We start from the raw sequence: 72,089 nt of genomic DNA on the forward strand, positions 1-72,089 counted from the left end.
CTTGATGCGTTTATGGGATTTGATGCAGCGGCGGGGGCAGCATATTTCATAGTAGCCGACAAGACAATTTTAGCAACCGCGAGGCGGAACTCCTTCAACCAGCAGGCCTCCTCCTCCATACCTCCCAAGTACTATTAACTGAAGCATGAAGCAATGCATGGCTTTGAGTGACCGGTGAGCATGACCTTAGCTCTTGTGTCGCTCCCATGGGTTTTGTGGAGCAAATGGGAATGTAAATCCATCTTCTATATCTTAAATAAAATGGATTCTCACTACAGAGAGTGTTCTAGTGGCTGGATTTTTGTACAAATCAATCGGTTTAGTTCGGTATGGTGGTCATCACCTTAGATGGCAGTGTCTTTTGTGGATGTATTTTACTACATTCGACTCTGTTTGAAACCCTTCTGGTTGTGAAATATGTGTTCGATCTATGCAGGCAGATAGCAAATTGAAAGAAAACAACAATTTACATGGTTCAACAGTCTCTTTACATCCAAATTTAATAGTTCTAGCAGAATTCTTCACTAAAGCATCAATAAAAATAGTGGTAGGACTTTAATCCTTGGTTTCAACTATGTGTAGCATTTGAAAGACATCAACATATCCACAGACAACATAATGGCACTACACGGCTAACTCAAAACTCAAATTATTGTACTGCAGTAAAGGGGATCGAACCCCCTTTACCCTCCTAATTAACACATCATTGGGCTTTTGTCATATCATAAAGTTCCATGTGTGGAGGGTTGGGACCCAAATGAAACCTCCCACCTATTCACAAATTTCAAGTGAATAATCCTTTTAATTATGAGTCACATCCCAAAATATACTATCTATAAAAGGAATAATAGGAAAAAAAAAAAAAAAAGGTAGGAATTGAAAGAAAATTCTTGGGGCATTGTCAATGTTATAGAGGTGTAGCAAATAATAGCTTTTCAATGAAGGGTTCGGAATGACAAGAAATGATAATAATATTAATGGTTTGATGAAGTCGACACTAACCTATTATTTGCCTAATTGCAGTTAGTTTACCTAATTACTATTCATTGATTGATATCTAGACAAATCGTAAGACCAAATAACCAATAGTCTCGGTCTGTTTTTTTTTTTTTTTTTTTCTCTTTTTATTAAAGTTGATAGGAGTACAGTTATGTGAGGAGAAAGTATTAGCACTCCCTACACACCCGTCCTATGAATGGTAAATAATTAACTATGAATTATCCCAACTTGAATCATATGATCCTTAACTAACATATGATCCTAAACGAACCAATAAACATTAAAATTTCAAAAAAAGGAAAAAGAAATGTTAAATCAAATGTGATTCAAAAATGTCTAATAAGACCTCCAAGGGAGAGGAACTTATTAAATAAAATCCCTCAGAATTGATATTGGTGAGGTTTAAAACACATCTTTACCCTTTCTTCTATCATTAGTATTGACTTTTTAAGTCTAATCCCTATTTTGATGTTAACAAAGCACTTGTATCTTACGTGTGTTTTTAAGTGCTTGAACAAGTTTATTTAACACACACATAAGGAGATTGAACATGGAAGCCTGAAGGACTTAAAGCTCATACTCCTGCCGTATTCCATGGGAAAATGAAGAGCAAAGAAGAGAAGACATGTATTTTAATTTGTTATACATTTAGGTTTTTAGTTTGTAATAATGCTTGCTCTGCATGATGTGGTTAAATGCTCAGAATGACCATAGAAAAACCTTAGAGACCAACACTATCATGAAAAACCTTTTTCTAAAATGCTAAAATCATACAAAGGTTTTAAAATAATTTTAGGGTCAAAATTAGGGCAAAAACTTAGGTATTTACTGACCTCGGTCGATTGACCAGTTCACGTTATATAACTCTCAGTCGACCGACCATGTCTTATGCCAGAAGTCAAAGTTTGACAAGGCTCAGTCGATTGACATTTTTTAATTAAGTTTCCACAATTGACTGACCTTAGAACTTGGCCAATTTGCATTCCTCAACCAACCAGTACTTTTAGGACAAAATGGCGCCAGCCGACCGACACTGTTCACTCGGCCAACCACTATTGTGTTGGGCTTTTGTTGAGCCTAGTTACATTAAATCTGGATGATGACCCGACTTTTTCTTTAATGAGAGGTTTCTATCCTAAGGCTTAGTCCGGGAAAATTTTTTGGGCCCGTTTGGTAGCCTGTTCGGAACCCTGTCTACAGCATATAAAATCATTATTTTCGGGTGATTAGGGTTAAGCGGTCGCACTTGCGAGAGAGCGAGAGTGAGAGCATTGTATCGCCGCACTCTTTGTGTTTTCTTCCTAATAATAATGAAATCCCTGCAACTCCGTGGACGTAGGCAAAATTGCCGAACCACGTAAATACTATCCTGTGCGTGTGATTGATTTTTGTTTGGCGTGTATTCTTTCTCTATCTTGTTTCTCATAGGTTTCGGGAATTTGTTCTTAATTCCCAACATATTGTGGCCAGCCGATCGAACCTACAAAGGGTGGAAAATTGCCTGAGGTAAGCCAACCAGCGATTTCCTCAGTTGATTGAGCCTCTAAGAAATTTGAATTTTTAGCTTAGGTCAACCGACATACGAAGTTGTCAGTCGACTGACCCTCTTGGGTTTGGCAAATTTTTAGCGCAAAAACGTATTTAATTTGCAATTAAACAATTTTAATTATTCCCTTTATGTCCCAAACGGTCATATTTTTCAAGAACTCTATAAATAACCCCTCACAACTCTTTTATTAACTAATGATCACATTGAAAATCCTTTGAAGATATTTGTATACTTTATTGATTTATACTCTCTTACTCTTATCATTTTAAAATTTTTTAAGAAAGCATTTATTTGGGCATTCATTTTTCATATCAAAAACCCATTTACTATCATTCACTCTTTTCTTTTCAAAATCATTTCTTGAGAGTAAAGCTTGTGCTTCTCCACATATTATTTATTGATAGATATTTTTGGAGAAACCTTATATAACTTGTGAATTTATTTGCATCTCCATTACAAGATTCATAAGCTCATCTTGTTCTATATTGCAAAATTTATTTTGAGCTAAACCTCGATATCTTCTACACTTATATTGTGTAAATCATTTTCTTTGAAGAAATATTGAGTGTCATTGAAGAAGGCTTTGAGCACATATCTATTGATATATTCATTGCTTGGAAAGCTTCTTGAATCAATATTTGCTTAGCCCTAGGTTCTCCTACATTTTTATTGAAATATATTTTTGAAGAAATATTTATTGGGTTTGAATCTTTGAAGGGCTTATCATAAACATTTCATTCAAATATTACAAAAATCATTTTTGAGAAAAAATACCACATTCTCTACTAAGTTTAAACTCATATCATCTAAGAGTACATTTTAGAACTTCAATTTGTACATCTCTGCTTTTGTAGAAGCATTTTGTTTGTATACAAAATTATTATCTTTGTATTCCAAGCATAGCGTGAAGAGGAATACACCGTCCTGTAAAGTGTATCGGTTTGGCTCTAGCTCAGTTAGGTGAGCTGAGGAGACTTCGCCTCGTAAGGAGAATTGATTTGGTCCCATCCAGTAAAGTGAACCAAGGAGACTGCGCCTCGTAAGGAGAATTGGTTTGGTTCCGTCTGATAAAGTGAATTGAGAAAACTTTGTCTCGTAAGGAGAATTGGTTGTGGCTCAACCCCATAATTAAGTTGAGGTGACTCAGCCTTGTAAGAAGAACTGGTTGTGGCTCAGCCTCGTAATTGAGTTGAGGAGACTCCGCCTCATAAGGAGTATTGTAAAGCCGCTTCGTCTGATTAAGTGAGCATTTAGTGGAATCCTTTTGCTGGTTAACTTGAGGTCGGGACGTAGGTTAGATTGGTCAGATCTCAATAAAAATATCGTGTTCAATTTCTCTTTCCCTATATTCTTTACTTTTCACACTTGTGTTGACCTTATTGGTCACGCTCGATTTTGATTATGACAAATACTCATTGTGTCTAATGGGTGTTTGAGGTTTTGTACAGAAACTAAGATTGTTAAGATCAAGATGGGCACAAAGCAAGAAAAGCCTGAAGACCAATTTATATTCAGTATTGTAATATATTTCATTTGTGAAAAATTGGTCTGTAATAGTAAATATGTCTTTGGTTTGTAATAAACTCACACACATCACATGCATGATAATACGTAAGCTCAAACAAACCGTAAATGAAAAATGACCTTAGAAAGACCTTAGGGTTCGGTCGACTGACACCAGACTTTTTCGGTATATTCAAAATTGGACCCCAAGTGACTCTAGGACACACACATTTGCACATATATTTTTAGGCACTTAAATAGGATTTGTATGTTTCGAAATGAGACCAAAATGCACACTTGGTGCACTTTCGGTCGACCAGCCAAGACAGTTCATTTTGGCCTGGTCGACCGAGCTAGACCTAGGTCAACTGTTGACCAAGCTCCCGGTTGATCGAACCATTTCAGTTCAAAACTCCTGGTCGACCGAAAATCCCCTTGGGTCAAATGTTTGACCATCTAGTCGACCGTGATAGAAATGAACTCCAACTACCTAGTCGATCGAGGGTCCTCGAAAAAATTCACAGTGGTCTGGTCGACCGAACAAGCCAGTTCAAAATGGCCTGGTTGACCGAACCTCGGAGAAATGGGAAATCGCCCACTTTCGGTTGACTGTGCCCTTAGTTCAAAATCCTCTTGGTCGACCGAACCATATGAGATCTGGTCGATCGAAACTGTTCTGGTCAACCGGACCTCTCAGGTTGTCTTGATTTTTACCGCAGTTAAACATTTTTTTTAAACAGGGTTAAATATTTGAAAGGTCATTAAACTTCCCTAATAATACCCAATAGGTCCCTAACGGTCATATCTCTTCCCATGTCTATATATATGAGATCATTTGTGCAAATTAGATAGAGATTAGCCACTTTGATTAGGAGAAATTCTCTGAAATTTCCAAATCCTATAATATTCATATCTAAGCCCCAAACACTCATACTTACCTTCTCTTACTGCTCAAACTCTCTGTAAGTTGATTGAGTGCTTGATTAAGAAAGGTTTGCTCTCCCATTTTGTATAAGATTGATTTTATTTTTACGAGAGCTAAACCTAAGTATTCTTAGGGGACTTTGTTAATAAGTCTCTCCTAAGAAGACTTTGATTTGATCTTCTGAGGTTGTACATTCATTGCAATATCTTGAGAAGATCATATAGTATTTTGGTTGCAAAATCTTTTCATAAACATTTTCAAATATCTATTGTGTCTTTATCTTGAAAAATATTTGAAGAGATATTTGGTTATGTGATAAAATATTTGTTGCAATATTCATTGATTTGCATCATTTGTTGAATACAAAGATTGAACTCTTTTTGCAAACAACACATATATAGTACTTACTTGAGCATCATACAACTGAGAAAATCTGCTGATTGAAATATACATTGTCTAGTTAGCATCTTTGTGTGAGCTATTAGATTGAACACATATTGTGATACAAAGATCATATTGGTTGACACTCTCACGTACTCATTACACTGATAGCAAATATTTTGAGAGTTGAAATATTGAACCACACTAAGCTTACATATTAAATCATATTGTTGTGTTTGTGATTGCGCGTATCTGGGTACACATCTGCTTTACTTGAAAGCATATTGATTGTACCATTTGGTTGTATTTTGAAATACTGTTGTATTTCCAGGCACGAGCCTGAAGAAGGAGACTAGCCCTATAATAGTCCTGAATTGGCTTAGACCCGGTTAGAAAAGTTAGGTGCGTCGTCTTGTTAAGGCGTGTAGGTTGAAGTCATCTCGCTAATTGACATGGTTAAGGTTGAGGTCAGCCATGTGCTAATTGACCTGGTTGTAATCGGTGTCATTCCACCCTTAAGTGAGCTATTAGTGGAATCCTCGGGCTTGTGAGTTGGAGGCGGGGACGTAGGCACAATTGGCCAAACCTCGATAACATATCGTGTGCCTTATTTATATTTCTGCTCTTTATATTTACCGCAGATGTTTCTTATAACTGGTGAATGTTGCGCATGATTTTAATTTCCACACATTGTTTCTATCTGTGCATTTGGAACTGCATAGACAGACCCTAGGTTGTGAATGTACTAATGCTAGATTAGTTTAACCTAGGCGATAAAGTTTTAAATTCCAATTCACCCCCCCTCTTGGGAATACACCAATTCTAACAACTTGTATTCATTTGCTTAAACTATTGAGAATGTTTTATTTGTCTTAAATATCTGCATTCTTGATCATTTGTGGGAACTAAGATTGGTTAGAAAGACTCTAAGTTGCATTATACTGATTTTTGATTTCAAAATAACACACACCTAACCTAAGAATATTTTTTAAATATTCAATTCACCCCCCCCCCTCTTGGGAGTACACCATTCACATCAATCAGTACGCACGCACACACACACACACACACAAATAAGATATATATAGATAAAAAAAAACATATAAAATGATCATACAAATTCATCAAATTTAAGAAAAAAGGATCTTTAAAACATTCGCAGATTTACAAAAAAAATTCATGCATTTTCTAGAATTTTCCAAGATTTTTTTGGTTTTTTTAAAAAGAATTTTCTCCATTTTACTTATTTTTGGTATTTTATTTTTTTCCATTTTTTCCTCAAGTTATAAATAACTTAAAGATTTTTTCTAATTTTTAAATTTTTTTTCTTGATCTTTTTACTATTATTTTTTTCAATTTTTTGAATTAAAAATAAAATTTTAAAAAAAAAATAATAATAAATAAAAAATGGGCATTCTAGGGAAATTCAACCGGTTTGAACCATATTGAGCTCGAGTTGACATGGTTTAAGGAAAGAAAATGTGGGAAATGGGATTAGGCTGCCATATGTCATTCATCCATGGTGACATATGGCAGTAGGTGAAATATTTTATTTTTTTTTCTTTGAAATTAAGGAGTTAACGTATGGCAAGATTACATCAGCATGACATCACCCACTATGTTGCATAAAATGATGGGAGCAAGGGATAGGAAAAAGATTGCTGACATGACAGCAATCCGACTGTCCAGAGAAAACATATTGGGATGACCATGATTGCACCACGTCACCCCTCAAATGAGCGGTTCTGGTTGTGCCAGGTATCACCATTCGTACGTGGATACGTGTCCCACTAACTTTTTTTTTAAATTACTATATACATTTTTTGTTTTCTTTCCTTTATGTTTTCCTTTCTTCTTTCTTCGAACACTCTCGAGCTCGCTCTCACTTTTCTTTGTTCTTTATTTCATTCATAGCTCTCACTCTCTCTCTCTCTCTCTCTCTCTCTCTCTCTCTCTCTCTCTCTCTCTCTCTCTCTCTCACTCACTCACTCACTCACTACCCTCAATCACCATCTCTAGCCACCACCTTTGGCAGTCCTCATGGCCTGATGTGTAACGACCCAAAGAATAATGATATTTAAATAATAAAGAGAGAGGAAAATGGAAACAGTACTAGAACGAGGCAGCCGACTTCGTCGACGAACACGAAGTCGATGAGGGTTCTTCAGGATCTCGTCGATGAGGTCCCGTCTCGTCGATGAGAAGATACTGAGAGAGAATTTTTGGAATATCTGAAATTCGTCGACGATGGTGCAGATTCATCAACGAACTTTCTACAGGACTCATCGATGAGGTGACATGGCTCGTCGATGAATCCCGCAGTATAAATAGTGCTAAACTTAGTTTTCTTGAGCAGAAAACTCACCGAACCCTCTCTTCTCTCTCCTTTACGGCCGTTCCTCCTTCTCCCTTTGATTTCAGCCCTGTCAGTCGCCAGATCGACGATCTGAGGCCACCAAGACGCTCCTGACAGAGTTCTCTTCAAGTATGCTGGGGCGGATCGTCGGTGGAATGAGTCGAATTTCTTCTCAAAATCAGGGTAAGACCTTTTAGTCAATTTTTGGCCTTCTGGCAACTATAGGAAATGATGTAGGCAAAGAAATATTGATATTTTATTCTAGAGAATGTTATTTTCAGGGTGTCGTATAGGAAGCCCTGCGGGGGTAGGACCGGTATACAATAAGGGCTTTTTAATAGTCAGGTAAGGGAAATATGCTATGCTAGGTAGTTTTGGAATGATTTTCAGTATGAAATGTATATTTTACCAAATTATTATTCACAATAGAACTTTATACAGTTTATCAATTAGGTATAATATGTTTTAAATTGTTGTGTGGCTTGAGAATATAGATATAGTACAAAGACATGCTTTACAATATTTTTCAGAGTTATGTTTTGCAGATTATACAGACAGTGAATATATTTTATAGTAATTACAGAATACCATGATTATACATTTGATAGAGATACATTTTACAGTACCATGACATACAGTTTTATAGTTTATTTTAGAAAATACAGTTGATATAGATACAGTTTATCACAGCGTCATGGTTAATACAGTTATTACAGAATCATAGTAAAACAGATAGTTATATATAGAAATGTATTATATAGTATAAGACTCTGATGGACCATTACAATTTACAGAGCACGGTACCGTTGCTATATACAGCATAGAGTGCAACCACCTATTCAGATTATACGTAATATAAAGGTCGATCATATAGAGCCCACGAGTGGATAGGCTCCTCATCAGATATGGGTTGAGGAGGGCTGATCAGACCAATGGAGTATAATGGTTTATCCTGGTCGACCAGCCAGGATAGATCCCACCTATAGGTCGCACAACCCTGTCATGAGGGGTTAAATCATGACACACAGTTATCCACAGGGAAGTTTTCAGTTATTATTATGTATATACAGATTTATAGGGACATAGAATATACTTATGTGCATTAGAAGTATTTTGAGTAGAAACCTAAAGTATAGATATGTTAAGCAACATGGAAAAGATGGTGGTTTATATTACTTGTATTGTAATTACATATTCAGTTATACATGATTATATAGCAACAGATTTTCATAGTATTGTAACTCATTTGTCACACACTAGCAATAGCATATTTCGTCTTACTGAGCATTGGCTCATCCCATTACACTCGCTACTTAGGTTGATGGTTGGGTTTAATCCAATGTGGTATCAGAGCATTGTAAATTTTATAGTATATATATATAACCCAAGTTAAATAGCATGTCGTTACATGATGAGCCTCTCGCTCTCTCTGTCTCTCTCTCATGTCTCCTTTCTTATTTTGTTTCTTCTTCGATCTATTCTTTCCCTTTCTTTTTTCTTTCTAATTTATAGTCTCTCTCATCTCTATTTTCTTTCTTTTTTTTCTTACAGGTCAAGCACAGACTCACGAAGGTCATAGAGAGCTTCAAGCTCTCTTCCTTTTGTCATTTGATTCAGATCCATAAGGGTAACCTCAATCCACCTGCTTTTTGTAATCAATATTTTCCTTTATTCTTTGTATTGTTTGATTTTCTTAGGAATTGGCTTGGTTTTTTTTTTTTTTTTTTTCTTGTGAACCAAACGGGGACTAAGTATATCTTAGATTTAACTCAGGTCAAGTTAAGATAGGTGTAGGGTTTTGGTTTTGTTGAATCTGGGTTGGGCCTTGGATTAGGACTAGTCCACATAGGACAAACATCATCACATGGTCCACACAGGACTGGTCCACACAAAACAAACATCATCACATGGTCCACACAAGACTTGCCACACAGGTCACATGAACACAACGTAGCCCACTCAGGCACCGCTAACCACCTGTACAAATTCCCATGACCTACCCATAGTATATCAGTAGAATAACCTCCTTAGGCCTGCCAATACTTTGCCTCAATATATAATGACAATATACGAATTCCTCAGGCCTGCCAACGTATATCATGATTACATTTAGGCAATATAACGAACTCCTCATGCCTCCCAACGTTATATTGTGATATATACGAATAACCACACAAAAATCCACACACACATGTCACATTATTTGTCATACAGCAAACTCAAGCAACATATTCACAATCAATCCGCATTCATCACCAATCAGTATTCACAACATGCCAGAATCCACAATTAACCATTGTTCTCAATCCAATAGTATATTTCATCATCCTGTTCTTACAACAACCAATTAAATTGTAAAAAGTTGTATTTCAGTCACACAATTTCTTTTCCATATATATATAAATCAGAAGTTAATATTTTCCCAAATGTTCAACTATTCAAATAAATTATACTTAAATATATATATATATATATATATATATATATTTTGTACTATCAAAGTAACCAGTTTAAACTTTAACAAAAATCATACTATAATAAATTCCCCTTACCTATTCTTCTAAATTATGCCTGCGAAAACCCTGAAGCAACACTGACAGCACTCACTCGGATCCTAATTCAAAACCATGAGTTTATTAACCCAAATTTCAATAAAATGCTATTTTATCACTCCTTAGGCCCTATACATTCCATATTAACAATATAACTTAAAATATCCTACTTATCCTGATTTTGGGATGATTCCCAAACTTCTCAAACTGAAATTATGTTTCGACTAAGTTGTAGAGAATCTCCCTAGAATCAACGTGGTAGCTTATGATCATCGAACTTAGGAGAAACGGAGTCGGAATCGTAGAGAGAAGGTAGAGGGGCCAAATTTTAGAGAGAGAAACAAAAAAAAAGAAAAGTATTATTCACTAAAATTATGATTTTTGCCTATTTATAGGCAACTTGCCACGTGGCCTCGTCGACGAGGCCAAGAACAATGTTCGTGGACGAATCCGGGAGCTCGTCGACAAAATTAAGAAATATGAAAACCTCTCTTGGTAAGTCCTCGTCGACGAGACGTGCATACTTGGCGACGAGGCTCAAAAGATTGCTCGTCGATGAGAAAATCAAGTTCATCGATGAGCGCTTGCTTATTACCTTTTAAAATTCCTTTTCCATTTCTTCTATTTCCCCTTTTACCTTTTTTTTTCTTTCTTATTATTTTAAATAGCTAAAATTTTTCGAGTCGTTACATTCTTTCCTCCTTAAAAGAATTTCGTCCTCGAAATTCGTTAATCCACCATTTCCACAACTTACAAAAAAGTAAAAAATAAAATAAAAAATTGATTAACCACATTCACAATATTCAATCAATTCTAACATACAAATCATTGAATCACTTAAAATCAAGCAAGACTATCATTTATACTATCATAAATATATTACGTGCGCCTTTAGCTTTGTCCTCCTCAGGCGTACCAAGCATATAAACGCGCAGCGGGGTGCCGCCGCCGTGAGGTATCAGGTTGTTCCTTCTATTCTGATTAGGAGCGGGTGCATTGCCTAGTGGAGCACGACAATCATGAGCTATGTGGCTAGGTTTTCCATCATTATAGCACATGGTATTCCCACCCCGACATTCCCCCCAATGCCTCTGGTTACTTCTGCTTTAAGACCTGCTTTGCCTTCTATGTTCTCTTGATCTTATGTGTGACCTGAATAATACCTATTCATGCACTAAAACACACACATAAGAGACACCTGTGTTTGTTAGCATCAAAACAGAGATCAGACTCAAAAATCCAACAAATCAGTACAGACATAAGTCTAGGACATCAACCATTCCCAGAAATGAAGATGGTAGGGAGAGACATAGAGAAGATCCTTGCAGAAAGAGTCATCAACAATGAAGGTCGTCAACAACAACAGTAAATAGTTAGGAGAAGAAGGGTGGGAGAAGAAGAGAACTACTGGGAGAAGACAAAAAACCTCGAGCACGCCACACAGAAGATTCAAGATTTCAGACACTCTAAGACAATGACACCAACATCAGAACATTGAAGATTCTTTCTACAACAAATCGATGAAGACGTCAATAAAGGGGTTGACAATGTAATGGGGTAAATAGGGGAGAGAGAGACTGCTTTAATTGTATTCTCCATGGATTTATAACGTATATTTAAATTACTTGTGACGATGCTTCGATGATTGTTCATTTGAATGAAATAAAACAAGTAGTCCTTTTTATTGTCCTATCTTGTCATCTAAGACTGAGATGTATCCTATTGTATTATGATATCATGTATATATGAATGTCTTGCCTATATGATATATTGTCATTTATCTTGACGCATTTCTCATTTTTCAGTGATTGTTGATACTTATTTGGTGCTCATCTTTGTAGGGTTGAACTTGTAATTAACAACTAAGTTGATTAGGGGAGAGCTCTCGACAAGTGCCGCGTGACCCCTCATTAAACCTAATTTGGGGGTTCGTGACACTTAGCATGTATTTAAGGCTATACTTATTAAGAGATAAGGTGATCCTTAGATAAAAAAAGCTTTTAAATACTATAGTCAACTTTTAATATTGAGGAAGTTGAACCTTTGACTTTAATTCATAAAGTTATAATAAAAGACTCTTGGTAGCCCATTGGTTTTTTTTTCTTATAACGTTAGTTGTATAGTAAGCAACTATGTACAATGGTTGATTAGAAAGTCATAAAGAGAATTCTTCTTTAGTTGAACACATACTTGCAAGCCATGGAAAAAAATAAAAAAAAAAAGTTATTTTCCCATCCTTACTTCCTCTCATTTGATATACTAACCCCCCCCCCCTCCTTTTTTTTTCTAGTCAAGTGGGTAATTAACTATTGGAATGTAGAGAACCAAACCCATATAAGCTAGGTTCGTCGATGAAGAAGTCATGTTCGTTGACGAAGTCCTTCAAAGCATCGTCGACGAATTTTAGAGCCTCTTCGATGAGCACATACCGAGCGGGTCAGAGAAATATCCGAAACTTGGGCTTAGCGACGAAGGGATGGTTTCATCGACACATTGTGTGGTGGATTCATCGATGAAGACACCACCTTGTCGACGAGTTGGACTTGGTCAAAGGCCCTATAAATATCCATTTTGGTTGCTTAAGGGCTAAGTTTACTCCCAAAAGCTCTCTCTCTCTCTAACCTGAGATTTTTTCTCCCTCTCTCTAAGGTTCTTCTCCGTTCGACATCCCTTTCTAAAAACGGAGGTTCCTGCAGAGATTAGAGGAGGAAGTTCTACAACTTTAGCAGATCAGATCGTTATTTTGAGGATTTTCGGGTTTTCCCAAAAATTGAAGTAAGGATCTGATCTCAATTTTGATTGGATATTTGGATAGAAGTCGAAATTATAGTAAGGTTATGTTCTGTGGTTTTTAGGTTTTGAGGGTCTCGGGTTGTCGATTTGGATTGGTTTTGTGCATAGTCGTGTTTCGAGTTTAAGGTAAGGGGAATTTAATTACAACAGTTATTTTTGGAAAACTAAACCGCTAAAAAGCTAATTTATATTTACATGTATGATTTAACTGCTTATTTTCTAAATTCTACCGAGTAGAAATGTCGGTTTTGCGATTTTTCGATTTTTGGTAAAAATATGGATTTTAGCGTATGGACTCCAAATGTTTTAAAACTTCTTTAGTTGGATTATTATGTATGTAGGAGATGCCTGAATCCTTTATTTTTATATAAACTGGTGTTTAATTATATCATATATCATATAGCGGATTTTGCTTAAATTAGTGTGACATGTGGATGAAATTGAACTTGTGAACATTTGATATTATTGATATAGATTATAGGAACGAAGTTCCAACTTGTTATATTGAAAATGTGGAAAACAGAGGCCGGTTATACACCAAGCTGTATATATGTAAAAAGGGTGAACCGAGTGGATAGGCGACGATTTGAACCCGATGTGATTATCTGAATTTGTGAAAATACTGGAATTGCATAGGTTATCATGTTTTGTTATAAATTGTATATATGATAAATGGAACCACAACTTGTTACCAAAGGAGTTTAAAGATAGTCCAGTAAATGGGGTTGAAAGATACTCCGATGTGAGAAGTTGAAAAAGCTTCATTAATGGAAGTGAAAGACACTCCCAATGGCAGGGAATTCCTCAGCTAGAAGGGTACAGTGCAACCACACATGTAAATCAGTGTGGGTACATAGATAGTCGGCTAGCAGGAGTAATAAAACCACTAGTGAAATAATAGACCAGATGGGGGCAGTCGGACTATAGATTTGATGCTTGACAAATGCCTGCACGAATAGGGTATTGTTAGAGATATCAGTGCAGAACCCGTGCTGCGAGGTAAAATAGGCATTATATGTGATACAAAGTTGTTGGTCGTTCTATATTCATATACATGATTTAAAAGCTGATATGGAAAAACGTTGTTGTTTATATTGATATAGGTGTAGTGATTCGGTATTAAAAACCTTTATTTTATACATATGGATACATGTTTTAAATTGAAATACTCACATGTGGTCACACGCTGATTGTAACACTTTCTTCCTTACTGAGAGGTGTCTCACCCTATTATACAACCTTTGTTTTCAGGTCTATCAGTACGTCGGTTCTAGTAGCTAAAGGGACTGGGGAGATTGTATTTTGGTTTAGCTTACGTAAGCATTCGAATCATGTATTATACTTAGATGAAGGTCCTTTCTAGAGGATTGTAATAATAGAATTTATTCTATGTCGGGATTTATGTACTTGTGGATGTATTAGTAAGCTCTGGTATAAGTCTAGCAGAAATCCCAGTGAATGTTTATGTTTTTTCGAGACATTTACATTATAATTATGTATGGTTTACACCCATAGGTCCCTGTTTAGGGCGGGTTTTCTATGTATCTTGAACAAGTACAGGTATTTTGTATGAGTGAGTGACACCTGGGTCCGTATAAAGGGTCGGGTCGTTACAGTTGGTATCAGAGCCCTTAACCAATCAGAAGTATTATTTGATTCATGCTGCTGGTTAGGGACATGTGCAAAACTTAGGATTTGCTAGTTTTGATAGTCTAGAATATACCTTGAGTTTTGTGTTGTATACTTGGAGACGTAAATCCATTGATAGACTTCTGTGTTTTTCTAGATCAAACAAAAGGTTCAAAAAAATCACGGTAATCTATTAACGGTTTTGTTTCCAAGTGGAAGAGTGGAACTTGAGCTAGAATGAGGGTGTCAAATTTATGGAGTACGTCAATGTTAAGGATATAAACTTAGAGAATTGACCTCATATTGTGATAGTAGTAGTTGATGGGTAGCCAATTCCTTTTCTAATGGATTCTCGTAATTGTTTTCAGGATGGAATCCAGGGATATTACTGCCAACGTGGAAGGCAGTAGTAGTGAGGGTGCCGGCCCTGAGGCTGGCAGCAACTCCACTAATGTATTGTGTTATTTCGCGCAGCAGCTTATGGCTGAGGTAGTGCGAACGAATAGAGGTCAGGACCGTTTTACAATTGAGATGGGTTGCTCCATCGATCAGTTCACCAGATTGAAGCCTTCGGCTTTCGTAGGCAGTGTAGATCCAGTTTGTGCTGAGAATTGGATTCAGGAGATCGAGAAGATCCTGGATGTCTTGAACTGAACAGAGAATCAGAAGGTCACCTTTGCCACGTTCAAGTTGGTAGGAGAGGCTAAGAGATGGTGGGTGTCTATAAAGAAGATGGAGGAACTCTGATCAATACTCGTAGCATTGATTTTGGGTCTTGTTCAAAGAGTTATTCTTTGAACGGTATTTTCCGACCACGATTAGAAACACGAAGATGGAGGAATTCATGAGTCTGATACAGGAGTCGCTGACAGTGCAGTAGTACGCTGCCAAATTCCAAAAACTGTCCTGATTCACTCCATTCGTGACACCGGATGAAGTGAAGAAGGCCTAGAAGTTTTAGAGGGGTCTGAGGAAGGAGATTCGTAGGTAGACGGCGATTCTGCAGTTACAAGACTTTGCTACATTGGTTGATAAAGCCACGGTGACAGAGAAGTGTTTGCTTGAGGACGCAGAGGTCTAGGTTTCGAAGAAGAGGCTAGCGCCTCCTAGTTCTTCGTCTGGGGCAAAGCAGGGTAACTAGAAAAAGAACAGTGGTGGTTTGTCTCAAAACACCGCACATTTTCAACGTTGCCTTTTGTGTGGTAGGAGACACCCTGGGCAGTGTTAGTTGTCTACGGGGGCTTGTATGCAGTGTGGTAAGAAAGGGCACCAAGCGAGAGATTGTGGGATGTAGGGAAATAGTGGAACCTCGAAGTAGCCATACAGAGAGAATGCTCTGACACTGTGTGGTAGTCAGCAGGGGGGTACAACCCAGGCTAGGGTGTATTCTCTGACTCCTGGTGACACTGAGAACACTGGTGACGTAGTCATAGGTATCATTTACATGCTTTCTCATAAAGCTGTAGTATTATTTGATTCTGGGGCAATGCATTCTTTTATTTCCCATGGATTTGTTAAAATGTGTGGATTAGAGGCGCAATTATTAAATTATGAACTGGTAGTAGCTACACTGTCTGGGTCTGCGGTCGGGTGTAGCAGTATAGTCCGTGACTTTCCGGTTGAAATTCAGGGAAGGATGCTACCAGTTGACCTTGTGGTGTATGACATGTTTGGCTTTGATATCATCTTTTAGATGGACTAGTTGTTAGCCAGTTATGCTAGTATCGATTGCCACATGAGGGAGGTGTTGTTCAAACTGCCAGGAAAGCAGGAATTTCAGTTCCTTGGATCGTGTGTGTGTTTTACACCATAGATCCTTTTTTCTATGCAAGTTAGAAGGCTACTCCTTAAAGGGTGCCAAGGGTATATGGTGTTTGTGAAAGACACACCAGCAGAAGAACAAGAATTGGAGATGATTGCTATAGTACGCGAGTTCCTTGATGTGTTTCCAGAAGACTTGCCAGGGTTACCTCTGGACCATGAAGTGGAATTTGCTATTGAGTTAGCTCTAGGTACGACGCCGATATCAAAAGTTCCGTATCGTATAGCTCCAGCCGAATTGAGAGAGTTGAAAGAATAGCTTTAGGAGTTGCTTGACAAGGGGTACATTCGACCTAGTGTTTCTCCTCAGGGAGCACCAGTGTTATTTGTGAAGAAGAAAGATGGGTCGATGAGGATGTATATCGACTACCGAGAACTGAATAAGGTGACGATAAAGAATAAACATCTGCTACCCAGGATCGATGATTTGTTTGACCAACTCTAGGGCATGCAAGTCTTCTCTAAGATTGACCTACGGTCTAGCTATCACCAACTGAAGGTGAAAGCGGAGGACGACGTCTCGAAAACTGCATTTCAAACCTGGTATAGCCATTTTGAATTTATGGTTATGCAATTTGGTTTGACTAATGCACCTGCAACATTTATGGATTTAATGAATAGGGTCTTCCACGAATATCTAGACCGGTTCGTTGTGGTATTTATCGATGATATCCTAGTGTATTAAAGGAGTGCTGCAAAGTATGAAGTTCATTTGAGGCTAGTATTGCAAATTCTTAGGGATAAGAGGTTGTATGCTAAAAAAAATAAGTGCGAGTTTTGGCTGGAATAGATTGCATTTTTGGGGCACATGGTGTCTAAAGAAGGTATATCCGTGGACCCGTGTAAGATTGAAGCAGTAGTGGACTGAGCGAGACTAAAGAATGTTCAGGAGGTCAGAAGTTTTCTAAGTCTTGCAGGTTACTACCATCGGTTTGTGGAAGGGTTCTCCAGTTTAGCAGGTCCTTTGATGAGACTCACACGGAAGAATGTGAGGTATGATTGGACTGATGAGTGCGAGCTGAGTTTCGAGGAGCTGAAATGGCGTCTGGTCACTGCTCCAGTTCTAACTCTTCCATCCAGTGATGGTGGCTTTGCTATTTATAGTGATGCTTCGAAAAAGGGTATTAGTTGTGTTTTAATGCAGCAGGGCAAGGTAGTTTCTTACGCTTCTCGTCAACTCAAAGAATACGAGAAGAACTACCCGACGCATGATATGGAGTTAGCCGCAGTAGTGTTTGCATTGAAAATTTGGAGGCACTACTTGTACGGTGAAAGGTGTGAGATTTTTACCAACCATAAAAGTCTTAAATACTTTTTCACCCAGAAGGAGCTCAACATAAGACAACGTAGATGGCTTGAGTTGATTAAAACTACAATTGTACTATTAGCTATCACCCAGGAAAAGCTAATGTGGTAGCTGATGCTCTGAGTCGGAAGTCTGTTGATGTGTCAGTCTCAGTAGTGGAGATTCAGCATCAGATCTGTATGGACCTTGAGAGGTTGAGTTTGGAGGTAGTAGAAGGAAACCATCAGGATGTCCTTGCTAGCTTGGTGGTACAACTAACTTTGCAGGAGAGGATCCGTATGGCGCAAAAGGAGGATCCCGAGTTGGTTGAGGTTACTGAAGGAATTCAGAAGGGGTTAAAGCTGAATTTTAATATCTCTGGTGATGGGATATTAAGATTTCACGGCAGGGTTTGTGTACCGAATGATGATGTGATTAAACGGGTCATTCTAGAGGACGCACCTAGTTCACTCTACACTATACATCTTGATACTACGAAAATGTACTGGGATTTGAGGGAATCTTTCTGGTGGTCCAACATTAAAAGAGAAATCGCCTGTTTTGTTGAGTAATGCTTGACATGTCAGTGGATCAAAGTGGAACATCAGAGGCCAGCAGGACCACTTCAGTTACTTGACATCCCTGAGTGGAAGTGGGAACACGTCTCGATGGATTTTGTGACAAGTCTACCTGTGCAATACATGGGTAGAATGCTATTTTGGTTATAGTGGATCGGCTGACGAAAATTGCACATTTCATTCCAATTAGAGTCAGCTACTCTCTGAATAGGCTGACAGAACTTTATGTGCAGGAGGTGGTATGACCCCATGGTGTCCCTATTTCTATTGTTTTAGATCGGGATCCGCATTTTACATCTCATTTTTGGAAGATTTTACAGGATGCCTTGGGATCGCGATTGACGTTCAGTACGTCTTTTCACTCGTAGACAGATGGACAGTCGGAGAGGACTATTCAGATGTTAGAGGATATGTTGCGAGATTGTGTACTAGATTTCGGTGATAGTTGGATACGATATCTACCGCTTGTTGAATTTGCATATAACAACAGTTACCAGGCAAGCATAAAATGGCACCTTATAAGGCTTTGTATGGTCGTCGGTGTCGATCTCCATTGTACTGGGATCAGGTAGGAGAGCGGTAGATACTGGGTCCAAAACTTATCCAACAGACTTCTGCAAAGGTCGAGTTAATTTGGGAAAGAATCAAAGCATATCAAAGTCGACAGAAAAGTTATGCTGAAACTCGTCGACGAGAGTTGGAATTTGAGGTAGGAGATATGGTATTCTTGAGGATCGCTCCGATGAAAGGGGTGATGAGGTTCGGGAAGAAGGGGAAGCTAAGTCCTCGGTATATCAGGCCTTTTGAGATCCTTGAAAGGATAGGTTCGGTTGCTTATCGAGTGGCTCGACCTCCAGCGTTATCCAGAGTCCATGATGTATTTCACGTGTCTGTACTGAAGAAGTACGTACCAGATCCATCACACGTACTGAGTTACGAACCTCTAGAGATCAGTGATGTCTTATCATATGAGGAAGTACCAGTGCAAATATTGGATCGGAAGGTGTAGCAGTTACAGACTAAGGAAATACCTCTCGTGAAGGTATTATGGCGTAACCATGCAGTGGAAGAAGCTTCATGGGAATTAGGATCTAAAATACGCCAGAAGTACCCGCAATTATTTGATAGTACATAAGTATGTATAGTAGTGTAGATGGTATAGATGAAATGGTATGATCTTTGGGAGAGTCTTGTTTATAGATGTATTCTTCTGAAATGTCATTTTGTAACCACGGTATTCCTCCGCCATATGTGAGGGTATGTAATGAATTTGGGCCAAAGTCATTTTGTAGGTGACAGTCAACTCTTTTGTAAAGCGGGATTATAAGAAAAGAATATGTTAGCAATTGTTAGTAAATTTTGAGGAAAAAATTCTTATAAGGAGGGGAGATTGTAGAGACCCAAACCCATATAAGTTGGGTTCGTCAATGAAGAAGTCACGTTCATTGACGAAGTCCTTCAAAGCCTTGTTGACGAATTTCAGAACCTTGTCGAAGAGCAAATACTGAGTGGGTCATAGAAATATTTGGAACTTGGGCTCGGCGATGAAGGGATGGCTTCGTCGATAAGCTGTGTGGTGGATTCGTCGATGAAGAAGCCGCCTCGTCGATGAGTTGGACTTGGTTAAAGGCCCTATAAATATCCATTTTGGTTTATTAACGGCTAAGTTTGCTCTCAAAAGCTCTCTCTCTCTCTCTCTCTCTCTCTCTCTCTCTCTCTCTCTAACTTGCGATTTTCTCTCTCTCTCAAAGGTTCTTCGTCGTTCGATGTCCGTTTCTAAAAACGGAGGTTCCTACGGGGATTAGAGGAGGAAGTTCTACAACTTTAGCGGATTAGATCGTTATTTTGAGGATTTTCGAGTTTTCCAAAAAATCAAGGTAAGGATCTGATCTCAATTTTGATTGGATATTTGGATAGAAGTCGAAATTATAGAAAGGTTATGTTCTGTGGTTTTTAGGTTTTGAGGGTCTCGGGTTGTCGATTTGGATCGGTTTTGTGCATAGTTGTGTTTCGAGTTTAAGGTAAAGGGAATTTGATTACAACAGTTATTTTTGGAAAACTAAACAGCTAAAAAGCTAATTTATATTTATATGTATGATTTAACTACTTATTTTCTAAATTCTACTGAGTAGAAATGTCGGTTTTTGCGATTTTCTAATTTTTGGTAAAAATATGGATTTCGGCGTATAGACTCCAAATGTTTTAAAACTTCTTTAGTTAGATTATTATGTATGTAGGAGATGCCTGAATCCTTTATTTTTATATAAAATGGTGTTTAATTATATCATATATCATATAGCGAATTTTGTTTAAATTAGTGTGACATGTGGATGAAATTGAACTTGTGAACATTTGATATTATTGATATGGATTATGGGAACAGAGTTCCAACTTGTTATATTGAAAATGTGGAAAATAGTGGCTGGTTATACACCGAGTTGTATATATGTAAAGACGGTGAACCGAGTGGATAGACGCCGATTTGAACCTGATGTGATTATCTAAATTTTTGAAAATACTATAATTGCACAGGTTATCATGTTTTGTTATAAATTGTATATATGATAAATGGAACCACAACTTATTACCAAAGGAGTTGAAAGATACTCCAGTAAATGGGGTTGAAAGATACTCCAATGTAAGAAGTTGAAAAAGCTTCATTAATGGAGGTGAAAGATACTCCCAATGGCAGGGAATTCCTTAGCTAGAAGGGTACAGTGCAACCACACATGTAAATCAGTGTGGGTACATAGATAGTCGGCTAGCAGGAGTAATAAAACCACTAGTGAAATAATAGACCAGATGGGGGCAGTCGGACTATATGCTTGACAAATGTCTACACGAACAGGGCATTGTTAGAGATATCTGTGCAGAACCCGTGCCACGAGGTAAAATAGGCGTTATATGTGATACAAAGTTGTTGGTCGTTCTATATTCATATACATGATTTAAAAGCTGATATGAAAAAACAGTATTGTTTATATTGATGTAGGTGTAGTGATTCGGTATTGAAAACCTTTGTTTTATACATATGGATACATGTTTTAAATTGAAATACTCATATGTGGATACACTGATTGTAACACTTTCTTCTTTGCTGAGAGGTGTCTCACCCTATTATACAACCTTTGTTTTCATGTCCATCAGCACGTCGGTTCTAGTAGCTAAAGGGATTGGGGATATTATATTTTGGTTTAGCTTACGTAAGCATTCGAATCATGTATTATACTTAAATGAAGGTCCTTTCTGGAGGATTGTAATAATAGGATTTATTCTATGTCTAGATTTATGTACTTGTGGATGTATTAGTAAGCTCTGGTATAAGTCTAATAGAAATCTCAATGAATGTTTATGTTTTTCCGCGACATTTACATTGTAATTATGTATGGTTTACACCCGTAGGTCCCTGTTTAGGGCGAGTTGTCTATGTATCTTGAACAAGTACAAGTATTTTGTATGAGTGAGTAACACTTGGATCCGTATAAAGGGTCAGGTCGTTACATGGAAAGTGTTGGGAATATCAATTAAGACCTTGGACCTTAAATTTGGATGAAACTCAATAAAATTTTGTATGACTTTTAGTTCAATTCACCTAATCTAAATATAAGGTTTGAATTTAGGCTCTTAACTTAAAAATGTTTCACAACGCCAACGTAAGATTCCTCAACATTATCATGAACTCATAGAAGTACACTTGAGAAATCAAGGTGGTTCTCGGGATCAAGATGCTCTCATGGAAATGGGCTTAGGTAGAGATTTTCACAATATCAAGACTTGATTAACCAAAAGAAAATTTAGTTCATTTTTATCCATGTTAGTTTGGTTAATTTGGTAGGTTCAATATCTCTTTTTGAAAAATTGGTCTTTAGTCAACAAAAAATTAAACCAGTTAATTGGATATTTAACAAAAAGTGCGAGCGCACATATAGTGTGTATGGGTAAATATTTAAAAAATAATAAATACATACATCAAACATATGTTACTGAAGACATTTCATTAGACGTAACATTTCTCATCAATAGAATGTTAGGGGAGGATGAAAAGCGGTAGAAGCCGGGAGACAGACAACCCCCCATGGCCCAAGTCTAGTGGACCTCCAAAAAAAAAAAACTCCCATCTAGCTCATGGTATTTTGTCTCAAGAGATTTTATTGATTCTGCATGCAACTTTTTTTGAACCCCCCCTTTTGAGAGCCCCTCATAGGGTGTGCCTATGCAGAATCAGGACGACACTCAACCACTCCAAAGCAGAAGTTGAAGCAACTAAAAAGGAGAAGGGCCATATGATAATTTCAACTGCTACGTAGCTAGCCAACTATTTCTTGGCAGACCCCTACTTAACCTAGCATTGAAAATCAAAGGCATGATGGGGAAGAGAACACAGGAATCAACCAAATGTAACAGTTACCCTCTTCCTCCTGAAAACAAAAACAAGTGTCTCCGACACTGGATTCATCTCCAAAACCATCAAACTCTTTTACCTCCCCTCCCCTGTTTTCTTCCCAACAACACTTACTCCTAGTATATATATACCTCAACAAAGCTTAAGCCATGCGTCCTCATTCATCCATTCATCAATCCATTCAAAAGCTTCAATTTTTTTCTCAATTTCCTCTGCAGGCTTGCCCTTGTAGCTCTTTAATTACCAACTAAGCTCTTGTTAGTTCTTCAATTCTATCTCCTGCAAAATGGCAAAGAATGTGGGACAGTCTTCCATGGAGAGAACCAGCCTGCAGGCTGCCCTGGACCAGAAGCTGGCCCTCGCCAAGCGTTGTTCTCATGGTACTTTCTTCTTTGCTTCTATCTTACCGCCCTTTTATTCATTTATATTGCTCTGTTTTTTTTTTTTTTAACATTTTTCTTTTTGATCTGAAATGGTAAAGTTCAATATTTAAGTGGTTGATTGTGATTTCCTCCCCATCTTTTCCTTTTTTCTACTTTTTTCTTGTGCAATTCATATTTCAACAGCTAAGGGACATGATGAGCACATCCTGCATTCCAGATTATTACATCAATATTTTTCTACCTAGTTTTTGACAGTTCACAAATATAATTAGAAAGGGCAGTCCTTTTGTTGATTTAGTTGAGAAGCAGCGGCCACTTTGCTGGTAGGACTCCCTTGTATGCCTTTCAGTCAGTACTCTAGAACACCTCTTTCCCATTTCACTGAAAAAATATTGATGAAACTTTAACCGTCATTTTGCACAAAATTTAGAAGATTCGAGATTCACCAGGTCGACCTGACGATTATGATTCCTGAGTTGGTTCAAGATCCGTGATCCTGGCCTTAAGACTTATAATGGTGCTAGCTAGACATTGTTAAATTGTAGCTGACTGCAGATTCTTTAGTTTACTTAACAAAAAAATATTATTCAATATTTGATTTTATATAAGATTAATCATTTATTTTTCCATGTATACACGCAGAAAGTGCAAAAGCAGGAGCTAGGGCAGCTGTTCTTGCCACCATTGCTTCAGCCATTCCAACTGTGAGTCTCTTCTTCAATTCCTCCCAATTTTGATCTGGGGCATGCATGTATGTGCTATATATACATTTTGAACCCTGAAGTGTGGTATAGATCGATGTTGTGATAGATTAAGTTAAATAATGTGCAGATGGCGAGTGTGAGGTTCCTGCCATGGGCAAGAGCCAATCTGAATCCAGCTGCTCAAGCTCTCATCATCTCCTCAGGTTAATTAATTTCTTAATAACCCTTAATTATCATCGATTATCAGTTAGCTCCTTCATGGTCTCTTTTTAATTCTACCTTCTTTTCTTTTAAACGATTTGTGGTGATGATGGCTTAATGTGTTTATGGGATATGATGCAGCGGCGGGAGCAGCATATTTCATATTAGCGGACAAGACAATTTTGGCAACGGCACGGCGAAACTCCTTCAACCAACAGGCCTCCTCCTCCATCACTCCCAAGCACTATTGACTGAAGCACGAAGCATTGCATCGCTTTGAGTGAAGTGAGCATGACTCCGAGCTCTTGTGGCAATTCCAAGGATTTTGTGGAGCTAGTGGGATTTGGGAATGTAAATCCATCTTCTACATCTTAAACAAAGATGGATTCTCACTACAGAGAGTGTTGTAGTGACTGGATTTTTGTACAAATCAATCAGTTTAGATGCAATCTGTGTTTGTTCAGTATTGGTGATCATCACCTTAGACGACATTATCTTCTGTGGATGCATTTTATCATATTCAACTCTCTTGGAAACCCATTTGGTTGTGAAACGTGTGCATTAGGTCTATGCAGGCAGGTAGCTAATTGAAAGAAAAGAACAACGAACACAACAATTTACATGGCCCAATAGTGTGATCACGTCCAAATTAAGTAGCTCTTGCAAAAATCTTCACCATAATGTCAATGAAAATAGTAGTAGAATTTTAACCCTTGGCTACAATTATGTGCTTAGTGCATACTGCGTGACATCAACATATTCTTAGACAACAGTATAATGCACCACATGCCTAACTCAAATTATTGTACAATTCGACCCCTTGTGCCCTCCTAATTAACACATCATTGGGCTTTTTTCATATAAAAAAGTCTCATGTGTGGAGGGTTGAGGTCCAATTGAAACATCCCAATTATTCACAAGCTTCAAGTGAATAAACCTTAAGACTATGAGCTACAACTCAAAATATACTATCTATAAAAGGAATAATAGAAAACAAAAGCTAGGCGTTGAAAGGAAATTCTTGGGAAATTGTTTATCTTGTAAGGTATAACACATTATTTGTAACAAATATAGCTTTTCAACGAGCCAAGCTTCTAGGTCACAGACCTAGGTGTTTGGAGACAAGGAAGGGTTGTGTGGCACTTATTTTGAGAGCTCCCTCGCAACCAAGTCAACAAACATTCACTCGTTCAAAACCTGCATGCACAAGCATCACATAAGTCACTTGAACTAGAGTAGCAGCAAGGAGAGTTAAATAACTTAAATTGTATGCAACCACGAACTCGTAAGGGGAAGAGTCATGAATATAACAAATATTCACTAAGCAACAACATACATAATAAACAAGCATCACAGCGCATATGTATGAAAGATTCTATTAATATTATTCAGCAATAGTACAAGCATTTATCAAGGAGTTCAAATTTCTAATACAAATCATGGAGAATTACATATATGATCATAAATCCTTGGGGAGTAATTGTTGGGATGTGAATCCCGCCCAAGATCAAATAACACACACACAAATAACACATAATATTTACGTGGTTCGGCCAATTTAACCTACGTCCATGGGAGAGGAGCAACTTCCCTATATATATATATAGGTATGCAGTGAAAGAGGAGGAGAATTACAATACACTCAACTCACTCACTTTAGTACACACTCACAGTACACTTACACTTCTTGTGTCTTCACTCACTCTCACTCACACTTCATTTGTGTGTATATCAACACTTTTCTGTGTATATCAATTCACCATCGAGAGCATAAAACAATGAAAGAGGAGTTCTCCTTTTATAGGTGGATAGAAGAAAATTATTTTAGCAAGTCTTTTCCTTTACACCAGCCGGCTGCAACAATCGACGACAACTTTGTCTTGCTTTATTAAATGAGGCAGGTCCCAACAAATCTCCCCCGCCCGACTCATGTAGAGAGTTCCACCAAACCTGTTGAGGCTCTACAAGCTTTGAGCTTTGATTTGGACATTGTCTTAGTCATCATATCTGATGCATTGTCATCAATATAAATCTTCTCTATACTCAACTGCTTTGACTCCAACGCTTCACGAATCTAGTGGTATCAAACATCAATATGCTTCAACTTTGAATGAAAACTTGGATTCTTGCTCAGATGAATAGTGTTTTTACTATCACAATAGAGAAGATACTTCTCTTGCTTGAGGCCAAGTTCCTCCAGGAACTTCTTCATCCATGGAAGCTCTTTGCTTGCTTCAATGATGGCGATGTATTCTGCCTCAGTAGTGGACAATGCAATATATTTTTGTAACTTTGATTGTCATGATACTGCTCCCCCAAGAAAATGTCATCACGTATCCCGAAGTAGACTTTCTGGAATCAACATCACCGGCCATGTCTGCATTTATATAACCTTCCAAGACATGTTTATCAGGACCAAAACATAAACATAAATGAGAAGTACCTCTTAGATACCTGAGAATCCACTTGACAGCTTCCCAATGTTCTTTGCCAGGATTAGAAAAGAATCGTCTGACTACTTCGACTGCATGAGCAATATCAGGTCTTGTGCATATCATGGTGTACATCAAGCTACCCACGGTTGAAGAGTAAGGCAATTTCTTCATTTCTTCTTTGTCATTTTCACTTGTTAGAAACTAAGGTGTAGTCCCAAGAGAGGGGGGTGAATTGGGTTTTAAAAAGTTTCTTTTAAATCTTTTTACAAATTCACAACCTTTTGTAAGTTTAGCAAACACACAAAAATGATTTTTTTAATGCTTAATTATACCAACTACAATCCACACTCAATATTAACACAAGCCAATTATTCTTAATGAGATGCTTTCAACAATGTTTATCAATCAACCAATCAATCACAAGATACTTAACGAATTATATGAGCTACAACACTTCCTTTATTCAGTATTTGCAAAACTCAGTTTAGAGTTTAAATAAAGCCCTGTATATATGAATATTGGTGCACTTCCTTTTAACCAAGATTTCTACAAATGATTAATCAACGGACTCCCTTTAAGGTTTCCACAAAATATCAATCAACGTACTCTCTTAAATTAAAAGTTTTCTCAATCTCAAACTTTCAGCTTCATGCACTTAGATACACAACCACACAATTTATATATGCAAAAAAATTAAAGAGTAAGGGTAGAGAGTGAGACCGAGTTTTTTACGAGGTTCGACTTATATCCAACCTACATCCTCGCCTTAGGCAAGACCACCTAACAATTCCACTATAGCATTCCTTTGCGGGCGAAACAAACTGTTACAATCCCTCCTTCAATTAGGGTGAGCCCCCTCTCCAAGCGATACCCCACACTTGATACAACAATTCAACCAACCTTGAACTGTCAAAAACTACAAGAGAAACAAGAAAACTTCCTTGTGTACAAGAGATGCTCTCAGATAGAGCTAGTTAGTACAAATATAGCACAAATAATACTTCAAAGTAAATATCAAAGAGAAGTGAATTGAAGCTCAAAGAAGTATGTCACCCGGATTCTTATTTTGATTTGTATCAAACCTCAAAATATTAGCTTTCAGATCAGTAATCAGAAACTCAGTTTATCTCAGAAAATTCTTAGCAAGAGTATGTGTGCAAGAGGGCTTTGAGAGAGAGTGAGCAATATAGCTTGAAAACTGATTTTCAATTCTTTGTATTGATTTGATTGGAGAAACCATGTATTTATAGGCTCGAAAAGTGTTAAATTTGTGTTGCCCAAGTTACTTGGAGTGTTTCCCAAGTTTATACGAAGTTTGGGGCACAAACAACTCGATTTTGTAATTTAAAAAGTTGTTTTAAAAACTAGTCATTCGAGAGTCAGTCACCTGATCCTTTTGAGCATAATGCAAATTTTCAGTTTAAAACAAGGTCAGGCGGCTGAGGATTCAGGGGTCAGTTGCCTGATCCTTCACTGCCTGTTCAAAATCAGTTCAGGAAAATCTTTAGTTGCCCGACCAAACATAGGTCAGTCGCCTGAAGAGTTATAAATTATGTTTTTGAGGTTTGTTTCCAAAATCCTTAGCCATCTTACTTTGATACATTTAAAAAATATTTTTTGGGGTTTTCAAAGTAAGGTTTCTAAGTCCATATCAACCCCTAAAGAGTTTAAAAACATTCAAAATGATATTTATAATGAAGTACTTACATAAGACTTCCTAAATATTTAAAAACTCTCTAAGCTTGAAGTTTTCATGTATACCTTTGCTTTGAATCCTCTTAAACTTAAGCTTTAATATTCTTTTACCTTCAACATGTTTTGAACATCTTGGTCCTCTTGAGCTTTCTTTTGATCACCTTTTTGATGAAGTATAGCTTTATGGTACTTGTGATCTTGGACTATCATTTCTTTGAACCTTTTGAACTTTGTCATACTAGGTTTCCTAAAATATCATCACTTAAAAAATAACTTGTTAAATTAACCTTTATTTATTATCATCAAAATAAGATTCACAAGTCATGTTAGGCCAACAATCTCCTCCTTTTTCATGATGACAAATAAGGAGTAAAGATGAGAGAACCTTGATTAGGCTCCCCCTTACAATAAGCATACCTTTTAACAATATGTAAAAAATGATGATTTCAAATATAAGTTCAAAACTCAATAAGTCATAATGAAATAATATAGCTCATTTCAACATACTTAGTATTAAGATATAGCTCATGTCAACATACTAGTATTAGTTAAAGTATTATCTCAAATAATTATAGCTTATGCTCATGTTACTTATATTCTCATTTGTGATTTCTCATTATGCTCATTTGTGCTTTCTCTCCCATGCTATATCTCATGTCAAGACTATGTATTTCATATGTTTGCCATGCTCTCATGTTTGCTCTTTAAGATATCTCTCCCCCTTTGACATCAATCAAAAAGAAATAAGGAGCATAATCACAAGAGTCTTAGGATAGATCATAATAAGCATAGTCATATTGTCATCAAAGAGTACAAAAAGTCACAATAATAGGGAGTTACAAGCAAAATCAAAAGATAAACAAAGCAAAAAAAAAAAATCCATGGAGATAATGGCAATACAACACAACAAGTAACAAAAAAAAAAAAATCAATCATCATCAGCATCATTATCATTATCATCATCAACTTCAACTTCTTCTATATCACCCTCCTCACTTCCATCTTCAAATTCTTCATCAGATGAAGCATCACTATGAGGGGTAGAGCTAGTATCCATGAGATCAACACTCTGAGATGAGCTAGCCCTATACTGCTCTATGCGAGTAAGGCGCTGATCAAGTGATGAGCAAGTAATGTGGAGTGAGGATACGTTCTCCTAAAGTGATTGGAGGCCTAAACGCATGTCTCTGCTGAATGTAGTGAACTCATGGTGAAAGGGTATAAACCAAGAAGGAGTGTCAACTAAAGGTCCTTGTTGCTGAGCTGGAGGTGGAGGAGGTAAAACTGCTGGCCTTTGTGGTCATCCATCTTTCAAAAACCAACCCTGCTCATGCTTTTCATATCTCATTTGTTTCAGGGTTGTGGAAGTGAAAAGATCATACCAAGTATGCTTGATGAACATTTTGGCAAGAGTAGTGACACTAAAATGGGCAAAGATGAGGTTTAGAGCACCACCATAAGGAAGGGTGACTCGATGAGCTTCCAATTTAGCCCACATCCATTTCAAAATTAGGCTAAAGAGATCAAGTTCCTTCCCCTTTAGCAATCACCGTAACACAAAACAATCTACGTAGGATATGTGATCATACGAACCGACTTGGGGTAGGATATTGTTTGTGATAATTTTCTGAAGTATTTGAGCTTGAAGATTCATCTATTTGTACATTGGAGGATGGCTAAAGTAAACAGGTTCCTCTACTATAATTAGTGGCAAGAATTCCTCGGGAGTGAAACCTTGCTCTAGAATCCACGTTTGAGCAAATGCTGGACACTCAAATTGTAGAGACTCGGATAATTTTCATAATTTAATAATCGGAGAAGGAGAGAAAAGGAATTAAAAATTAGAAAATTAAATAGGGTCTCGTCGATGAACATAGGGGATTCGTCGACGAGCACGCATGAGGGGCTCGTCGACGAGCACGTGTCTCGTTTATGAGAAGATATAGAAAGACTATATTTCGGTTCTGAATTTCATCGACGAGGATAAGCATTCGTCGACGAATTTCCATCTTGACCTTGTCAATGAAGGCCAGTGTATAAATAGCCTAAACCTTAATTTTCAGCTGGAAATTCATACACAAAATCCCCCTTTTCTCTCCTGTTCGTCTCTCCCACATTCTCTCTGAGTTTTCAGGCCGGATTCTTATCTTTTCGACAATCCGAGGCCACCACGACACTCCTGGGGATGTTCGCTACAAGTCTGCTGGAGTGGATCGTTGGTGAGGCTGTCTTGGATTTCAACCAAATTCAAGATAAGACCTTTTATCCAATATTTGGCTTTACCATAGTTATAAGAAATGTAGTACACAAAGAAATACTGAAGTTTTGTTCTAGGGGATGTTGTTTCAGAGGGTTTAATGGGGAATCCTGCGGGTGTAGGACCAGACACAGTAGGGACTTTTCAGTAATCAGGTAAAGGAAATATGCTACGCTAGGGATTTTAGATTGTATGTCAGAAGATTATGTTTATGTATATATATATCAGCTTATTGATCAATTTTTCTAGAATATTATTGTTATTATTATTATAGTAAAATTACAAAAATTGAGCATGAGATTTTAATTACTCAATTGTGTGGCATGAGTTTATTACAGTTTAGTATGATGATTATACAATTTTACAAATATCCAGTTATACAGTATATCAGCAGAAAGTATGATTTATAGTATTTTTCAGAAGGACATGATTTCTAAAACCATAATACTCAAACAGATATTACAGATATTTCAAACAAATATTATAGATATTTCAATTCAGATTTATAGTGTTATGGTTATTTTGAAATCATGTTAAAACAGCAAGATAAATATATATATATATATATATATATATATTACTATTACACAATATCAAATCCCTGAGAAAAATTGCAGACAGATTCAGACAGCAGAGCACAGTACCGTTGCTATTTAAGATAGAGTGCAACCACATATCTCAAATAGTATGTGGATTCCGTCTAACCACGCTAGGAGAGATTGCAGTCTCCCCAGCAAGCTCGGTTGAGGTGGCCGGTTAGACAAGATAGATTTGGAGATTGCTCGGAGAGACTGCAGTGGGCTAGATTGTTGATTGATAGAGAAATAGATTGACTTGCCTGGTAGGCCAACCAGAGTAAGTCCCGCCTACTAGCCGCACAACCCTATCATGAGGGGTTGAATCATGACATACAGATCTCAGGGTATTATCACAAAAGTTCTTATGTACAAATATATCATACAACAACAGTTATATTATGATATTAGAAGTATGTATAATTAGAAAACTCATATACACAGTTGTATTTTAAATTGCAGTGTATATGATTTATACAGTATATCAACTTACCTGTTTTACAGTATCAGTGTTGTGTCTGTATAGTAAAAGTGTAACTCAGCCGCCACATACTAGTAATAGCATATTTTCTCTTATTAAGTGTTGTCTCATCCCAGTGACTTATCATTTTTCAGGAGATCCAGTTAGACGAGCAGATCAGGCTCGTGAGTAAAGGACTTCTTACGCTGCCCTTACTAGAAGGGTAGGTGTTTCTATGGTGCCAGTGGTTTGGGGTAGATCCCAAATTTTTTGATGATGTCACTGGGTATTTATGATGTATGTATATATATACTTTGGGACTTATAGTTTTCTGGTATTGTATATAGATGTTTACAGTTTTTTGTGTACCGCTGCTTAGGATGGTGTACAGAGTTTTCTCAATGCTTTTCAAGCCTGAGATGTTTCAGTGACATTACAAATAGATTGGTTATATGTTTTATATATATGTACATATATTATGGAAAAAAAAATGATATAACCAGTAGGTCGTTACAGTTTGGTATCAGAGCCTAGGTTGCTAGGTTCTGTAGACCCTAGAATGCAACGGAAACAATACCAGAATATAGGAAAAAGGATTTGAGATTTTATTCTGTGGTCTGGATACAATATTTTCGTGGTGATTTTTGTGTTTTTCCTGAGGTGACGATTTCAGGAAAGTCATAGTAAACTAAGGTTGCAGGATTGGATTTTCAGTCAGGAATAAGAGGGATTGTTAATAGAGAATTTGGTTTTAGTTGAATGTAATAAATTAGATTTGTACGAGAGATAGGATTCTGAAATAGTGTTCTTTGTATTTTCAAGATGGATTTAGGTAGCAGTGGTACAAATGCTTGAAGTCATTGATTAGGACCCTCCAATATGGGAGGTGGAGATACAGATGTAGTGTTGCGCAGCATCACCCAGTAGGTGATGGCTGAGATGGCTAGGAGTGGGGGAGAGCGTGGCTGCACGATTGAGCAGTTTACGCAGATGAAGCCTCCATCTTTTGCTAAAGGACTTGACCCGATTGTAGCTGAAAACTGGGTTCAGGATGTTGAAGAGATTTTGGCAGTGCTTGCATGTAATAACGAGCAAAAGGTGTTATTGGCGACATTTAAAATGATAGGAGAGGAAAAGTACTGGTGGAGATCAGCACGATTGATTGAGGAACAAAGGCCTGATCCAGTGCCAGTGATGTGGAGTCAATTTAAGGAACTGTTCTTCGAGCGATATTTCCTTGCTATCGTTCGGAGTGCGAAGGCAGTAGAATTCCTGCACTTAGCTCAGGGGCTGATGACAGTGTCACAGTATGCCGCACGGTTTATTGAGTTGTCCCGTTTCGTCACACACTTGGCACCAGATGAGGAGAAGAAAGCAAGGAAGTTTGAGGAAGGCATGAAGTAGAATTTATTTGAGCAAGTTATCAGTTTTCAAGCACAGACGTTCGCGGAGGTGGTGAATAGAGCTGCCATTATCGAGAGTGGCATGCAGAGAGGTGCCATAGCTCAGAGTCAGAGAAAGAGACCTACACCTCAGAAATTTTAGGCGAGTTCCAGTCGAGGGCCATGGAGAGGAGATCGATATGAAGGTAGTCAGGGACGGATGATGGGGCACGGTGGTCCTTAGGGTAGATAGGCTATTTCTACTTGTCCTATATGTGGTTGGAGACATCCAAGTGAATATAGAATGGGAGAGGATGTCTGTTACCGTTGTGGGAGACCCAAGCATAGGTCTTGGTAGTGTCAGGGATTGCTGGCTTTCATAACCCATGTCATCAAGTTGACCTATGGAGATCACGTTAAGGCGAATGTATGGTATATGCCGAACATCCTTCAGTAATGGCTTGCAGCCAACATTTGTTTCTATCAACACATCTCCTAAACCAGAAACTTTGCATTTGACTTCATTTCCTATTTTAACAAAGCTATAATCACCAAATTTGTAAGATGAGAAGAAGTTTCTTCGTGCTGTTACATGGAATGATGCTGCAAAGTTAATTGTCCATGTTATGTCTTGGCAAGTAAGGTTAATGCGTCCTTCCTCACACACCATGTAAATTGCACCTTCATCAGAAGTCACAATTGCACTACTTTTGTCCTCCTCTTTCTTTTCTTTGTTGGTTTGTTTTGCCTTCCATTTCCAACAGTCATTCTTTATATGTCTAGGCTTATTACAATAATAACAGGTGAGGTTACCCCTTGATTTTGATCTGCCTCTGGACTTGCTTCTAGACCTACCTGTATTCTTGTTGTCTCCTTGGGAATATCTACTTCTACCCTTCTCAGTAACCATCATTTGTCCTTGAGAGTGAGTGGGCAAGCTTTGCTCAGCTCTTCTCTTGCTGTCTTTTGTAATTCTATCTTTCACCATGCTTAAGGTTACCTTTTCATTTGGTGTTGAATTATAGAGAGCTACCACCAGTGCCTCCCAGCTATCTGGTAATGAACTTAGCAAAATCAATCCTTGAATTTCATCTACAACAGTTAGTTCCATGCTTGCCAGATTATCAAGAATTTCATTAAATTTATCTAAGTGATATGAAACATTTTTTCCATCATATAACTTTAAACTCACAAGCCTTCTTATCATCAAGGCTTTGTTCTGGATATTCATTGGCTCGTACATCTCTCCCAGATGTTGCCAAAGTTTGTATGCATTCGTTTATTTGGCTGTATCACGAATTGCTCTTGTCTCAACCCCTGTCTTATAACACTGACAGCTTTTCTGCTGAACTTCTTCAAATCAGACTCAGTTACTCGACTTGGTATGATCCCTTTGCATTCAATGGAATCGAACAAATCTTTAGAGAACAACAAATCTTTCATCATTGTTTTTCAAATGTAATAATTTGTCTCTACAAGTCTGATCATGGAACTGCTTCCAATACTTGTACTTTCCTCCTTATAATATGCTGTAATACTGTACGTGGACAACTGTAGCGAACAATGTTGCTACAGTATAATCTCAAAGGTTAGGAACAAATCTAGTCGTGAAGGTAGTATCAATACACATCAATAAAACCTGTCATTAAGGCGATATTGATAAACAGAAATAAAACTTGTTGGCAAAGCGGTATTAATATAAAAATAAAAATAAAACATGTCAACAAGGCGGTAAACGAGTAGCTCTAATACCAATTGTTGGGATACGAATCCCACCTAAGATCAAATAACACACACACAAATAACACACAATATTTATGTGGTTCGGCCAATTTAGCCTACATCCACAGGAGATGAGTAACTTCACTATATATATATATATATGGGTATACAGTGAATGAGGAGGAGAATTACAATACGCTCAACTTACTCACTTCAGTACACACTCACAATGCACTCACACTTATTGTGTCTTCACTTATCTCACACAAACTTCATTTGTGTATGCATCAACACTATTCTGTGTATATCAATTCACCACCGAGAATATAAAACAATAAAGGAGTACTCCTTTTATAGGCAGATAGGAGAAAATTGTTTCAGAAGACTTCTCCTTTATACCAGCCACTTACAGCAATCGGCAGCAACTTTGTCTTGCTTTATTAAATGAGACGGGCCCCAATAGTAATGTACGGGGTTATAATCTCTCCCCAATTATCCCATTACATTGTCACCCTTCCACACAAAACTTCTACGATTTGTTGTGTCGCCTCTATATTCCCACATTCAGCAGACATGCCAATGAGTCTCTTCAAGAGGGAGGCATTGCTTTCATTCCAAAAATTTTTATCTATGTATGCATGAATCCATTTTCCAAGATCAGAATTATCCATGTAGCACAAGTAGGAAGAATGCTGAAGAAAGTGACATCATTTGGATCTGCATTGACTCCTGCATTGGCTGAAACAAAGCCAAGGCTTCCTTATGCTCATGTAGTGATATGGATATAACTACCAATCATAACTTTCCATGAGACTTAAGTATCTTCAATGTATACCGTCTAACGAATTTTGAGCGGTGTCTAGATTGCTACACTTGGGCTACATATCGTTAAGAGCATTAATGAGCTGCAGATTGAACCTGGCCCTCAATCCAATGCGGAATACCCAATTTCAGACACGCGCAAACTGTCTTACTCTCAATGGATTGGATTATTGCCCTCTTCGAGTTGGCCAGTTCAGGCATAGTCCAAAATCATAGCAGTCCACAAAACTACATCTCTTACAGGAATTTCATCAAAAATCTTACATGCGTAATCACAATCTGCATCTCGAAGACGGCTTCTGTCGAAAATGGGGGAAGCTCAAGGAGCACCCGCAGATTATCGTGCTCAGAATTGATCTGATCTCGCGACAACGGCAAATGCAGGTGGTGAATGGAGATCGAATGAGTCCAAAAGCCAGCACGCGAAGGGCCACCCAGGCCATGGTTTTCGGGGCAGCTTTATCCCAAACAACAGGCTTCGATCTGTGCACTTTCATATTTTTCATATGATCTGTGCCAGTGGAAGTAGGAGTGGAAAATGGGAGCTGATTGAAGCACTTAAAATGACCATAATACCCCTGTATCATTAAAATGACCATAATACCCTCATGTGATTTAGTGGCTTACCAAATTCATAAGTTAAACAAAATAGCTTTGTTTACATTGAGATTTTGTTTTAATAATTAATTTTTATATAATATTATCCAAACCTCCGGTGTGAAATGGTATTTTTTCATACATACTATGATGAAGTTTTTTTTAAATCAATTTCTGAAATATTAGAAGATCGCAAAATATATATTTTGTCACTATCTTATTATCAAGTTGGGCTACTATCTAATAATAAATTTTTGTAATTATTTTTATTTTGGTAATGTAGACTTGTGACAATGAGAAAATATGCAGTGTGCTACTAAATTGAAATTGAGTTTAATCTTACTCATAAAATTAATGAACCAAAAAGGTATGAGAGAGAGTGAATGAAAAAAACACAAGCTATCATATTTAAAATGCATGGCTTAGCATGTACTTAATTAAGAGATATTGAATAAAATATTTTTTAAATGCCATAGTCAGTTTTTTAATAATAGGGAAGTTGAATCTTTGACGCAAATTCACAAAGTTATAATAGAAGGCTCTTTTGGTAGCCCACTGATTTTTCATGTAATGCTAATTGTATAATGAGTAATTTTTCACATGAGAAAATTGTAGAGAGAATACTTTTGTAGTTGAACATGTTAGTCTTGGTGGTTATATGAGGTTAATTGTCTTGTTTTGATGATAAATAACCCATTAGTGGTTCAAGGCAAACTTTTTTTTGCATGTTTAATTATAATTAGTACAAATACAAATGCAAAGATTAAGTAGATTCTTAATAGGTTAGACATCATAAAAAAGCGGGAGAATGTTAGCCTTGTTGGCTACACTATCATGATTTATGTGTTTGATGATATTAATCTACTTGTTGTTCCTAGTGCATTCCTTTTTTCCAGATTATGTTTAGTACAGGTTTAAGGGACGAATACTTGAAGCATTGGTCAAAAGGCAAAGATCGGATGGAGTTGATGATCGAAGTAGGAAAGATCAAAAGGTCACATACTCGGATAGACTCAAGCACAACCAAATGAAGCTTAGTATAGAATCTTTGTAATGGATGTGTGTTTAAGGTAGTTTATTTTGTAACTCTTGCAGTTTTGTTTCATTCACAATTTGTGAGCAAGAGAGAATAAGCACTTTTGAATGAATGAATAAAATGCAAAGTGCAAAGTGTTGAGTTTTGGTATTCAAATATATTTCACAAAAAAAGATCAAGAACTTTCCTAAACAAGTCTATAAACTTGTATTTATAGCCCAAGAGCCAAAGGAGTCGTTAACTAGCCATTAGGAGCAAGTCCCAAACGTTTGGTTGAGCTCTAGCCATTGGAGCGCTGGGCTTGAGGCCAATGGTCGACCAGACACCCTTACTGGTCGACCAGTCACCTGGTCTATAAGAAAAAATAGCTACTAGAAAAGCTGGTTGACCATTCCCTTGTTTTGGTGGACCATTCCCTTGTTCCGGTCGACTGGAGCCTTGAATCAGAAAAAGTCTTCAACATAAAAGTTGTGATATTTTTTTTTAGCTTTCCATAGACACTAAAATTGTCATTTTAGGACTCTTCTAGCAAAATTTATGCTCAAAATACCGAAAGGTGTCCAGGACTCAAGATTGCACTACGTTAGTCGACGATTGCTCTGTTTTTTCTTTGACAAAAGGTCTTTTAATGATTTAAAACATTCTTGGACAAAAGTATATGAAATATATTAAGTCTAATAAAAATTAATACTTATACAAGTGAGTTTCCCCTTGCGTATAAGATATCTTGATTAAAAAAATACATTTGAAAACTTATTTGGATATCTTATATACTTCCATGTCCTTTAGACAATATGCTTTGACTTTCTTGAAGCTCTTGGACATAAAACTCATTTTGATAAAACTAAGACTAAGTATAAAGATGTTCAAAATACCAAGATGTTTGAAAACTTGTCCCATTGGAAAACAACTTTGAGTTTAGGATTCTTTTGACAAACTCTTTAATTTAACTTTGAAAACCATATATGTTGAGTTTGTGACTTTGGTGAAATCCTATAAACTCATGTATCCTAGTATGCATGCATTTGCTCAACTCTTGCTCAAGAATAGTGAATGAAACAAAACTGCAAGAGTTACAAAATAAACTATCTCAAACACAAAATCATTACAAAGATTCTACACTAAACTTCCTTTGGTTGTGCTTGGGTACATCCGAGTACATGACCTTTTGATCTTTCCTACTTCGATCATCAACTTGGTCCGATCTTTGCCTTTTGACCAATATTTCTAGTATTCGTCGTTGAACCTGTACTAAACATAATCTGCAAAAATGGAATACATTATGAACAACAAGTAGGTTAATATCATCAAAACACATAAACCATGATAGTGTAGCCAACAAGGTTAACATAACACATACTTATAAGTCATGGAGAAAATAGTTATTTTTCGATCCCCACTTCTCCTTATTTGATCTACTAATAATTGACCCCTTCTTTTTTATTTCAATTAAGTTGGCAAATTCACTTTGGACTATGTTAGGAACATCAATTTAAAAGCTTTGATTTTGATGAAACTCAAATAATTTTTGTATCCCCTTTTATTTATTGAAATTCATACAGTCCAAACACAAAATTTGAATTTCAAATTCTCAAACATGAAAATATTTTATAATGTAGAGGTAGGACTCCTCTAAGGGAGAGGGATTCCACAACACTATCGAGAACTTATAGAAGTCTATTTGAGAAATCAAGGTGGTTCTAGGGTCAAGATATTCTTATAAAAACGGATTTAGGTAGAAATTTTCACTATTTAAAGACTTATTAACTAAAAAAATGAGAGAATTCCCTTGTCATGGTATTGCCCCGCGTATTCCTATCCATAATAGACAACCCTTCTAATATATTTATTTGGTTCAACTCTAAAAATAAAAAATGGTTAATGAGATAGCCAACAGATTGGCTATTTTTGTTTAGTGACCAATAAAACTAGAGTTAACCTTATTGAAATGTTGAGTTTTACATTTTTAATATTCTCTGACAAATTAAATGGGGAACCTTTGCTTTGCTTTTTTTAATTGCATAATTCCTCTTAACAGAAAACCCTTTTTTTTTTTTTTTCGAACTAAATTTAAAGGAATCATGAAATTCTCCCCTCCCCCTTTTGCCTTTCTTGACTGTAGTTTTAAGAGAAGGGCCATATGATAATTTCAACTACTACTAGCCAACCCTCCATCACTCAAAACCGAGGGCATTATAGGAAGAGAACAAAAGGAAGCAACAAAATATAATGGTTACCCTCTGCCTCTTCCTCAAAACAAGGGTCTCAGGCGCTAGAATTCATATGAAAAACCATGGAACTCTTGTACCCTACTTTGTTTTCTTCCTAACACCTACTCTTACATAAATCTCAACAAGCCTAAACAATGCATACTCATTCATTCATTCATTCATTCATTCGTTTGTTCATCAAGTCATTCAAATCTTTTCTCAACTTCCTCTATCCGCAACCCAACCCTCCTAGCTCTTCAATTTTTTACTTTAGCACTTGTTAAGTTTGTTCAATCATCTCTCAGTAGGAACCCTGCAAAATGGCAAAGAATGTGGGTCAGTGTTCAATGGAGAGAAGCAGCAGTAGCAGCAGCCTGCAGGCTGCACTTGACCAGAAGCTTGCCCTTGCTAAGCGTTGTTCCCATGGTACTTAGTACTTACTCATATCTCCCCTCCCTTCAGTTTCTTTATTTGTATTGCTCCTTCATTTTTAAAATAATTTTCCTTTTTGATCCGAATGAAATGGGGACTTCCAATATTTAAAGTTGGTGATCATGATTTCTCTTTTCTTTTTGGATTTTTCTTTTGAATTTCACATTTCAATTGCTGAGGGACATGATGGATCTGATTTTGAGGGTTAGATGTCATGATAGCTAGCAAGGCATCATGAGATTCAAATCTACATAAATGGGGCATATCTTGCATTTGTGGATCTGCCAAACTCAGAGTTCTCTAATTATTACATCAAGATTTACTTTAGTTTAATTTTTGGCAGATGTCACAATTGAGAAGCAGAGGCCCCTTTGCTGGTGGGGCATCCATTTATACTTACTAATCATGGTACCCGGGAACACCTTTTTCCCATTTTACTGAGAAATCTTGATTAGACTTTACCAGAACATTTAATAGATTTCATCAGATCGATCTGACGATCATGATTCTTGAGTTGGGTCCCAATCAAAATCCATTATATTAGCCTCAAGACTTAAAATGGTGCTAGCTGTAGCAGACGGCAGTCTTAACAAAAAAAAATTGCACAGTATTCAATTTTGTTCAATATTTAATGATTTCTTTTACGCATATACGTGCAGAAGGCGTGGTAGCAGGAGCTAGGGCAGCTGTTCTTGCCACCATTGCTTCGGCCATTCCAACTGTAAGTCTCTTCTTCTTCATGCATACATATATACATATATTGTATTCTGAATCTAGCGTTGGCTGGTTGTGATGGATTAAATTAAATTAATGTGAGGATATATATGGGTGCAGATGGCAAGTGCAAGGTGGGTGCCGTGGGCAAGAGCCAATCTGAATCCAGCTGCTCAAGCTCTCATCATCTCCTCAGGTTAATTTCTCAATGACCCACGTCATGCGGCGATCGCTAACTCCTTCATGGTCTTTTTTTTTTTTTTATCTTCTGTTATTGTGTAAATGATTGATTTGTGCTGATGATGCTTTGATGGGATCGATCCAGCGGCAGGAGCAGCATATTTCATAGTGGCAGACAAGACAGTTTTGGCAACGGCGCGGCGGAACTCCTTCAACCAACAGGCTTCCTCTTCCTCCACCTCTCCCAAGTACTTTAACTGAAGCAAGAAGCGATGCATGGCTTTGAGTGATCAGTGAACATGGCTCTGAACTCTTGCGGAGTGCTTCCATGGGTGTGTGGAGCAAATAGGAATGTAAATCCATCTTCCATAGTCATAAATAAAGATGGATTCTCACTACAGAGAGTACTCTAATTACAGGCTGGATTTTTGTACAAATCAGCCTGGTTTCGTTGCAATCTGTGTATTTGTTCTGTGTATTCATGATCATCAGCTTAGATGACATTGTCTTCTATGGATGCAATTTACCATCTTCAACTCTGTTTAAAACTTTGGTTGTGAAACAACATCAACAAATTAAAACAAAAACAAAATGAAAACATCACGGGCATGACTTTACATGGTTCAATAGTGCATCTATGTCCAAAGTAGCACTCGCAAATACTGTCAATAGAAACAGTTGTATGGTTTTAATCTTTGGTCACAAGCATATACGTGAACTCAATATCGGATTTGCACCACAGAGGGTTTGCCCTCTTGTACCCTCCAAACTAACATATTATTGGGCTTTTGTTGCATCAAAATCCCACTCATTCACGGTTTAACTATGACCCACAATTCAATACTGCTCACAAAAGGAATAATAGAAAACAAAAGCTCTTGTACCCTATGAGGAACTATACAAAATGTAGATCTAGACAACAATATGAGGAACTATACCCGAACTCAATATCGGATTTGCACCACAGAGGGTTTTGCCCCCTTGTACCCTTCAAACTAACATATTGTTGGGCTTTCGTTGCATCAAAATCCCACTCATTCACGGTTTAACTATGAGCCACAATTCAATACTGCTCACAAAAGGAATAATAGAAAACAAAAGCTCTTGTACCCTATGAGGAACTATACAAAATGTAGATCTAGACAACAATATGAGGAACTATACCCGAACTCAATATCGGATTTGCACCACAGAGGGTTTTGCCCCCTTGTACCCTCCAAACTAACATATTGTTGGGCTTTCGTTGCATCAAAATCCCACTCATTCACGGTTTAACTATGAGCCACAATTCAATACTGCTCACAAAAGGAATAATAGAAAACAAAAGCTTGGGGTTTGATGAGAACTCTTGGGAAATTGCTAATGTTATATAGGTGTAATAAATATGTAAGAAATGGAGAAAAGGACTACAAAAACGGTTTGGGAGGCAGTGAGAAGCAGAAGAGATAATTTTGAGTGGAATAACTGGTTTTGACATTCTTTATTGTTTAGAAGAATCTCAATGTGTTTATGAAAAGTCGGATTTAGATGTTTGACAGTAGATAATAGAATTCAAGTCAAAGGAATATCAATAGTTTCAGCTTGTGATTGTTGCGTGTAGAGAAGCCAGGAGAACACCAATCACATTCTTTCTTTAGGCGAGGTAGCTTCAGAGGTTTGGTGTCAGGCTAGTGTTGTGTTGTGGATTCCTTTCCAATGGTTCTTTCCTTGAAAAAACATAATTGCAAACTGGTTCCACTATGCTCGAAAATCATTTGTTAAAGGTATTTTAATCGGTCTAATTCTGTGTTTGATTACGTGGCATCTCTGGAATCGAAGATGCAAAGCAAGAATGGAAGAAATTTATCAAAGTGCAGATTAGACATGGAGAAGTATTCGATACTAGGTTAGTTCTTTAGCTGAGAGTTCTAACTCTTTTCAAAAATTGAAGATTTCAGACATTATGATTTTGAAAGAGTTTCAAATTCAGCATCAGGGAGTCTGCGTCAGGCCTGAAAAAATTATTTCGTGGGTTAAACTCCTAATAGGGTGAATAAAACTTAATTGTGATGGGAGTTGTAGGGGCAATTTGGGTACTTCAAGAGGTGGAGGAATTATTCGGGATTGTCATGGTATGGTGAAAGCGGCTCTTTCAAGCTATTTTGGCAATTGAACGAACAATAGTGTGGAATTAAAAGCAATTCTGGAAGAAATTCATTTATGCAAAAGATTTCATTATTTTAATGTGATTATTGAAAGTGACTCACGAATTGTTGTTGATTGGCTTCAAAAAGGTAGATGTATATTGTGATATCTTTGGGATTTTTGGGAGGACCTCGTGGTGAAGTTAGAAGGAGTGAACTTTATGGTGATCCATCAATATAGGGAAGGCAATAGTGCGGCTAATTTTTTCATTAGAGAATGAGAAATGGGAAATAATGTCATCTACGAAGAATATCTGTTGACTCTATAAGTTCAATCCGATTTTGATAATGACAAATCACTTGGTATTTAATCTGTGCATTGAGATTATGAACATGAACAATATTTAGCATGCACGGAAGGATAACAAATCATGGAAGTCATGGAGATTAAAGCATACACAACTTGGCACAATCCATGAAACTAAAAGAGTTGAAGAATGAAGATGCAAGCGGCAAGTTCAAGTACGTCATGGGAATGGGTATTTAGAACTGAATATATTTTCATATTTCATATAATTTAATTTGAGGCTCAAAATATACCCTAGAATGACCTTAGGACTCATGCATCTCATGAACATCATTAGGGGATATTTATGGACTTAGATATATTTTTAAAATTCTGAATATTTTATAAAAGAGCAAAGAAAGATAACAAAACAGATTTTTGAAACTAAAAAGAAAAAATTTAGGAAAGGTTCAGTTCAGAAGACTGAACTTCAAGTTTAGTTGTCTGAAGATTAAACTTCAGAAAATCGAAGTTAAGCACAGTCGTCTGAAAAATTTCTTTAGAAGACCGAAGATTAAGTTCAGTCGTCTGAAGAATTAATTGTGAAACACAGGACTTGGCAGAAGCACATCAGAAGACTGAACTCAGACTTTAGTCGTCTGAACCCGACATTTCAGAAGACTGAACTCTAACCTCAGTCATCTGACCCTATGTCCAGGTTAATTTTTCGAAACTTTAAGGAACTTCAGTCGTTTGGGCCTTAACCCTCAGTCGTCTGAACCTGCGGAAAAGTTTAAAAATTTAATTTTTAATGAGAGAACACGTGAATTAATTTCTGATCCAACGGTTAAGATTCCTTCTAAGGGCAAGATACCTATATAATGAACATCTAAACTCTAGTGCTGAAGCGAAGATCAATGAGAAGAGAGGAGAACAAACTTTTGGAATAGAATTGAGAGACTTGAACATATTGCAATACGATTGCTTGCACTCCAACATATACTCATCAAGCTTGGACAAATCAACTTGAAAAACGAAGGGATTTCATTTACATATCTTGATTTCAACATTGACATTGAGGTTTGGTAAATCGATTTGTTATTTTGAAGAGTTTCTAATCTCATCATCTATTTTTGAATATTATTAGAGAGATTGATCTTGAGTATTCATATACATATAAAGATTGTTTTGATAAGATCATTACCTGAGAAAGGTTTTTGTCATTGGTTAAATAGTTTTTAATTCAAGTGTGTATTTAGTTAAAGACTTGATATTTTTTATACTACAAAACCACTTGATTAACTATCTCTAGAAGTTCATAACTATATATATATATATATATCTATATATATATATATATATATATATATATATTATTGAGGAATATTTTCTGAAAAATCTTATATTAGGCTTTTGATTTTTGGAACTCATATCATATATATTTTCATATTACAAAGATCATATTGTGTTTGGATATTTGGAAGAAACATATTGATTTAGATCTTTGTAATATTCAAGACACATCTTTTAATAAGACCACATTTGGTATTCGTGCAGCTAGTAATGTTAAACTAGAACCCTAATTTTTCCAAAACTTTTACTTATATCATTACTTGGGAGATTGGATAAAAGGGAATTTGCGTTGAAGCATATTATTCATATAACGATTATATCATTACATTCATACTGAGCTTCAAGTTTTATCATATGAATATGTGTTATAATTTCAATTGTACTCACTAGCTTTGTTAGAAGTGAATCTTGAGTTGTTTTGTAGATTTGATATTATATTGTAATCACGGTTCGGATTGTGAACCAGTTAAGGAGAAAGTTGTGCCTCTTATAAGCAGCGGATATAAGGAAAGCTCCATCCCAGTTAAAGGAGCACGGAATTAGTGGAATCCTTGAGTGGGTTCCTCAAGGTGAGGACGTAGGTCGGGTTGGCTGAACCTCGTAAAATTGTGTTTGTCTTCTCTCTTCCCTTATTTTTTTATTTTCCGCATTACATTTCAATATCCATCTTGCATGTGTATGTTGAATAACTCCACACACACTTAATTGGGTAAAAAGAATTCATTGATAAAATAAATTTAAATCAGCCTCAAACTCCTGCATTTAATTTGTTAAACATAGAAATCAAGATTAAGTGATAATTAATTTGATAGATTTTAAAAATACCTAATTCACCTCCCCTCTTGGGATTACACCTAAATTAACAATATCTTTTACCACGTTTTCTAAAAGGTATCCTTTGGATTGATAGGTTGAGTCTCACTTCCTTTCGTCATTAGTTCAACTTCTTGATTTTTATTTGGTTGGTTTTGATTTTTTTGATCTTTTGATTTTAGTTTATTTTCTTATTTTGATTTTTGATAGGCCTGTTTAAATTTTTTTTCTTATTTAGTTTTGTTTGGATTTGTAATCCTATTTTGGGTGGTTACTGATGTTGTTTTTGGGAGGTTTTTTAATGTCTTTTATCTGTAATCTCACATTACTTGTCTTGTAACCACGGTATTCCTCCGTTAAAAATGAGGGTATATCAATAAATAAATGGAGGTGCCGCCCTCTATTTTTGAAAAAAACATGGCTCTCAATATCGGTAATAAAGTGAAGGCATCTCGATTTGCAATCTACAGTCTAGGTTCCAGCAATAATATACACTCAGGGTTCACTGCAATATATTTTCACTTTTCCCTGAAGAAAAAGAAACTTACTGGAACTGAACTTCTAAACAGAATCGAGGGCAGCATGACAAGCCATGCTGGTAGATATCCAATCTTAAATCAATGAACAATCCAAAATAATGAACATAATCGAAATTTATACAAAGTATATGTTTAAGAAAAATAATTCTCAACAACCTACAGTGTTCATGTTGGGCTTTTGTGGAGCCTAGTTGTGTTTTAATTTGGATGCCGACCCGACCCCTATTTAATTAGAGATTTCTATCCTAAGGCTTAGTCCATGGAGCGAAGGCTTGGGCCGTACTCGTGGGGGTCGGAGGGCAACGCCCCCGGGAAAATTTTGGAGCCCATTCGAAACGGAACCCTAGGCGCAACATATAAAAGGATTGCTTTCGGGTGATTAAGGTTTGTGTGGTTGTACCTGCGAGCGAGCGAGAGGGAGAGCATTGTATCGTCGCACTCTCTGTGCTTTCTTCCTAATAATATTGAAATCCCTACAACTCTGTGGACGTAGGCAAAATTGCCGAACCACGTAAATATTGTCTTGTGCGTGTGATTGATTTTTCTTTGGCGTTATTTTCTCTATTTTGTTTCTCACAGGTTTCGGGAATTTGTTGTTTATTCCCAACAGTTCAAACATCTATTGTAGTAGTGTAGCATTCATAGTTCCAACTCATGAAATCCAGACAATTTAAGTGTTTGAAGTTGTCGGATATTCACATTATTAAGCGTGCACCAAGAATATATAAATGGATGAACCATCTCTGAAGTGGTGGAAACAATTCATGCCCAGAAAATTAAGCCTACCATCCATTAAATAAACAAGTCAAATTTGGGAAATTATTTGTTTGCTCCAATAATAATCTCCCTACTGAAGATCTTAGAAATTACGTCAACATAATGACCACCTTAAAAAATTTTCATAACCTTTCTGACCTTCAATGCAAAATTGCAGTATTTCATTTTAACTCATATTGTTAGCATAGGGGTAGTCTTCGTTAGGACTTCATACACATGGGTAAGCACCAACTTTATTAAGCTTTACAATCCAGCTACACACAAAGAGACTTTTTCACAAACTGTTGGTGTGCAGGAATCTGCTTTTGTATAATCTGTTATTGCTGTGTATTTTTATTATTCCCTTTCACTACAAAAAATAAGGTTATTAGTGACGGATCAAAACCGTCGCTAATAATCACAAAACCGTCACTAATACTATTAGCGATGGTTTTATAAGTATTAGTGACGATTTTGAATTAGTTGTCAAAGTTTTTTTTTTTTTTTTTTTTTTAAAAAAAATAGAAGGGCGACACCTCCATTTATTTATGGATAAACCCTCACTTTTGGCGAAGGAATACCGTGGTTATAAGATACTTTAAGGGAGAAATAAAAGACAAAACATTAAAGGCCTCCCGAAAAACAACACCAACATCCAGCCAAAACAGGATTACAAGTCCAAGCAAAACAAAACAAAACAAAACAAGGACCTAGAAAACAAATCTCACGCAACAAAACAAAAAAAAGATAAAAAATATAAAGCATAAACCAAAACCAACAGGAAATCAACTAAACATACCTCATATAAGTCGTACTCATCCTCTCCAGTTTATACAACTCATTGATAACTCTAGCAAGCTGACTACTATTTATAAACAAATTATTCCTTCCCATAGCACCTTGACAAGCTAAGGCATCGCCATTTTGTTCCCTTCTCTATACCAATGCTTTATCGAAAATCTACTCCCTCCAATAAACCAATCAGCTGCTACCAAAAATCTCACAAATACCACAATGAGCACCTACTGGATCTTATCCAATTTACAACAATATTCAAGTCACATTCAATATCAATACTAGTATGACCCAAATGTTTGCAAATATTTATTCCCTCCAACATAACTGTCAATTCAGCTTCATTATTTGAACAAGAACCAAAATATTTTGAAAAACCAAAAACAAAAGAACATGTATGGTCTCTAAGGATGCCACCACCACCCGCCGGCCCTGGGTTCCCCAAGTTGCTCCCGTCCAAATTTAGTTTCAACCTCCCTTACCCTGGTTTTAGCCATCTCACACAATGCATAGTTTTAATTCTTTTATTCACAATTTGCACTTCCAGATTCTGTAATATCCGAAAATCAGCATCCTTTAACTGAGTCATTCCTGTCATGTTCATGCTCAAAACCTCCACCCAATACTTAATGGACAGTCACACATCTGTACTACTTTCCAATTTCCCCTCCATTATATTTGCACATCTCCTTCTCCACAGCCTCCAAACTACTAAACAATGAATCAAACCCATCAATGATCCCAATTGAGAAAATCTGGAAGCCCTAGTAAACTACATTTGGACTCTTTCTTTCCAACTTTATTGTCTAAGGAAAGGAACTCCTACCTCCACTGAAACCTTCCTCCAAACCTCAATAGCAAGGTCTCCCTTATTTAACACATGCTCCATATCTTCTGGCTACCTCATCTCACAACAATTATACGCCGAAACAAGTGAAACCCCTACCCTTCTCACCTTTTCATCAACATTTAAGCACTCAAAAACGGCATTCCACATGCATATAGCAATTTTCTTCGGTAACCATTTATTTCAAACCCACTTTGCCCAATCAAACTTTGGAGCTCTAACTCTGATAACATCTCATGCGGACTTTGTATTAAAGCAACCATCCTTTTCCGGGAGACATAGCAGTATGTTCGAAGAGTTTCTAAGATTTTCCACCTTTTCCATCACTTCTTCCGCTTTATTATACCCCATAATCCTCTGCAAATTTTCCACATCCCATGCATTATTGATAACCAAATCTTTTAATCTGATATGTGAATGTGCACCATCTGGACACTCTGCAAACAATGGTCCTGAATCTAGAAACTTATCATGCCATAATTTTACATCTCTATCTCTAATCTTCCACTTAGATTTACTTAACAGTTCAGACATACCCTGCAGAACTTTCCTCCAAATGGAAGAATCCGATTCATGAGATCTGCAAAGAGCAATATGTCCTCCTTTCACATATTTAGATTTAAAAAATCTAACCCATAAAGAATTTTGAGTTAATAAATGTCAACCAAACTTCATGAACAAAGACCGTTACACTTCCGAAATGTCTCTTACTCCTATGCTCCCCTCCTCCACAGGAACACACAAATTCTTCCAAGCCCTCCATTTCATTTTTTTTCCATCCTTAAAACCCTAGAAAAAAGAAGCAAACATATCTTATATCTTTTTTATCACCAGTTTCGGGACATTTAGAACAGCTAACAGATGCAATGACATACTCTAAAGCACATGTCTCAATAAAACTAGACAACCTCCTTGAGACAACAGTTTACTTTTCCAACTCTCAACTCTCTTACTTATTTTTTTGAATTAAAGGGTCAAAATGGCAGCCCTTCAATTTACCATCCACTATTGGCACACCCAAATACGTAAAAGAAAATTTACCTTCACTAAAACTAGTTTCTTGAAGAATTTCTCCCTTCCTTTGAACACCCAACTTTTTTGAGAAAAAAATAACTGATCTATCTTTTTTCACCCTTTGGCCAATCCAGTTTTCATACACCTTAATCACCTCCATTATCTTTCTAACAGATTTTTTTCTAGCATTAGCAAATATAACAACATCATCTGCGTACATTAAATGCGATATAATAGGTGCACCACACGGATGTGCAAACGGCAAAATCCGCTTCTCAGACAGCTTCTTTTGAATTAATTTAAAAAGAACTTCTTCCATGATGATAAAAATATACGGCGACAACGGATCCCCTTGCCTCAAGCCCCTTTTTGATTTGAAGAAACCTCTATAAGTGTCATGCATCATGACAGAAAACCATGGAGTAGAAATACAATTCTGAATCAACTTACAAAACTAATCTGGAAAACCAAGAGCATGGAAAATCTAATCTACCACCTGCCACTCCACTCAATCATGCGCTTTGCTCATATCAAGCTTTAGCATTATATTACCTCCTCTCACCTGCGTATGTAATAATTTTGTCATCTCTTGAGCAAGCATTATATTTTCAAAAATACTCCTCACTTTCACAAAAGCACCTTGTTCTAAAGATATTAAATCACTCATCACCAATGAAAGCTTACCAATAAGGATTTTGGAGAAATTTTTATAGATTATGTTACAAAGGCTTATCGGCTGAAATTTATCAAAAGATTGAGGATCCTTTACTTTAGGAATAAGCACTATGTAAGAGGAACAAAAATACCGAGGCAACATATCACCTCTTAAGAATTCTCTTACCGCATCCTTTACATCATTTTTAATAATCTTCTAACAGGTAATATAGAAAGAAGACCCAAACCCATCCGGTCCTAGGCTACTATTCACAAAAATACCTCCTCAGTCGGTTCTTCCCTCAACCGACCTATAGACTCCTCAGAAACCACTGAATGGATAATACCGTCCAGATTTGACATTTGCACTGAACTATTTTGCCTCAAGAATTGCCCAAAATAATTCACAGCCTCATCATGGACCATCTGCATATTTTCCAACACTGAACCATCAGGTAGCACCATTGAATTTACACAAGAGTTACGCCTTTTTTGTGTAATCACAGCATGAAAAAGCTTTGAATTCTGATCACCATCAATCAACCATTTCATCTTTGCTTGCGGCGCGAACCTAGCCTCTTCCCTTTTATACCATACCTCCAATTCAGCCTTAGAAACAAGGAACTCTTCTTCAACTAATTCCGAGTACTTTGTCTGTAATAAATTCTCATATTTTTCCACCATTTCCTCCAACTCTTGAATAAAACTACCAACACTACCAAAAGTCTACTTATTCCACACCCTAAGTCTTTGTTTTAGCCTTTTCAATTTACTCGCCAATTTACACAATCCTGAATCCGCCACAATGTGTTCTCTCCAAAATGATTCAAGCATTTCCGAAAAATCCCCATGTGACATCCACATGTTTTGAAACCTAAAAGGCGCTGGCCCATACCTCTCCATACTCGCACACAGCTGTAAAATGATAGGTGAATGATTTGAAGTTTTTTTTTTCAACAAAGAAGTCTTAGCTTCACCATATTTTATAGAAAAAAATATTATTAATCAGCACCCTGTCCAGTTTCGCCCAACTTCTAATCAAACCTTGTTGGCCGTTACACCATGAAAATTGACTTCCTTCGAATTTGAGGTCCAATAATCCACATCTATTAATACAACCATTGAAATCAGCCATAGACGAACCCAAGCGAGGTTTATCCCCTACCCTTTCCTCATCTAACCAAATTACATTAAAATACCCCATAACAACCCAAGTCATATCAAAACTTGACAGCCCCTGAAGTTGTTCCCATAAATCTCTTCTCTCAATATGATAACATTTAGCATATACAAAAGTAAGAAACAAAGAGCCTCTATCCTCTGTTAATAAAACTGTCACACATTGATTTAAGGCACCCACCCAATCCACTTGAACATCATCTTTCCAGAATAGCCAATCTTCCCAACTTCCTCTACATTAGAGCAAAAGTTAGTAAATTGCAAATACACCGCCTACCTTCTTATCTTTTCTATATCTTGAAAATGTTCCAAAACTACCAAAATCGAAACTTTCTGATCTTTCATAATTTGTTTCAATCTTCTATTTAACGTGCCCAACCCTCTTATATTCCCAAACATAATTTTGTACATCATAAGTTCAACTTTTGAGGCACTACCTTAGCCCTCTTAGACTTTCTCACTTGACCATCATCTTTATTTCTTCCTTTTGACTCACCCACTGTCGCATTACCTGGATCAGAGTAATATTCTTTTTTAGTATCAATGCAAACCTCCATATCTCCCTTAGACAACACATCATAATTATCCCTACACACTACACCCTCCACATCCCCCTCTCTCTTATCCACCTCCTCCACCAAAATCACCTCCCCATCTTTGTCCTTTTCAACTTTTCCCCTCCCCCCTTCATACACAACTCTGATTTCCTAGGCAGACCTAGAACAACCTCCCAGTTTTACCTGCACCCCTTCCACCCCTGACTTCTGGTCTTGACAACGATTGACTTTCTCTCCACTATTTTTCTCTACCAAATTAACTTCATCCACTTTTTGAGTGCCCACATTATTAACCTCATTCATAATTTCTTTATTTTCCTCAATCCCATTCGACGGACCACTCACGTTTCCATCCTTCTTCTCCTCCACTCTCTGATCCTTAATCTTCAAAACATGACCTTCCTCTTCAACTATCATATTCTCTTTTCTACCCACTTCTTTCCAAACCATCTCATCTCCCTCCTTCCTCATACCTACCTTCCTTTTATCCTTAGGCTTAAGTCCAAACCGGCATACTACTTCAGTGTGACCTTGCCTATAACATTTATTACAATAGAAACCCCTCTTCTCATATATTACCCTTTGCCAATTCTGCTTTTGTCCTACCACCAACGGAAAACCCTCCACAGGATCCTTCTGCAAGTCCACTTCAATACATAATCTCGCACTAGTGGCTCGTGTTCTATATAATGTGGCATTATTCGTCCCTAGGAATCTACCAAATCTAGTGGCCAAACTCTGCAAATAGTCCATTTTATATAAATGTAAAGGCAGACCTGGTAGGAAAATCCACTGAGGTGCGATCGATGGCTCCTTATTTACATCAAAATTCACAGACCAGTTAAAAAGCCAAAATTGGCACCCTGCCACCCATCTTCCTTCTCGTGCCCATGCATGAATGTAATCCTTTTCGTTTACCAAATGCAATAGAACATGATAGTTGTTCATAAAACTTATCATTGGGACTTCAAAGAGACCACAGGATTGGATAATATGCCTCCAAAGGACATCAATAGACGGACTTGCAAAAAGAAATTTAAGCACCAACGCAAACTTCAGATCCTCAACAATCTTTTCCATCTCCACATCCGAGAAAACAAAACCTAATTCCTCATTAATTAATTCCGATTTCCTCAACAAGATTTTGAATTTTGAAGATGGAATTGGCCTCTTCAAGGCTTCCACAAACGATTTTCCTCCAGCGAAACCTTCCCCCTTTTCGACTTTATTATCCCTCGAACCACTCCCCGCAACCTGTAAACTAGCGTCGACACCTCCCCTCAACCCTCCAATAACAGCTACCATAGACAGCGTAGTCATGTCTATCAACTACCTATTTTCCATATTGAACACCAAAAAACAAAATAAAAAATAATCAATAAAAACCAAACCTGCACTAGACCTACGTCTTCCATCACCGTATGTCGCCGACACAGCTTTGCCTTCACCACTTCGTCCTTGTCGCCATCTCAGATTCTCGCTGCCCAACTCGCTGCAAACGCAGGAGACGAAGTCGTTGCTGATCTTCGACAAGTACTGCTGCCATTGCAACCTGCGGCGGAGATGGCGGCACAAAGACGCTGAGGTGGACAAGTTCTTCGAAGCGGCGAAGATGGCGGCGCTGGCAAAGACAGATGCAACTCCTCCTTTCCCTTGGAACTGCAACGAGAGTCAGTACCAACTCCACCACTGGCCGTCAACAACACCGATGGTGACTCTCCACACCATCTGAGGTGACGGAATAACTCGCCAAAGTCTAGAGGCAAAGCTCCAATGCCGTCGTCATTGTCTCTCATCATGACGGCGACAAGAGTTTCACAGAAAACCTCACAAGGCAGAAAGAGAGTCGAAGAAGGACCCCCAAGCGTCGTCTGGGGCGACGGAATAACAGGGCACTCTAACGCATGCAAGAGAAGCCAGAGAAGTCAGAGAAAACCTTGCGGCGACTAGGCTTTCACAGAAACCTCGCGTTCAAGTGAAGCCAGAGAAGGACACCCAAACGACGTCTAGTGTGATGGAATAGCAGGGCGCTCCAACGCCGTCGTCACTAAACAACAGGACGCTCCAACTCCGTCGTCGTCTTCCCTCGTCGCTAGTTGTCAGAGTTGTGGTTACTAATACTTATTAGAGACGAATTTTAAAGACGTCACTAATAATAAAGTATTAGTGACGGATTATAACCGTCACTAAAACCTTAATACCATCACTATAAATTTTACATTGGTTCGGCTCAAAATCGTCACTAATAGTAGAGTATTAGTGAATAATTTCAAAATCATCACTAATAGTAGAGTAATTCGTCACTAACAGTAGAGTATTAGTGACGAATTTCAAAACCGTCACTAATAATATAGTATTAGTGACGGATTTAAAATCGTCACTAATACTTAAAGATAATTATTAGTGACGGTAATTAATAATTTTTTTAATCATTAATTCCTGTAAAAATCTGTAATTACATTTTTGCATGCATAACATTAAACCATAATTACTAAAAAAAATCGTAAATTATTCAAAGTTCTAATTAAAATTAAAATACAAATATACTATACAAATTCAAATCCAAATTCAAATTCAAATACATTATACAAATTCAAATTAAAATACAAAAATTCCATATGTTCAGATAATAAAAAAAATAGTAAAAAAAAAATCAAAAATTGCATCCGACTGTAGTGCACGGCATCGTGTTGATGTTGTGATAGCCACAAACCCTACAAATTAAGAATTATAAAATAAAAAAAATTAGTATACGATTTTTGAACATATATGTATACATACTATAAGTATCAATAATTTGATAGCAAAATAATCGGACATTCGAACATAGTTAAAAAAAATAATACAATTTTAAATAGTTAAGTTTTATCAATTTAGAAAAATATTGGCAGCATTTCTCCTATAAATAGGACATTTTTCATAGAGATATTGTAGTGACCCATAGAAATTATAGTATTTAAATGATAAAGATGGAGAGAAAGGAAATTAAAAAGGGGGCACAGCAGGTCCACGTTCGTCGACGACGTGACTTATTAGGTTCGTCGACGAGGGTGCGTTTCGTCGAAGAGAAAGTACCGAAAGGATGTTTGGGCATATTCGTCGGCAAGGGAAGAGTTCGTCCATGAATTGCCTCTTGACCTCATCGGCGAGGTGACATGGCTCGTCGACGAAGGTCAGTATATAAATAGGCCAAATCTTCATTTTTGACTGAAAACTCACGCGCAAAATCTTCCTTCTCTCTCCTCTTCGGTTCCCTACCCTTCTCTCTAGGATTTCGAGCCAATATTTTTCCGGTTCAACGATCCAAAGCCACCATGACACTCTTGGTAAGTTCTCTGCATATTTGCTGGAGTGGATCATCAGTGAGACGAGTTTGAAATTCATCCCAAATTCATGGTAAGACTTTTATTCGATATTTGGCTTTCCCTGTAGTTGTAGAAAACATAGTATGCGTAGAAATACTGAAGTTTAACTCTGGGAAATGTTGTTTTCAGGGTGTTGATCAAGGAACCCTGCAGGAGTTGGATTGACTAATTTAGGGGTTTTTAAGGAATCAAGTAAGGGGATAAACTAAACTAGATGTTTTATGAAAAATAAGTATAATTTTATAGCATTTGATTTCAGGGAAATATATGTATTTATATATAATTATGCATTATGTTGGAGAATACTAATGAAAATGATGATATGTTCAGAATGTACGTAATACCCATTTTGTGTGGCAAGAGTAGAATTTATGATGAATTACTGTGTTCTGGGAATATGATAATGATATGGATTTTTATAATGAAAAATCGGCGTAAGGGCCGAGAGTTTTATGTGTTTTGCTAGCGTACGGACTGAGCTATGCATATGTTTTGCCAGCGTACAGGCCGAGCTATGGATATGCTTTGCCGGCATACAAGCCGAGCTATGGATATGTTTTGCCGATGTACGGGCCGAGCTATGGATATGAATTGCCAACATATGAGCCAAGCGATGGTAAAATATGAAATGCCGGTGTACGGGTCGATGATTTTCATGATGTAAATATATATATATATATATATATATATATGTGAAATGATGTGATGATATTGATTTGACAATTAATAATATGAAATATCCATGTATCACAGTTTCATTATATGTTATATGTTATCAGAACCTGGTTGGCTTGGTTTAAATTAGCACTTGCACGGTACCGCTGTTATGTGTTCATAATCATCGCGATATTGTGTTAACGCTGCTGTACGAAGTAGCGTGAGGACGGATAGTTGATGTGATTTTAAGAAGTGTGAGCGCCCCTAATGTATAGACCAGATCTGGCAGACCCATCGGACTTACAGACTGTATTTTTGACTTGGCAGTGGTCGGTCAACCATTGTCAGGTCCCACCTTCAGGCCACACAACCCAGTCATGTGGGGGTAATATATGATATCAGCTAGCTAACCTACCAGGGTTGTTATTATTATTATTATTATTATTATTATTATTATTATTATTATATGAGATGAATTATGCTTATGGAAATCTAGTACGTTCTGCTTGATATGAGTATATATGTTTTTCCTAAATATGATACAGACAGTTATATCAATATGTTTATGTATGGTCTTATGTACAACACAGAAATATTCATGTTGTCACACGCTAGTATTAGTTTATTTACCTTACTGAGAGGTGTCTTACCTCGAATTATATTAACATTTCAAGAGCCCTTGATAGGAGAGCGGATAAAGTTCCGTTTGAGATAGTTACAGTTGGTCTGCTCTTTCTAAAAGGTAAGTGTTTTGGTAGGGCTAGTTGTATTTTGTGAGAAATAACCCCAAAATTCCTTTTGGGTTGTAAATATGATTACAATGGATGTAGTAGCTCTGGTATTGTGATGGATGGTATCGTGCATATGGTATTATAAGATGTTTATAATTTTATGTTTCCTGCTACTTAGACTTTCATACTGTATTCTGATGTATCCCTGGTACCCACGGGTTCAGGTTGATTATGATCTACTAGATTTATTATATTGGTTTTGTATTATTTTTAATATATATATATATATATATATATATATATATGAAAATTAAGGAGGTTGTTATAATTTGGTATCAGAGCTTAGGTTGTTATGTTCTGTAGACTTTAGAGTGCAGCGGAAACGATAGTAGAGTATAGGTAAAGGATTTGAGGTTTTGTTCTACAGTCTAGAAGCAGAACTTCCATGGTGGTTTCTGTGTTTTTCCTGGAGTGACGATTTTAGGAAAACCATAGTAAACTATTGTCGGGTTATGTTCCTAAAATGTAGGACTGAGATTAGAAATAAGCTGAGAAGGTTAAGACAAAAGGTGAGGTTAGGCGGGTAAATTATACGGATGGGATTTCTAAGTTACATTTGTTGTTTTTCAGGATGGATTCAGGAGGAGGTAGTGCCCATGCAAGCGGCAATGATAGGGCAGGGCCCTCGAGTGCAGGCGGGAGAAAGTGACATCATTTGGTCGTGCATTTAATTCCTACATTTGCTGAAACAGAGGCAAGGCTTCTTTATAGCAACTCACGTATTGATATGAATATAACCACAAATCATAACGTTCCTTAAGACTAAACCTCTTCAATGTACACCTTCGAACAAATTTTGAGTAGTGCTTAGATTGCCACACTTGGGAGTATATATTAGTATGAGCAGTAACAAGCCAAAGTTTTGAACCAAGCTCATGGTTCTCAATCCAAAGTGAACCCAGTTACCCAATTTCAGCCACACTCAGTATTGTGCTCTCAACGGGTTGGGACGCTAGCTATTTGCGTATCTTGCAAGAAAGCCAGTGCCCACTTTGAGTTTATCTAGCTCATAACATTCCCACAAAACTACATTTCTCACATGAATTTCACCAAAAAGGTTGTAAGCATCATCCATATAACCCCAGGAAGTGTAACCATCGCTCAATGCCATAAAAGAATTTGCAACTGAAAGAGAACTTTTGTCGAACACCAACCGTGCAGAGCCCAATTCACCACTGCACATAGATATTAAGAGGAGAAGTCTGCACAAAGGTTCAGGATCAAGTTCGAGCATTAGAACGTGTCCCTAAACCTGTTTCTTCTTATGGGGAAGCGACGAGTTTCGTGTAGGACTTCAGAAGGAAACAAATAGGGGTTCGGTTCCATAGACATGTACGGCTAGAACCAGGGAAGCTCAACAAGTACCCACGAATTATCATCTTCTAAATTAATCCGTTGGGTTCTTCAACATGGAGGTGAAGATCAAGAGATGTAGCTTAAACGCCATAAGCTTCCTTAGCTCCAAGTGGGTCTAGGAGTTGTGAAGGGCATGGAAACTGGGAATGTGAAAGCTGCAATAACAAGGAAGATGAAGAAAATAGCAGCGGCGGGAGGGAAAGTAGAGATTTTAAAACATAGTTGGGTGTCCGTTACGAGAACACCCGCAAAAAAACTGTCAACTGCTATATTCGATTGTCCCTTCCCTTTCATATCGAGTAACTGTTGTTTATTTTTGGTGGCTTGATTGGGATGACATGCGGTAAAAATCCATTCAAATTTCCAAGAAATTTTGAAATGAAGCTACAATAGATGTTTTTTATGCTCAGAGATGCGCATTTATGTGTTAAACTTGAGTTTTTGGCAAATCGGTAGGGCTTATGTTAGGTCTAGCCCAATTTTTTTTAAGAAGGCCAATTTCTAAAAGCCCATTAGGCCTGGACATTTTCATCGCTAGAGAGAGGAGAGGTAGAGAGGAGCTATAAAAGTTTTGAAACAAGAGGAGAGGCAGAATTTCAATAGAGCAGTTCTGATCATGCATTTGATTGGAGTGTCATTTGTGGTTCAGGATTCATCGACCTTCAATCTTAATGTTGAAGATCTATTTTGAAGCTTTGGAGACTCAGATTTCTTGGCCGGAAAAGTAGCTGCATTTCTAGGTGATTTTTTGCAAACACCTTGCTATTTATAGGAATCTGTTTTTGCTCTAAGTTTGTGAGCATTTTTGTGGTATTTGAGCTGTTGTAAATTTGTCCCCAAATTATAGTGGAGTTTTTTATTGGATCTCAAATTCCTTGTGGTTTTTACCCTTCACATAAGAGGGGTTTTTCATGTTAAAATCGTGTCTCTATTAGGTGTGATTTTTCGTGTGCTTCTAGTAGATTCTCATTGGAATTTTTTTTATTTTTTTTTTGTTGAGATTATTGGTTGTCGTCGTTGGATATTTTTCTCTTGACTGGTTTATTATTTGGAAAGATTTATCCATCACGTTGGTTTCTTTTGTTGCCTTATTTCGTTCCCAACAAAGTGATATCAAAGCAAAGGTTGATTAATTCTTGGTATAAACATAGATATCAACACAAGTAGAGTGATAAATTTAAATGGCAGAAATTATCAATTACGTAGTGATAAGATGAAAGATCTACTATTTGTGAAAATTCTGCATTTACCTATTTTTGCTACTCAAAAACCCAAATCCAAGATTGATGAGGAATGGAATTTTGAGCATAGGCAAGTTTGCGGATTTTTTCGGCATTTTGCAAAAGGGAATGTTTCTTATCATATTCAACATAACACACGCACAAACTTTGTGGGAGAAACTTGAAAATTGTATGCTTCAAAGACTAACAATAACTTTTTGCTTAAAAAGATGATGCAACTAAAATATAAAGAAGGAATTTCTATGGTTGATCATTTAAATGAATTTCAAGGAGTTATTAATCAGTTGTCGGGTATGGACATACAATTTGATAATGAGATTATAAGACTTTGGATACTTGCTACTCTACCTGATTCTTGGGAAGCTTTTCGAATTTCACTTGTTAATTTTGCTCCTAATGGTACTGTGACTATGGAACTTGTCAAGAGTAGTGTTTTGAATGAAGAAATGAGAAGAAGATCTAAGGGTTAATCCCAATCTGAGGTGCTTGTTACAGAAAATAGGGGGAGAGGTAAACACAAAAATGAAAGGCATAGAGATAAAAGTCGAAGCAAGTTAACGTTAAGATTAAAAAAATCTTAAGTGTCATTATTGCGGTAATACTGACATATTAAAAAGTATTGTTATAAGTGGAAAAGAGAAAATAAGGTTGGCAGTGATAAGCAAGAGAAGAAGGATCAGGAAAATAATGATCGTGTTACCACTACCACTACAGATGATCTTGTTCTTGTCTATGATGATAATGAGATTAATATTGCTTGTCATGAGACAAATTTGATGGTTGATAATGGTGCCTCTTTTCATGTGACTTCAAGGAAGGATTTCTTCACATCTTATACTCATAGTGATTTTGGGGTCCTTAAGATGGGAAATGATTGAATGGTACCTATAGTAGATGTTGTGATTGTTTTCTTAGAGACCAACATTAGAACAAGGTTGGTACTTGATGATGTCAAGCATGCACCTACTATTCATCTGCATTTGATCTCTATTGGAAGACTTGATGATGATGACTGTTGTAATTTATTTGGAAATGGATAATGGAGACTTACTAAAGGCAAATTAGTTGTGGCCCGTGGTAATAAATTTTCTACTTTATACTTGATGAGTGCTTCTATTTCCGTAAATTCTGTGAATCTGGTTGAGAGAGGCAGCACATCAGAACTATAACACGAGAGGATTAGTCACATTAGTGAGAAAGGACTCTACTATTTGGCTAAGAAGCATTTGCTATCAGGGTTGAAATATCCAAAGCTGAAAGAAATATGTTCACTACATGGCTGGGAAGCAGAAAAGGTTTTCTTTCAAGAACCATATTCCTTCCAAAAAAACAGAGTTACTTGAATTAATACACTCAAATGTTTACGATCCAATGAAGGTAAGGACACGTGGTGGTGCAGTTTATTTTGTTACTTTTATTGATGATCATTTAAGGAAACTTTGAGTTTATGCTTTAAAATTCAAGGACCAGGTGCTTGATGTGTTTAAAGTTTTTTAGGCTTCAATTGAGAAAGAAATAGGAAAGAAGCTAAAATGTATTCACATTGATAATGATGGTGAATATTGTGGCCCATTTGATGTGTGTTGAAAATAGTAGGGCATTAGACATCAAAAGACACCTCCTAAAACTCCTTGATGAGTTGAATGATTTGGCAAAAAAGGTGAACATACCATTAGTAAAGAGAGTCAATCAGATGCTTACTTTCAGAAGTAAAACTACCTCGATCATTTTGAGGTGAGGCATTATATACTATTACACATGTGATTAATCTATCTCCCACTGTTGCATTGCAAGTTGAAGTTCCTAACAAATTTTGGGTTAGTAAGAATGTTTCCAATGATCACTTGTGTGTATTTGGCTGCAAAGCTTTTGTACATGTGCTAAGCATGACATGTCTAAGTTAGATGTCTATCTTCATTGGGTATGATCAAGATGAATTTTTCTATAGGTTTTATGATCTAGTAAAGAAGAAACTTGTTAGAAGTTGTGACGTGGTCTTCATGGTGGATCAAACCATTGAAGATATTGATAAGATAGAGAATTCATAGTATGAGGGTAGGGATAGCTGATTGACTTGGATCCACCTCCTACTATAGATCTATCTAATGCAGCTAATATTGGTAATTAGGATGATGTGGAGGTAGATATTTAGAATGATCATGTTAAGGAAGATCATGAAGTTGTAAATGGGGAAGATGCTCCTATGCATGCGACTGCTAATGATCAATCAAAATCAACTATTAAAAAACTTACAAATCCACTTATAAGGTTTGCCAAAAATAAAACACTCCTACTATGTTTGGTTAAAATGAATTTGACTACAGGTTTTATGATCCAATAAAGAAGAAACTTGTTAGAAGTCGTGATGTGGTCTTCATAAAGGATCAACCCATTGAAGATATTGACAAAGCAGAGAATTCAAAATCTCAGGGTAATGATGGCCTAATTAACTTGTATCCACTTCCTACTATAGATTTGTCAAATGCAGCTGAGATGGGTAATCAAAATGATGTGGAGGTAGATGTTCATAATGATCATGTTGAGGAAGATTATGAAGTTGTAAATGGGGAAGATGCTCCTATGCATGAGACTGTTGATGATCAATCAAAACCAACTATTGAACAACCTACAGCTCCACTTAGAAGGTCTTCCAGAGATAGAACACCTTCTAGTCGGTACTCATCTAGTGAGTATGTAATTTTGACTAATGAGGGAGAACATGATTGCGATGAAGAGGCTATAGAAAATGAATAGAAAGAAGAATGGCTTGAAGCAATGAAAGATGAAATGAAGTCTCCACATAACAATCATACATTTCATATTGTGAAGTTACCTAAAGATAGAAAAGCATTGAAGAATTGATGGGTTTGTAGGGTAAAACATGAAGAGAATGCTTCACAACCACGATACAAAGTTTGATCAGTTGTTAAAGGCTTCAGACAGAAAAAAAAAAATAAAAATAAAAATAGATTGATTTTGAGGAGATCTTCTTATCAATAGTGAAAATTCCTTCCATCCATGTTGTTTTGGGCTTGGCAGCTAGTCTTGATTTAAAGGTTGATCAAATGGATATGAATACTACTTTCCTCCATGGTGATTTGTAGAAGAAAATTAATATAAAGCAACTTGAGGGTTTTAAGGTGAAATGAAAAAGGAAATGTGTTTGCAACGTAAAGAAGAGCTTATATGACCTGAAACAAGCTCCTGGACAATGCTACAAGAAGTTTGAGTCTGTTATGATTCAACAAGGCTATAGAAAGACTACTTCTGACTATTGTGTATTTACTCAAAAATTCTCTAATGATGACTTTATTATTTTGTTGCTTTATGTTGATTATATGCTTATTGTTGGTCATATTTCTTCTTTGATTGATAGGTTGAAGGAAGAGTTTTCTAAATCTTTTGCGATGAAAGATTTAGGATTGAAAAATAAAATCCTTGGAATTGGGATCATTCGTGATAGAAAAAATAAGAAATTGTGGCTATTTCAAGAGAAGTACATTAAGAAGGTACTTCAACAGTTTTGCATGGAAAAAGCTAAAGTGGTAAGCACACCTTTTACTACACTCTTTTGGTTAAGCAAAAAAAAATCTCCTTTTAGTAATGAAGAGAATAGAGACATGTAAAGTATTCCTTATGCATTCGCAATTGGAATCTTAATGTATGCTATGGTCTGTCCAAGCCCAAATTTAGCTCATGTACGTAGTTAGTATAGTTAGTAAGTTTCTTTATAATTCTGGTAAAGAGCATTGGAATTATATGAAGTGGATTATAAGATATCTTTTGTGGTACTATTGATTCGAAGTTTTGTTTTGGGTCTAGAAAACCTTACTTGTTGGTTATATATACAGATTCAAGCATGGGTGGGTGATTTGGACTCGAGGAAATCTACTTCAAGCTATTTGATTACCTTTGTAGGGGGGTTGTGGCTTGGCAATCTAGGTTGAAAAAATGTGTTGCTTTGCCTACCACAAAAGCTGAGTTCATCTAGCTACCGACACATATGCAAAAAGTTACTGTGGATGAAGAAATTTGTGCATGAACTTGGGTTCACTCAAAAGAGGTATGTGTTATTTTGTGATAATCAAAGTGCTATCCATCTTGGTAAGAATCCAACCTTTAATCGTAGATCGAAGCATATTGATGTGAAGTATCATTGGATTCAAGATGTTTTGAGCCCTAAGTTGCTTGAACTTGAAAAGATTCACACTAATAAAAATGTTGCTGACATGATGACAAAGATGGTGTCTCGTGAGAAACTTGAGTTGTATGTGGAGATGACCAACATCAATTTTCAATGATAAGCTTGTTCAAGTGTCTCCTTCCTCTCATGGGCTAGAAGGGGAGATTTGTTAGGTCTAGCCTAATTTTTTTATAAAGACCCATTTCTGGAAGCCCATTAGGCTTGGCCATTTATAAAGTTAATATACGACTATAAAGAGGAGGTGCAGTTGTTTTGAAACAAAAGAAGCTATAGAATTTCAATAAGCAAATATGATCAAGTAGTCGATCGAAGAGTCATTTGTGGTCCGATTTTGCTATAATTTTGATATCACATTCAGGACTCGTCAACCTTTAATCTAAACAGTGGAGATCTATATTGGAGCTTTAGGGACGAAGGCTTTGTGACTAGAATAGTAATTGTGTTTCTGGGTGATCTCTCATAAACTCCTTACTATTTATTTATGATACGCGTGCACACACACACACACACTTACACTTGGGAATCTATTTTTGCTCTAAGTTTGTGAACATTTTCGTGGTGTTTGAGCTACTGTAAACTTATCCCTAAACTGTAGTAGAGTTTTTGGTTGGGTCTCATAAGCCCCGTATTTTTTACCCTTCACATTGGAAGGGTTGTTCACGTTAAAATCATGTGTCTTTATTGGGTGTGATTTTCGTGTGCTTATGGCAATATTTTGGTTTTTCTTTTTTTTGCTGAAACTAGTGGTTGTTTTTTTTTTGGATATTTTTCTCTTCATTGGTTTATTAGCAAGGAAAGATTTATCTGTTGCGTTGGTTTTGTTTGTTGTATTGCTTCTTTCCAAATAGCTTATTGGCTCAGTATTAATATACAACAACAACAACAAGCCTTTAATCCTATTAGGTGTAATTGGTTACATGAGTCTTAAAATATTAAATTTATTTAAATTATTAAATTGACTTTTGCATATACAAAATGGGCACACATCCATGTGTGCATAGACAAGAACTTAGCTTTCAATGAGCATGGGCGTAAAAATGAGCAAGCTTTTGCAATTATATATATATATATATATTGTGTGTGTGTGTGTGTGTGTGTCTATATATATAAAACCAATACTTTTAAATATACAAACATGGGCAAAGTACATGCCAAAGTTATGTGTTCATGCACAAGATAAATTATAAAATATGCTATTTTAAGTGAAAATTATAAATTTATTATCAAATGTGAATAGAAGAGCAAAAAAGAAAAAAAAATTAATCAACCACTTCAACAAGTATAAATTTTTCAACATATGTATCCTTATATATTTCCTATGCTTTCTTGCTTTTTTATTTTCCTTCTTGTTTACTTCTATTTATGAGTGTTAAAATGTTTAATGGTGTATGAGATTTGATGTGTGAACTATCAACTTGCCTAATAAAAAAGTTGTGTGAAAGGTCAATCATGTTACAAATATTAAAATTCATTTCTTTTCTAGTAGATATCAGGCACACAGGTTCCACAACTAGAATTAAAACCTACTAAAACCAACTTTGAATATTTAGGAACTAAAAACCTATATCGCAAAAGGTAAAACCTGGAATTAAACTAAACATATTGATTCCAAGTTCTACCTAAAAACTATAGATTTAGGTTGGTTTTAGATTCTACATAGACCTCATAGACACAAATTTGTTGCTGCTAATACATACAAATTAATTTTCCGCTCTATTCTATGTTGAAACTTATCAAAAACATGTATAGAAAACTCTTGGTAGATCAATATAGGTGGTTTCTAAAGGTAGCCTTAATGTGTTGGACCTAAGAGGATTGACTCCTAGAACATGAAGTCGAAGACATAATGATCAAGTCTAAACAATTGAAACTAAAATCTATGTGGGTAGGCCTTAGAACTACATTAAAACATTTTATTGTCAATTTTTTTTAGTTCTCGCTACCTCAACTCATCACTACTTTCTCAAGACTCAAACCTTTACATGGTGTAGTTCTTAATTACTATATTGTCATAACTTTTTTATCAAATGATTTTAGAATTTGATAATGCATGAGTCGTGTCCACATCCTTCTTTGTTGAGTATGCCTCAAGTTTTTTTTGCCCTTTTTCCTTTTTTCCTTGTAAGGATTGTCTCTATATTCATGGGTCATACATTGTAGTGCCCCGACCCACCACGTGAGCCTGGGGTGCCACTTTAGTGACGTCTGAGTACCTGATACCATAATCATAGCATAAATGTAGCGAAAATAAATATCATAGTCTCCATAATGCATTACCAGAGTTCTATGCTACTAATTTACATCAACATCTCTCTAAAATTCATAATACAAACCATAGTACAATACCAGAACTAACTCAGTATACACACCCATATTACATACTCAGGGCTTCAAACCCAACTTAATTACAAGAGAGTTCTTACTGACACTCACAAAAATCTAACTGGCTATCAAACCACCCCAGAGTTCGCTAACCTCGACCTCAAGATGGTCCTGAAAAGATAATTTGTAAGTTGGGGCGAGACACTTCTCAGTAAGGAATATTAAGTTAACACCAGTGTGTGGTCAACATGCATTAAGTGTTTATAGAAAACATCCATCCTTCATTTAATTGAAAATAACATTTATAAATTGTACTTGCTTTATACTATTGAATATACTCGTCTCATTTCGATGGTATAAAGAGTTCTGTAAATAAATAATATCATTTACATAAATCTACAGATATGTATAAAAGACACTCCCTGTGACTAACGCCATTTACTTTCCCCATGACATGGGTTGTGCGGTCTGAAGGCTGAACTTAGCCCTAGGGGATATCAACTCAGACTAAGTCAAAACATACGTCTGCATCTACTATGACCACACAGGCATCCGAAAATTGCTTGCGGGAATCCGATTGCCCTACCACATCGTGAAAGTCCAGACTTCCAAGGAAGGTACCCCCTCTTCTGAGGCTAATCAGCTAAAACCACCCTACACCTCCTCACAAATAGTGTGAGCGCACATGGCCACATACTGAATCTCTAGCAACGGTACCGTGCTCATAATATAACTGGTCCTCAGGGCTCCTAAAGCATATCATGCAATTTAAGTAATAAAAACTGCATTTCAACCCATTTCATGTAAAACTTGTCATCTTATAAAACTCGACCCTTGTGACCATCATATAAAACTCGGCCCTCATGGCCATCATGTAAAACTCGGCCCTTGCGGTCATCATATGAAACTCGGCTCACAACCGCTAAACATAATCCCGACCATCACGGCCATCATATAAAATTTCATGCGTTTTCACAAATAGTTCTAGTATTTCACAACCAATTTCATAACTTCGTTTATACAATGACCCCACAAAATTATCCATCTGCCACACAATTTTCTGTATACAATATATTCCATTTATAACTTCAAACCAAACTTTCCACTCTTCATTTTTACTAAAAATACTATATCATATCTAAGTTTCAAAATATCATTTTGAACGATTGGTTTTCAAAATAACAACTGTAAACATAAATATACATACATACATACATACATATATATATATATATATATATGTTTATTCGATTCAACTTTAATAAACTTTTGATTTAACTTAATCCCCTTACTTGGCTTACAGGAAAGCCTTATGACACCCTTAATCCACGCCCTACGGCGTTCAAAATTCAAAACCCTGAAATACATTTTCCCCAAATTAATCATCCCAACCGACAAAATACTTTTCATTAAACGCGTCCTAGGCCCCCCTATACTTGAAAACAATAATAAAACTCCATAATACCTACTCACCCTGGTTTTGGAGCGGTGCTTGGAAAGACCCCGTTCAAGAATCTACTCTGCTAGACTTGCAGAGAATTTCCCCCTAACCCTCGTGGTAACTTCTGATCGTTGATTTGGGTGACGAACGGCGAAGAAACCAAAGAGAGAAAGTGAAGGGCGCTAGCTAAAGAGAGAAAGAGAGGAAAATCATGATTTCTTAACCCTTAATCAACTTTAAAATGTATTTATAGGTCGTTGACCCGGCCAATTTTGTCGATGAATTGACACCTTCGTCGACAAATTACAGAAGGGCGTTCATCGACAAAAGTAGGAATTCGTCGAAGAACTCTAAGCCTGAAATTTCAGTCATTCGGGATCTCTTCGTTCATGATGCTCTGAACTTCATCAACGAACCACCAAAGAACCTTCGTCAACGAAATCAGGGGCTTCGTCGAAAAATCCTGCTATTTGCCCCTTTTTATTTTTCCCTTCTTCTTTTCTTATTTATTTCCTTTATTTTCTAGGTTTGGGTTCCTACAATCTCCTCCCCTCCCCCCCCCCCTATATAAATTTCATCCTCGAAATTTGCTAATTAATTTCTATCATGTCCTAATCTCACTATCCATCTCTACCAAAGAGTCAGTAGCCACCCACATAGCGGTCCCCTCCCAAGTTTATTAACTACCCTCACTTATGGCGGAGGAATATCGTGGTTACATAGATTGTCTCTAGAGATTACAATACCCTTACCAAACTCTCCCAAGGACCATTCATAAACAAAATTATAAACAACTAACAAACTAAACAAACCTACCTTACCTGACTTGCAATTAAGACATATACTTACCTGAGCAACTGTACTGGTCTGACTACCACTGATCCTCACTGAAAAGTTGTGTGTATTTCTAGTATATTTTTGTCTCTAACTCCCAAGAAACCTCCTCCACTGCATGATTACGCCACAGCACCTTCACTAACAGTATATCCTTGGTAAGAAGTTCTTGAATTTTCCGATCCAGAATCTGAACTATTACCTCCTCATATGCCAGAGCATCCCTAATCATTAAAGGTTCATAACTTATCACATGCGAAGGATCTGGCACATACTTCCTCAACACTGATACATGGAAAACATTATGAACCCTAGATAACATTGGAGGTAATGCCACTCACTAGGAAACTAGGCCAATCCTTTCTAGGATCTCAAATGGCCCAACGTACGGAGGGCTCAACTTGTCTTTCTTTCCGAACCTCATCACCCCCTCGATTAAAGCAATCCTCAAGAATATAATATCACCGATCTCAAATTTCAACTCTCGTCGGTGAGTATCCATATAACTCTTCTGCTAACTCCATGCTGCTTTAATACTCCCCGTGATAAGTTCGACCTTTATAGAGATCTACTAAACTAACTCCAGCCCCAAATCTGTTGCTCGCTTACCTCGTCCCAGTACAACGGAGATCGGCACCGATGACCATACAAAACTTCATATGGTACCATCTCGACACTAGCCTAATAACTATTATTATATGCAAACTCTATGAGTGGTAGATATCAAATCCAATTATCCCTAAAATCCAGTACGCATACTCGCAGCATATCTTCTAGAATCTAAAAGGTCCTCTCTAATGGACCATCGGTCTGCGGGTGAAACGTGGTACTAAATATGAGTTGAGATCATAAAGCGTCCTACAAACTCTTCCAGAATCGAGAAGTGAATCGTGGGTCTTGATCTGAAACAATGGAAACTAGGACGTCATTGTCGCGCCTCGAACTCGCAGATGGGTCTCAGGTGTGAATATAGTAACTTAACCTATTTATGTATCAATTAAAGCATACATGATACAATACCAAATGAGGGTCCAACCCCGTGGGGTACACGGATGCCCTTAAAACACAAACATACACATCCATACTCATCCAATACACAGCAGAATACAGTCTTTCTATACATGTACAGTACCATACAAGAGTCTATACAAAACTAGGGTATACATTCCCATAATTACAAAACATACCCAGGTGTCTACAAAAAAACCATCACAGCAAACCAATTACAAAAAACTCGTACCTAAACAAGCACTAACAGCAGCTAACGACACCCCCGCTTCTGAATGCTAGGATGCTAATTACGGCTACCTGAAGGACTTGAAAACATTTGTACGTACATTCGGGGTGAGACACCTCTCAGTAAGGAAGAAAGCAGGTTATATCAGTTTGTGGCATACCAGTGTTATTTTATGTAAAACATAACACCATACAATACGATACAGTTCGAAAACATTTCCATACAGTTTCAGCATTTTCACAAATCCATTCCAGTACATACGATACCCAAACATATGAATCAGTGTCGTCACACTAATATGCAACTACTCTATGAAACTCGAAACTTCATAGCGATTACGTTGCCAATATGAGCACCCAATATCCCATGGAAACCGAAGCCCCATAGTGATACCATTGCCACTACGGTGTAGCGCACACCCATCGGTGACCAGCCGGAACACACAGGTGATATTTCACACCCTCGAATATAGAGTCGAACACTCTCACCCATGGTTTTGACACCGGTACATGGCACAGCGTACAGTAATTAGCCGCTATATAGCTGTTTCGGCGTATAGTAATTAGCCGCCACTAGCCGATTTCACAAAACCTGGAATCATTTTGAAACTCACGTTTCTATACTCATCAGCGTACGGTAATTAGCCACCACATATTTGTTTTACAAAATACCTAGAACAATTACATACAACCATATATTCCACATTTATTTGGTTTACGACAAATCATATCATTTTCCAATTCAAGAATACAGTTTTATACAAATATGGATAACAGTCATCTCAATAATACAGTTTAAACAAAACAAACGATTTTCCAAACAAAGCAGAGATGATACCCGAAATCCCCAAATTTTCCCAAAAATTGTAACTTGAAAATCCCGTATTTTACCTAATAGATTTCCCCAAATAAGTTTCCAAAACATACATACGATCGTAACCTACAGGTTTACCGATCTCGATTTATAGTGTGTGGCAATATGAGTTCTGTTATAACACACTTTACTTTTCAAATCATCATTTCATCTGAGAAAATACACTAATATACATACTCTCATAATCATATAGATATACAACACAAGCTTTTATAAGCTTTAAAACCAGTTCACAAGGTTTTATACCCACGAAGTTCTTGAGAATAAGGAAGATTACCCGCCCATACAGGTAGCTTCCCTCTGCCCTAACACGTTATGCAGCCAGGTATGACCACATCTGATACCTATTAGGGCACTCACCTTACTCAGTAAGCCCTCATGCGGAGAGTTTCACTTTGCCTCAATTATTTATATTATTAACTCACACAGATCCATTTCTCAATTTTATCATTCTCTATTTCTCATTTTCGGTTATTTCTTTCATTTCTTATTTTAGCCCATTTTTATCATTCTTTTACTTTCCATTTCCATTTCACTATCTAGCTCATGAGTATCCTTGGTATCTAGTACCAACATCGCATCTGTAACTCATGGCTACCTTGAGGATCTTTCTTTCCACGCCATGCTTCCCCCCATGGTCAAGGTTGTGTGGCCCGAAGGCTAGATCTAACCATGGTTGGCCAACCTAGTTAGATTAAAATATCATATCACATATCTTGCATCTGTAGTACGACTAGCCGGCCTATAACCCTTATCCAAACTCTCAAGGTGCACAACAACTCTACTAAACAGCTCAGTTCACTGTCATGCTACATGCTCCGAGAGTCTGTGTGGTTGCACTGCATCCCTAGCTATGGTATCGTGCTCAATATCACAACTCATCATTAATATTTTCCATAACCATCCATCAGGGTTATCATTACCATTATGCGGTATTGGCATTTCATCAATCGTATTTCAATGATCTTATTGCAGCTTTCGCACTTTGCAATGTTCACATTCCCCAAATATTCACAATCAGTATTCTCATTTCAATCATCACATTCAACTTCCATATTGCATTTCACATTTCCCATATTCACATTCCAGTATATACGTTTCAGAATTCACGTTTTCATTTTCATGTTTCAATATTTTTATATCAATATACACCATTAATCTCATATCAGTATATCTCAATTCATCGCAATAAAAATATTCTCATCATTTTCTGTGCGCATTTCATTACTTCATAATAGTTTATATCGTGGTTCACGTATTTCAACATTTCTTAAAATACCCATATAAGTAATTTACACAATCTCATTTTCATAGAAATCATTTATATTCACATATAAATAGAACATTTCTTTATTTTCCACTAACATATCAACAATTCTCATTTCATTATTTTCTCAGAAATTACTCATCATTATATTTCACATTTTTCAATATGCGTCATATGCCACACAGTTTTCATCTAATATTCATAACATATTAATTTCACAAGGAAAAATACCATAGCTTTATTTTATACTTATTTATTCAATCAATAATATCAAAATACTCCTATAATTTATTCCTCTTACCTCACTTACTGAAAGTCTCATTAAAACCTAGATCTTACGCCCTTGGCGCACGAAACTCAAATCCTGCAATTCGCATTTTCCCCAGATTAATTAACTCATTCATAAAATAATACCCACATAACCTTCCCTAGGCTCCATATACTTCAAATTAATATTTAAACCAATATTTAACACCCTTACCTAATTTCCTAAATTATGCCTATAGGGTCCCGAAATTACACTTGTGGCGCTTACCCGAGCTCTGAATTCAATAACCCAAATTCAACCTCAAAATGCCCAACATTCTAGCATTTCTAAATCTACATTAATTAAATAATAATTAGCCCCTTAATAACCCCCTTATCCTAATTTTGGAGTTATGCCTACGACGACCTCACGAGAAATCCGTTCCGCTAGACTTGTAGAGAAGTATCCCTAGATTCTCGTAGTGGTATCCGATCGTCAACTAGACTTAAGATTTACAAGAAATTGAGGTAAAAGTAAAAATTTAGCTTACCCTAGGAGATACACTTACGTCGCTCCTACGACCAATCCACTCTGATAGAAATGACGGCGATGAAAAATGGAGTCCAACGGTATTTTCTGATTTTCGATCGGGTGAGTATCCGTCGAGAAAATTAGGAGAGAGAGAGAGAGAGAGAGAATTTAACTTACCCTAGGAGATACACTTACATCACTCCTACGACCAATCCACTATGATAGAAAT

General features: G+C 36.8%; 3 protein-coding genes across 4 annotated transcripts in view; all 3 read left to right on the top strand.

Moving 5' to 3' along the window:
• LOC131157215 (early nodulin-93-like) overlaps positions 1–275 on the top strand; it is a 1,706-nt gene extending 1,431 nt beyond the window's left edge. The window contains exon 4 of the mRNA XM_058111198.1: positions 29–275. Coding sequence (XP_057967181.1) covers positions 29–138 — 110 coding nt within the window. The 3' untranslated portion in view covers positions 139–275. The remainder of the gene's footprint in view (positions 1–28) is intronic.
• A 22,649-nt stretch (positions 276–22,924) lies between these two features.
• On the top strand, positions 22,925–24,524 carry LOC131157217 (early nodulin-93-like). Its single transcript, XM_058111201.1, has 4 exons — positions 22,925–23,153; positions 23,799–23,860; positions 23,988–24,063; positions 24,203–24,524. The coding sequence occupies exons 1-4, from the start codon at positions 23,060–23,062 to the stop codon at positions 24,310–24,312; spliced, it is 342 nt and encodes a 113-aa protein (XP_057967184.1). The 5' UTR covers positions 22,925–23,059; the 3' UTR covers positions 24,313–24,524.
• A 14,771-nt stretch (positions 24,525–39,295) lies between these two features.
• LOC131157216 (early nodulin-93-like) lies at positions 39,296–41,126 on the top strand. 2 transcript variants are annotated; one of them, XM_058111199.1, is made up of 4 exons: positions 39,296–39,678; positions 40,344–40,405; positions 40,519–40,594; positions 40,724–41,126. In XM_058111199.1, exons 1-4 carry the CDS (start codon positions 39,573–39,575, stop codon positions 40,837–40,839), a joined length of 360 nt encoding a protein of 119 aa, XP_057967182.1. In that variant the 5' UTR covers positions 39,296–39,572; the 3' UTR covers positions 40,840–41,126. The 2 variants fall into 2 exon arrangements, with proteins under 2 accessions (XP_057967182.1, XP_057967183.1); XM_058111200.1 differs by having other exon boundaries at positions 39,398–39,678; positions 40,347–40,405.
• The last annotated feature ends 30,963 nt before the right edge of the window (positions 41,127–72,089 follow it).

Source organism: Malania oleifera, chromosome 6 (assembly GCF_029873635.1).
Source record: "Malania oleifera isolate guangnan ecotype guangnan chromosome 6, ASM2987363v1, whole genome shotgun sequence".
In the NCBI taxonomy this organism is placed as follows: Eukaryota; Viridiplantae; Streptophyta; class Magnoliopsida; order Santalales; family Ximeniaceae; genus Malania; species Malania oleifera.

Bases quoted from the DNA above. Each gene is read 5' to 3' on its own strand.
- LOC131157217 (XM_058111201.1), top strand. From the start codon at position 23,060: ATGGCAAAGAATGTGGGACAGTCTTCCATGGAGAGAACCAGCCTGCAG. The intron at 23,154-23,798 runs GTACTTTCTTCT...GTATACACGCAG, and splicing joins CGCCAAGCGTTGTTCTCATG to AAAGTGCAAAAGCAGGAGCT. The intron at 23,861-23,987 runs GTGAGTCTCTTC...AATAATGTGCAG, and splicing joins TTGCTTCAGCCATTCCAACT to ATGGCGAGTGTGAGGTTCCT.
- LOC131157216 (XM_058111199.1), top strand. From the start codon at position 39,573: ATGGCAAAGAATGTGGGTCAGTGTTCAATGGAGAGAAGCAGCAGTAGC. The intron at 40,406-40,518 runs GTAAGTCTCTTC...ATATGGGTGCAG, and splicing joins TTGCTTCGGCCATTCCAACT to ATGGCAAGTGCAAGGTGGGT. The intron at 40,595-40,723 runs GTTAATTTCTCA...GGATCGATCCAG, and splicing joins AGCTCTCATCATCTCCTCAG to CGGCAGGAGCAGCATATTTC.